This window comes from Protopterus annectens, chromosome 11.part0 (assembly GCF_019279795.1).
Source record: "Protopterus annectens isolate FY-2018-M chromosome 11.part0, PAN1.0, whole genome shotgun sequence".
NCBI lineage: Eukaryota > Metazoa > Chordata > Ceratodontiformes > Protopteridae > Protopterus > Protopterus annectens.
The window spans coordinates 1,510,976,027-1,511,048,115 of NC_056745.1; positions in this window are offsets into that span (position 1 = coordinate 1,510,976,027).

A 72,089-nucleotide genomic window follows, 5' to 3' on the forward strand; every position below is an offset into this window, starting at 1 on the left:
AGCATGTGCTGTTTAGTGAGGTGACAAGGATTAGGGCCCTAGGTCACGTAGCCCGGAGCGATTGTGAGGTTGGCCGACTGCTATGGGTGTGACATACCTCTGTATGTCCGGCAGTGGTAACCTCTGGGTGGGCAGTATGCAACGCACTCTAACTGTGGTTTTGTGAGTCAGTCTGCATAGGGCATGTGTTTGAAGGCAGTATTACTCTTTGTTAGGTATGTCTGTGGCCTTTCCACTTGCTGTAGTTGTCATGTGAGGTACATACCACATGGGGCATTGTGATGAGTAGAGGGGAACACTAACCTATATTTCCCTAGATGACACACCTTTTGTGATGACACGTACCACGTAGACAGATTACATGACCACTGTGGCACTGTGATTATCAAAGGAGAGCCTACTGTCCACCTGTGTCCCTTGTACCCTTCTGACACCTTCAGTGTTAGGCAGGCTACCACCTATGTGGCAGTTACTGTGTAAGGTATGTGGCAGATACTGCGTAAGGTGTTTTGGAATGGGGTATGGCACTGCAGTATCAACACTGGTGTTCTGTCCATGTCTTGGACAACAGGCACCTGTTGCAGTACATATGACCCTGTCTCTCTCTCTCTCTCTATATATATATATATATATATATATATATATATATATATGTATATATATACATATCTATACATGTATATATACCTATATATATATATATATATATATATATATACATACATATATATATATATATATATATATATATATATATATATATATATACATATCCATACATATCCATACATATCTATATATATCTATCTACATATATCCATATATATCCATATATATCTATATATATATCTATATATATATCCATATATCCATATATATCGATATATATCTATATTTATCTATATACCCATATATATCCATATATATATATCTGTATATCTATGCACACAAATATATATATATATATATATATATATATATATATATATATATATATATATATATATACATGTATATATACACATACATGTAAACATCCATTGCTGTACATATAGCTGCACATATAGGCACATATGCTGCCCACCTTTCATGGTGGGGATGTCAATTATGCAACAGTTGTGAGACATACGGTTATGTAATACGATTGCACAATGTTGTGCAGAATGCATTCTGCTGTCCTCAGGCCGTATAGCTGTAGCAGGCCTCACTGCCTGTAGCTCAGTCCCACAGTGTTTAACACCACATGACATATACCGGCACTGCTTGCTTTCATGTAATGCCACACACTACAACCTACATATATATGTGCACATAGCAGCCTTCAACAACATACATATGTCCGGCCTTCACTAACAGTTGCAGTATGTCCCTTGCCCTATGCAAATGTGCATGTACATATAGATACGAACTGCTGCCACATATGGCTGATTCACAGTATGTAGGGTACCCTTCAGACACATCTTTCGGATGTCAGCAAATACATATCTGTGACATACCTTACCATTGTATTCCTCACCTCCATCTGTTGTAGGTGTTGTATTATTTTTATTTATTTATTTATTTATTTTTGGGGTTTTGGTTTCCTCTGGTTGCTGCTGTTTGTTTTCAGTGTCTGTCTCCCACTGCCTGTTTGTATCTGTCTGTCTGTCTGTCTCTGTCTGTCTCTCTCTCTCGCTCGTGCTCTCTCTCTCTCTCTCTCTCTCTCCCAGTTGTTGCAATGATATTATTGCATGTGTGGACAGCAGATACAGGCTGCTTTTCTAGGTATCTGCACATCTGCATGTGATGGCCTCTGCACCAATTGGTGCCCACCATTTAGTAATTGCATGCAGCCTGCTGTGTGGTAATTGCAGTTCTCACTGTGATTTCAGGACACTGCTATAAAATGATAGGTTAGGTAGGCGTAGCCCTTTCAGTTTTGCAAGGTGGGGACTATGCTTGTTTGCTGTGGACACTGTTGTCTCATTCAGAAGGTTGGTATATGTCTCATATCTGAAGCTGGGTTGTAGCCAGTGAAATGCATGTTGTACTGAAACCTGACTGTTGCTTCTTCCAGTACACTCTTCTCAGTGTGTAGGTTTACTCACACCTCCTAATGCTAACACTGGATACATGGGAGTATGTACTTTCTTTTCGAATTATAGAATTAACTGGCATACAACAGTAGTTATTGCAATGTATTCCTATGGCTTTCCTATTTTCCCTTTACATTCACTCATTGTAATACATGTTATATTTCTTTCAGCACCAAGTTATTGTATATCTGCTGTGGCTTAGTGGTACATCATGCAGACTGGTGAGTCCAAGGTGTGGAGTTTGAGACTGACAAGGGTATTTTATTTTGCTGCTGAGCAGTACAAGGGCCTTGTCATACAGAGTGACTAAGGCACTTTTAAGCACTTGGAAGCGGGTTTGCACGATGCTAAGCTAAGCTTAGCTTAGCTTATTTTATTTTAGCAATACTAAGCTAAGCTTGGTTTAGCTTATCATATCTTAGCAATGCTAAGCTAAGCGCACACTGGTGCAAACCCGCTTACTACTGTTTACAAGTGCTCACTCCCGCTAACCCCTGCGCTCATTTCTTTGACAGAAAAGTAAATGGGGAGATAGAATGTGGTGATAAAGGGTGCACAAAGAGGGAACGACAGTAGGGAAACCAGCTCGGGATGTACAGGATGGGTGTGGAGAAGGTCCATAGCTGGCCATTTCTTTACCAGCAACAGCTGTGCATATGCAATACATTAGGAGGGATATTTGAAACCTTCCACCCCGGAGAGAGGGGTGAGGACAATTAAGTATGTTGTACTACCAATTATGAATATCAGGCACATGCAATGTTTGTGAACTGCTACACTGTCATTAGTACGTTACTTCTGAACAGTTTGTGGTTTGTTTGTGTTGACATTAGCACAGCCTGCTCAGGACAACTGGACATATTTCACTACTGTGTATGCCTACCTACACCCTTGGTTGTGCCTGACTACACGGGTATATAGTACCTTTGGGTAGGGGTGCAGAACTGCAGAGTGCATTATTTATTATCGTGTGATGTTTATCTTACTGTACATGCAGAGTTGCTGTGTACCTGTAAGTCTATAAAGGCTAGTAATCTGTCTGAGTAGCTCCCACCCGTGGACATATCCAGATGGTAGACAGAGGTTAGCCTAGTATTAATTGACTGTGCACCACACCAGTCTTTTCAGCACCTGAACAATGGCATTGTCACCACTGGTTGCTAGCAGTACATGACTACATCCTTTGATATTTCTGTGGTGTACTCCTACATAAGGGCATGCTTGTGGAATTCATTCTACAGCTATTCACAGAGTGTGTAACAGCAGACAGGCTGATATGCCTGTGTGTTTCTGACTCTTCCAGGCCTCAGATACTCTCAGGTATATATTTGAACAGCCTCAGGGAAAGGTACATATCAGTGGGATACACCTGTGATATATTTCAGATATTTTGCAGTTGCGACTTTGGGGGATTCTGAGCATGTGTATTACTACACCTTTTCTGACGTGCAAGTAGTGTCTACTCTCACTTATTGACATTTATCGTTAAGTGGCATTCCCCACCTTTCTGCCTATTGTTACTACATTTTACAGGGAGTCTGAGGGGCACAGCTAACATTTGTTTGCAAATCAGGGACATCCCTGTAAACCAGTCACAGTTGGGAGGTCTGGCCTCTGACCTATTCAAATATGTCAGTGTTTATCCTGTTCTGATACCATGTGGGGTTTGTTAGGTGCTACTGTAACATTATTCCCTACTTGCATGGCTGGTTCTCTTTTCACAGTCATGTCATGCAATTCCACAACACTTGCTGGTTAAGGGCCACAGAACATGATTTGTGTTATGCCATTCCTATTCTGCTTACATTCACTCATTGTAATGCATGATATATTTCTTTCAGCACCCGGTTATTGTATATCTGCTGGGGTGTAGAGGTACTTCATGCAGACTGGTGAGCCCAAGGTCTCGGGTTAGAGACTGACAGGTGTATTTTATTTTGCTGCTGAGCAATACAAGGGCCCTGTCATACAGAGTGACTAAGGCACTTTTAAGCAGTTGTAAGCGGGTTTGCATGGGTTTGCACGACGCTCAACGATGCTTAGCTAAGCACACACAAGCTCACACTCGCTAACCCCCTCTAACTACTGCTTAAAAGTGCTTACTCCAACTATCCCCCGCGCTAATTTCTTTGAAAGAAAAGAAAATGGGGAGATAGGAAAGTGGTGAAAAAGGGGGCACAAAGAGGGAAAGACAGTAGGGAAACCAGCTGGGATGTGCAGGAAGGGTGTAGGGAAGGCCCATAGCTGCCCATTTCTTTACCAGCAACAGCTGTGCATATGTTCATAATTTGGTGTGACATTTTCAACCTTCCACCCCTGAGAGAGGGGTGAGGACAACAAAGTCTGTTGTACTGCCAATTATAATTATAAGTTTACATGTCCAGCAGACATGTGTGTGAAATGGGCAGCTATGTATGGGGCATACTTTTTTTGTGGGAACAGATTGCCCTTTTTTTTATTTTTTTTTAGGTGAGAGTGGAATGTGAGGTAGAGGAAGTAGGTATATTTGGGGAGGTAGGGTGGGGAGGTAAACAGACAAGACAAACAAGACGCAGACAGGGGTAGAATTTGACACATGGGGTGGGTGAACACAATTGACGGGGAAGGTTGTTTGGAAATCGCAAGCCCATGAGCCCACAGATGGTAACAGTGGAACTGAGATCCCCACCCGTGGGCAGTCACCACTGCACCTTCACAGCCCCGAGGGTGGCTGTGCTGGGGGCTGAGTAGGATGGTCAGGCTCACCCGAGAGATGCGCCACTCTCGCCTCAAGCTGGCGTAGGGGATCAGCGACTGAACGCTGGATCTCCCTACGCACCACAGCCAGGACCATTCGAAGGGTGACAGGTGACCCTTCTCTGCCCATGCTTGCACGGGGGGGGGGATGAGCCCCATCCCCTGCAGTGCTTCCACCTGATGGTGGCACAGGACCAATGGAGGAGGGGAGCCTGGGCTGGGCACCGGAGCTGCTGGTGCCAGGTACACTCGCCAACTGAGGAGGGACAGTGGGTCCGCTGGGACCGGCCTTCCCATACGTTCTGTGATTAGGTGTGTTTAATTACAACATAAACAACAGCATTCCAGATTAGTTGCAATAGCATGCAGTAATATTCCCATTAACCCAACACACCAAGGTTCCAACAGTTGAACAGCAAGCATAACACATGCATATATTGAATGACAGTGGATATTCCAACAGCATGCAGGGAATGTTTGGTAGCAACAGGCCACCATGAATGTGGCGTTTGAACAGTGCACATGCATCAACATCAATGCAAATATTTATAAAACAATAGGACATATGTCCCAACAAATATTTAAGATTACACATACCCACTGAGGTGTGAAATTGCATGGTTTATGCACATACGGTAGGGTGTAGAAAAAACCTTGGTTAACATCTTATAATAATCTTTTAGTCTACACTACATTCCCAGTGACTGCAAGTGTATATCACCTACCTGTATTATTACACTTGCCACCATACATTAGGTTGTGTCATGGGTTTGGCTAGTTCAATATATGCCTGACCTATATCTGATATACTAACTGTCCAGGATGCAGATGTTACTGCTACATATTTCTTGTTTGCATTTATATTTCTTTATCTACATATCTGGGATGTTTTCACATGACATTTTCACTTCGATTTGTACAGAACCCTGCATTTCTTGACACACACTCACATTTCTGGTGAATAATTACATGCTACACGTGTGCCAGGTTTACTTATTCATGCCAGCCAGTAACTGACTATTGTGGACTGTATATATGTTTCACAGTTACTAGCACTTTCATCACCCACTTTATATGGGACTGCATAACTCTGGGTTGCCAGCACATTTTCAAACAGTACTGTTTGTATAATGCAAGGGTACAACAACATTTCAGACTTTGTGACACAGACACAGTCTGGGTTTTAGACCTTTATTAATGACATTGCACACTTTTCCACAGGCTCACTCCTTTATTTGTTTTAACGGTGTTTATGGCAGACATGTTCAAGACATATTATACCTTTATTAATAGGTTAGAACAATCTTTTGTCAGGCTCACTCACTTATGTTATATGACAGTGCCTGCAGAGATATTATTCCAGACATATGTTACCTTTCTTAATGGGTTACTACACTCTTTTTCTGCCTCTCTGACGTTTTTATCTGACAGTACATGCAGAGGACTTATTCAGGCAATTCTATGGCTGTTTTATTGAACTACAACACTTTCTTTCATGCTCTCTCCCATATTTTATATAACAATACATGCAGAATAATCACTGACCTGCCTGGTGGCTCAGCCTTAGCAGCCTATCAGCATAGGCTTGCTGATTCATAGCACGGTCACCTGCAACTGTAAACTAAATGAAGGGATATTGAGACATACCTATCCGCTATACATACTCCATTATCAATTCTTACATACTGCATTCCATGGCTACATACTCAGTTGTAGGGCATTCTGCATCCCACGGGCCTCCTGTATCCACTGGTTCAGGTGGTCCTGCTTTCATCTCTTCAGGCCTGCATGGTGGTGACGGACCTGCTCACCAGTCCGAGGAATGCCTGTGGCACTGGTGAGGTCATGAGCTAACCGGTTCCAAGCTTCTGCCTTGTACTCCATCCCTTGGAACTGGCCCTGCAGGAGTCTTGACTTGTGACGGTGGACAAGGAGCCAAACCATGTATCTGGACTCCTCAATGCCCCAACGTTGTGCTCGGAAGCGTGAACCCTCTCCTGCACCTGCCATTCTAACTGCAAATGTGAGCTACAATCAGTTATGGCGAGTATTCCCGCCTATGGGGCTTAAATATGCCGCATTTCCCACACTTTTTTGTGATTGGCCATTTTGTAAAATTCTCAGCTGACTGCAGACCTGCTTAGTAATGGTTAAACTACCATTTGTAAGTTTATGAATGTTAATAGTGGCTGCTTCCCCTATGTTGTCATGGCTTAGTGGTTCTGTACTTTGATTATGATGCACAGGGTCCTGGGTTCAAACCTTGTCATTCTTTTATTTTAATACTGTCTAGACAGGCTAGGGGGTGTGGCTGCATTTAAGCAACTTAGCTCTACATTGCTCCCCGGTGCCCTATGGTGCCCTGGTTGGCGTGGCACGCATGTCCGTGCAAACACATTGCTCTGGGTAAAGCGCTTTTAAACTTTGGGCAACTCTATTGTGCTGGGTAAAGTGCTATTAAACTATGGGTAACTCTGTTTAGCTGGGTAAAGCGCTATTAAACTATGGGCACCTCTGTTAAGCTGGGTAAAGCGCTATTAAACTATGGGCACCTGTGTTTAGCTGGGTAAAGCTTTGCTTAACAGCAGGCTATTATATATATGGGTCCTTTAAAAATTTATATTTTGTTCACTGATACATTGGCCATTTCACTGCTTTTAATAAAATTTTAATCATATATGTCTGGTATTATTTCAAATACTGATTTAAAACATAAATATGAAGGGGAGTGGTGGGACTTGAACCGTGAATGCCTCCTCTTTGTGCATACACTCTACCATTACACTATTGCAATTTGGTGCGATTCGCATAAACATTCTTTCTTATGCTCTTCCATGTCGGAATTGCTAACTATGGCTAAGCAATGAGCACACCCATGCACACACACGCAAATACGGGCAGCTATATCGTGGATTTAAAAAAAAAATTAAATATTTTACTTTTTATAACTGTGATGGGGGTTTACAGTGTCAGGGAGTATGGTGTTGGGTGCAAGTACATTTGAGCGAACTCGCTCTTGTGTGTTGACATTTTGCTTTTAGTACACTTGCAGGGGCGTGGACATTTAGACTGCTCGGCAGTCGGACACACCTCCTGCTTTCATACTCGGTCCGTGTAAGAGTTACGGTTGAGTCAGCGTGCCATCATGAATATTCATGGCACGCTGATGTCATACCGTTCAACTGTAGCCTCTGAGTAAGACTTATTAAGTCTTACACGGAGGATTCGTGAATCCGGGGGAGAGTCTTTCCTCATTTTTACCTTCTTCTCCAATATTTGTCTCACTGCAAATATTAAAATGGCTTTTTTGCTGCCTGATCTTAGTCCTAACTGCTCATCTAACATCTTAGTTTATCCTACACTGCATATTCATTTATCAATCACTTCCTCCCCAGCACTGTGACATGAGTTTGATACCTCTATACAGCCTATACTTGTGAATGTTACTTTTCTTTTTGTTCCCTGGTACTATAAAGCTTATTCTCTAGTCATGCGGGATATGTCTTTCTCTCTACACACTGCTATGAGTACCTTCAGGAGCCGTTTCTCCCCCAATTCACCCAACAGTTTGATCATATCAACTGTCCTTATCTGAGCTTGCTGCTTTATACGACTTGTATTTTCCACAGTGCTGTTTTTACTTATAAGGTAGGCCATTCTTCCTCTTCTTTTGTTATCAAAGGCTCCATTTGGACAGTAAGCTTCTGTAGGATATGGATATTCTTAATTCAGAAGCTACTGGAAGTAGTCCTTTCATCTGCCCTAGGTGTCCCATAGTCTGGTGAACAGGTTGTTAGTGGCATTCCTTTTGAATGATATGACAAGACTATCATCTTTATCATTCTGTCTTTGCCTTGCAACCTGACACAGTTTATTTATTTATTTATTTTACATTTGTTGACCGGGATAGTCCGACTGGATACATGTCCATTTTCAGTGGAGGCCAGGGGAGAAAAGCTCCAACAGAGTCTCAATGACAGATAGTTACATAATAGAGTTTAAGATGAACAAGAAAATGAAAAAAAAAGAAAAAAAGCAATTTACATACTATCATAAACTACCATGCTCTAGCAAACACAGAATACTGCAGTTCATTATACAGTACTTTAAAACATGCTAGCAAAGTAATTAGGACAAATTATAGCTTAGAATTTGGCTAAGATACAATGTTCTTTTTGAGGTTAGGTATCCCCTCTCTAGATTGTTCTTTTTGGGATTGGATTATACTAAGAACTAGTATGGGCTTGGTTTAACATCAAGGAGCTAGTCTGGGTTTGTGCAAGGACAAAGCCAATGTGACTTATAATGGAGTTTTAGACTCTTTTTGAATTGAACTAGTGAAGTTATAAGCATGAGGTTGTTGGGGAGGGAGTTCCATATTTTTCCAATGGTATTAGCAAACAGAGTGTCACCACCTAGGTTGTAAGATTTAATTGTTTGGACAAGGAGTCTATTTGCTGAACGAAGGCAACTTAGATTGGTGTAAGGAATTATTATATTTTTCAGAGCAGGGGTGTTCTCAGGTTGTTTAAGGATTTTAAATGCTTCTATGAGTTGGTACAGCTGGAGAAGATTTGGAAGTTCTATCCAGCCCAGTTTTTTCAGGTTAATGCAATGGTGTGTTCTGTAGGGCAAGCCAGTTACAAATCTGGCAATATGATTATAACAAGATGAGAGTTTGTTTAGGTCAGATTTGTTAAGGTTAGTAAGCACAGGAGAGGCATATAGTAGGGTAGAGAGAAGGTGTGAGCTGGCAGTGGCCGCTCTGGCAGTTGGGGTTAGGAAGGTTTTTATGCTGTATAAGGACCCAAGTTTCTTGTTTACTGATTTAGTGGTTTGGTTGATATGCATATCAAATCTAAGTTTATTGTCAATGTTTACTCCTAGTAGCTTTGTGTAGGAGTCTGGGGAGATGATGGTCCCATTGTTGGATTGTATAGTGAAATGTGTGGTAGGTGGTTTATTCATTGGGTAGAAGAGAAGTAGTTTGGTTTTATTTGGGTTTAAGATCAGGTGATGGTCAGCGAGCCAGTTTTCGACTGTAGTAAAACTGTGCTGGGTTGTAGATAGTGGGTTTTCTAGAGAGGCATTGGAACATATTAGAGTTGAGTCATCTACATACTGAATACAGGTGGCTTCAGGGATAACTGTATGGAGGTCATTTATAAAGACTGAAAAGAGAAGAGGTCCTAATATGGAGCCTTGAGAAACTCCTATGGTATTTGGTAACAGGCAAGAGAGCTTGCTCTGCCACAGTACTGATTGTTGTCTGCCAGTGAGGTAGGCTTGAAACCAGTCAAGAGCTGCATTTTCTAGATGCAGGGTTTTCAGAGTTTGGAGAAGTAGCTGGTGGTTTACCATGTCAAAGGCTTTCGACAGGTCCAGAAAGAGAGCTGAGGATATTTTTTGTTATTCCGGTTATGGTTAATTTTTTCGGTAAAAGAGAGGAGGGCAGTGGTCGTACTGTGATGTGGTCTAAATCCATGTTGAGGATCGGTTAGTAGTTTGTTCTGGGTGAGATAGGACATTAGTTGGTTGTGCACACACTTTTCCATAATTTTGGCAAGTGGTGATAGTATGGCTGTTGGTCTGTAGTTTGATAGTTCTGTGGAAGAGCCACCTATATGGAGTGGTATAACGTAGAATATTTTCCATATTGAGGGGATTGTGGCCCCGGTTATGGTTCTGTTAATTAGGATCGAGATAGGATAGGCTATGACATCTGCAGCTATTTGCAGATATTCGGCTGGGAGAAGATCAGCAGAAAGGGTGGTTGGCTTTAGCTTTTTCAATAGGGATCTGATAAAGGATGTGGACACAGGTTGGAGGTTAAAAGAGAGTAGCGAGTTGGGTGTAGCATTTTTTGATGTGGAGGAGGGAGGAGATAGTTGGTTAGCTAAGGACTGAATGGTCTCGGTGAAGAAAGTATTAAAGGTATTTGTTACTTCTTCTTGGCCCTTATCGCATAATGTTCCTGGGGTAGGAGTGGAGGATTTGCCTGGTTGGAGAAGTTTATTTAAGCCTGCCCAGAACTTTTGAGGGTTATTTTGGTGTTTATGTTGCAGGTGGTAAAAGTAGTTTTTCTTGTCAAGTGTGATGGCTTTTTTAGTCTCGTTTCTTAGTTGCTGGAATTTAATGCGATCTAGGGGTAACTTTGTAGTACGCCATTTGTTCCATGCTTTATCTCTAATTGTTATTTTAGATTTGAACTCTGTTGTTAGCCAGGGTGCTAGTTGTGTTTTAATTCTGAGTGATCATTTTGGAGCATGAGAGTAGAGTATGGTAAGGAATGTGTTATTAAAGAATGACACTGCCTCATCTAGGGGAAGGTATTTTAGCTTTGACCAGTTAAAGGATTTGAGTTCCATGTGAAATTTTGTTGGCTCAAAGTTTTTCTTGGTTCTGACGGACCTATAGATAGGCAAACTAGCGCTGATGGTTTTGTCTTTCATAATGTATGTGATCAGGTGATCACTAAGATCATTGGGGAGAGTCCCAGACATATACTTATGGGGGTGGCTGTTGGTGAGTATCCAATCAAGAATACTCTCTTTTTGGTTAGAATTTCCTAGTCTGGTGGTGGAGGATATGATCTGTGAGAATCCATTGAGGTTTATAAAGATGGGGTTGGATTGTGCAGAACATTGGTTCCAGTCAATATTAACATCGCCCAGCACAATAGTTTCTTGAGGGTAGTTGTTAGCTATCCAATTTAGAATGATCTCCATTGTTTCCGAATTATTCCCAGGGGGGATATAGATCACAATTAGATTTATGCTTTTTTGATTGTTTAGTTGTAGTTTTAGAGCTAGTATTTCAGCATTGGAGATCTGGGGTGGTTGCTTGGGATTAAATATGATGTTAAGTGTGCTTTTGTATAAGACAGCTATCCCACCTCCCCTTTTCTTTATGCGTTCACCCATGAGTATGTTGTACCCGGGTGGCAGGATCTCATTATCTTTGGTTGATGGCTTAAGCCAGGTTTCTGATAGACACATTATGTCAGGGAGGTAGGTTGCTAACACAGCATGCAGGTTATGTACCTTGTTGCTTAGGCTTCTTATGTTTAAATGGCAAATTAGAAGGGTGTTAGCTGATCTGTGGGAGAGTGGAGGGCTGGTAGAGTCTGGAGTTGAGGATGGGCCTGGATTAGGATGGATGTCTCCACCTTTGGTTATGTTTTTTCTTAGGTAAGCTAGTAGTCTCAGGACTTTAATTAGTAGTTTTAGACCATATTTGGATTTTGGGGTTGTTTGGTACAATTTATTAAGATACAGGTTGTTGGAATTTGTAGTTTTTGGGGTTGTATATTAGGGGGAGAGTTCAGCAATAAGCGGTGAATACTCCTATGCAATTTTAACTGTGTCACATCTAGTCAAGAAAACTGCTATGCAATTTTAAGCAAGTCGGCAGAAAAGTTTGTCATTCACATTAAACCTAAGGTCAACAACATCTAACACAGACATCTAGCCAAGTAATCTTAACCCGCAGATAGGGATAATCTCAGTAACTTAATTACACAAACAATGACAACTGAGCGTTCTTAAATTTAGCGTTTTAGCTATATTTGACTGTTCAAACATGCCTTTATAACAGTTAAGCCAGTTTTAAGACATACAGACTCTAGCGACTAGTCAATAAGATATTCACAGGAAAATTTGCTCAGTTGCTATTGAGATTCTAAGCTAAAGTAAACAAGTGAGTTTTCTTTTCCCAGGGACCTTTACACTTTACATGGGTATCAGCATTAGCGTTCTTATAACACGCTGCCGCCCGGAGAAAACCACATACAGTAGACAAGTTTACTGCTTTTCCAATGAATGAAATCAAATGCTCTAGCAAATAACCACTAATATAATCTCCTCTAGCAGTCGCTAAGAGATATTTACAGAAATAGGCATGTAAACCAAAAACAATTGCATACCCTGTTTTTCAGCGGCCGACTAGGTTCAGGAACACAGCAGCATTTGAAAAAATGGTGTAATCTACAGGGGGATAAGTAAGCTCGCTTATGTCAGAGGAAACCTGCCTCGGACTTTCAAGGGCCAGTGAATAGAGTGAGTTAATTGAATGAAGTGTGTGCGTAGAGGAACCTGTTTTCATCAGTTTGGTTCATTAAGCACCAGACTATACCCTGTCTCTATTGTCCGTGCAGGCTACAATTTCTGCTGGTATTATCCAGGGGAGTAGATTTATTTGGCTATGACTATGGGGTTTACTGCTGTGTTAGTGAACCCAGTATTTTGGCTTTAGCTGAGATAAATATTATTTATGCTCAGTTACAGGAATTATTAACCTTGTTTTCTTTTTCTTTTTCAGTTTCTTTGTGCCATCTGCTGAGACATTTTCCAGAACCTGGTAGAGTGCCTCTGATGCATTGTTCTTTACTATTTCAGATTCTGTTTTGACCTTGCTGGTGGCCAACCAGTTTTCCTACTTAACCTGGTCTATCTTTTCTATCTCCCACTTTTTCCTGCACTTCTTCTTTTTTTGAAAACTTTCCGCACTTCTAAATTCCACCACCACTTTTCTTTATGAACATTATTCCCTTACCTGGCTCAGAAATATCGTCTCTATTGTCTTCATACATGTTGTTTTAAGAGTTCACCATTTTTCTTCAACTCCATCTATCCATATAGGTATTGTGCAACTGTAAACCCTCATTATTTAAAACTTGCTACACAGTGGTTTTGCTGTTTAGCAAGTGTAAAATGAAAAAAAAAAATAAAAGTGTGTGTCTGTGTGTGTGTGTGTGTATGTGTGTATGTGTGTGTGTGTGTGTGTGTGTGTGTGTGTGTGTGTGTGTGTGTGTGTGTGTGTATGTGTTTGGGTATGTGTGTGCGTGTGTGTGTGTGTGCATGTATGCGTGTGCGCATGTGTGTGTGTGTGTGTGTGTGTGTGTGTGTGTGTGTGTGTGTGTGTGTGTGTGTGTGTGTGTGTGTGTGTGTGTGTGTGTGTGTGTGTGTGTCTGTGTGTATGCATACATCAGAGTGAGAGTGGGATCGATTGAGCCATTATTTATACTTGCTAAGCAGCATGTTTGCTGTTACTAGGTGTGAAAGAAAAATAAATATAAAAAAGTGTGTGCATGTGTTTGTCTGCATGCATGCTTATGTTTCTGTCTGCATGTATGTGCATGTGTGCTTTCATGCATTACAGCAGAAATGTGTATGTATTTGTGTGTGTGTGTGTGTGTGTGTGTGTGTGTGTGTGTGTGTGTGTGTGTGTGTGTGTGTGTGAGTGAGTGGGTGTGGGGGGGGGAGAGAGAGAGAGCGAGAGGCAGAAAGTGACATTGATTGACCACTGGCAACAGTGGTTAAAAGAGGTTAGCATACCTCTGGACCTTTTAGCTTAAAAGCAAAAAATAAAGGGGGCAGAAAGACTGAAAAATAAGAACAGATTTTAAATATTGCTTTTGCAAAATTACAAAGTTGCTTGAATAACAAAATTTGATTAGCATGCATTTTCTTAAAAAATAAACTCTGAAACTCAAAAGTATGCCATTATTTAATTACTTCAATCTCCAATATCTGGCAACAAGCCACATATTTTAGAAGTTAAGGACAAAAAAAAAGTAAATATATATATATATTTTTTTTGAAAATGTTATATTTTGCATGTAAAATACTTCCTGCAACACCACTTACAAATAATGCAGGAAGTTTGAAATATTAGGCGGAATAATTATTTTACATCAAAACTATATGAAAAATAGAAATAAGAAAAAAATAAATAAAACACATGAATTCTACCCATATCACATTCTCTAAGCACAGTAACACCCCTAGGTGTGTGTTATTTACACAGTAACACAATAAAACACACTATGCTTGTATAGCAGCGTATGAAAATATAAACCTGTAAAATAACAGCTGACTAAGCATGCTATTCAGGCATTATCTGCAGTTTATGTGTTTATGTTTTTACAAACTAAATTGTCTTGAGTTACTAACTAATCAAAACTGAAGTCATCAGTAGGTTTCTGCATGTTATGTTTTCTCATTACTTTTGCAAATATAAATGATATACATATTGCTCTGTTAAGTAGGACACTTTTTATGTAGTCCACAAAATTCATTGGTGATTAAAGTATCCATTTCTGTGTAAGGCAGATCACTACCACAATTTTATCTTATATGAAAGAGAAACCATCTGTCATCCAGTTATCCTTCCAGAAGCTCTTTTTTCCTTTATGGGGTCAGGGTGTCAATAGTGACAATCATCTAGAACCAATGTTCATACCACTGGGTAGTGTGAATAACATTATGAAATCGATAATGTTATATCCTGCTTGTTCATATTTTGCAAACAGTACTGCTTACATCACACCCTTAAGCAAAGAGAAAAGTTGCATTTACTGACAATTGACAACACTGTGTTTCAATTATAATGCAAAGTAAACAGAAGTCTTCACACCTGTATCCCATATGGATACTAGTCCTCCAGATATGACTTAACAATCACATTGAAATGTAAACAGATGGATACTTTATTAGAGAAGCAGTCACTGGAACATTAAAATTTATAACTTAAATGTGCGAGTGCAGATGCAGTAGCCATAGGGTACATAGATTAAGTAAAACCGCGTGTGAGATGTTTGACAGTATGTGATGTGGTTAACAACAGTACTTAATAGGTGATGCAGACAAATGAGCAGCATTTAAGTCGTACACACTCTCTGCTAAGTAAAACTTTTACGGATTGCTGGTCTTGCGATTAAGACGAAGAATGGCAATAACGGTTCTATTAATTAAGCTCACATCGATGCAGCTTTACAGAGTAAGCAATAAACAATACATAGTCACAAAAACATTAGTCTTTTAAGATATTTTAGTATTGGTATTTACAAAACAAGAAATATGATTACAGAACATATAATTATCACTGGAAGCCTTTCAAGAAACTTTATGTATCTGAGAAATCTGACATAAAATTACGATGCTGCATAATGTTTAATTTGGTCTACATAAGGTTTATGATTTTTGCCTAATGGTGAAAAATGAAATGCCCTATGAATATACTTCTTCCAGTGCTAATTACACAATATGGATTGGTAAGTTAGCATCATGGAAGGAAGTTCCAGAGACACAGTAAAGCCACACTGCTGAAAACCTCACAAGTAGTTCATTATCATGTTTCTAAAGTGAACACTGCGCTTTCAGATCTGATAATGCTCATGTTCTCCATAATGGGCCATACATCACATTACCAGTGCCCCCCCCCCACAAACTAGCTCCCCCCACAGACAGACACTTAGTCATACTCATTGAAACACTTAAAGATATGTCTGCATGCATGCTGCAATACACACACACACACACACACACACACACACACACACACACACACACACACACACACACACACACACACATATGATTTCAGCTACATTCATGTCCCAACAAACATGTACACACACATGCATGCATATACACACATTCTGACAAAATGCAACCTTCACAGCTTCACTTTGTTTACCTGAACACTTTGTACTACAAAAAGAATAAATACCTAGATGCCATCTTTTGTTGGAGTTAACCTTTTCATCATAGAATAACATTTTGAGAGTTGGGGACATTTCTAGTGGACAGCACATGGGTAATTTGCATTAGCCACTCCCCTAGAATACAGCATTAGTAGGCACCTTCACCATTAAGACCACACGGTGTGCTATGGTCCCTGTGAAGAGAAAACCTCAGCAGTAATTTTTTGAAACAGAAAAGTTTAGTATGATACAGAAACTTTAGGAAATCCAAGAAAGTCCCCCTGTGCTGAAATGTATATATTATTTGTGTCTTTAAAAAGGAATAAGTAACCCGAAAATTCAGAGAAGCATAAAATATATAATATTGCAAAAAGGTTTAGAACATTAATGTATATACAATGCATTTTAAACTGTTATGGCAGTATAGGGTACAATCAAGGAGATTTGCTCAATCATAGGACAGTGAAACTGCTTATAAAATACTTCAGTCAGCTGTGCTTGAACAAAACTGGGGTGGTTTGCAAAAACATCAAGGTAAGATGACAGAGAGTCTCTGCCATTTTACAAATCTACCTTGAATCTAAATTCCATCTGTACCCCCTAGTATGACATCCTTAAGGATAGTGTCCCTATCTGTTTTCATATGAATACAATTTGTTGCATCAAAGCTTCCCTTGGCAACACTTGGGAAATGTAAGTTATTTATGAATGAGTTTGATTTTACTATTAGGTTAAAATGGTGATAACAGGATCTGTGCTAGTTATACAGGATATAACCTTAGCTGGGGAGCCAAAAGATTATAGGGTTATCCATATGACGTTAATGATATTCATCCCTCATGCCCGATTTTTTGCAAATCCATTTCAAAACATTTTGATTAATATTAAATTAAATGTTCAGAGCTTTGTAACTTTTGAACTGGTACATATTTTACAATGTTATGCTACAAATGTTTGCCATTCAGTGCTAATGTAAGACTTAATTCCATATGCTATTTTAAAAATGTGTATTATGCATATTACAACAATTAAAACAATGGTTGATCTGGTATCTGCTCTTATATCTATGAATGCTTATATGTTTGGTAAATGTTTAGCTTTTGATCCCTGATTTCAATGAGAGCTGCTTGGAGCAAGAGACAAAACATTGACAAAATATCAACAATGCTGGCTACAGTTCTGGGGTGAGTAATTTAAGTAAAATTATTTGAAATAATAGGATCATAGGATCACAGGAAGTTGCTAGGCTAATGGCCCGAGGGCCCTTACAAGCCTTGCCAAATTTACCCTTGTTACTATGATCAGCAACTATTGCCCCTGTCCAAGAGGGATACAGGTAGAACCCCTGGGGTGAATTTATGGTTGCCCATCCAATCATCCATATTGCATTTGAAGAGTGCCAATTAGGTGCTCTGTTTGACATGAAGTGGGAGTCTATTCCAAAGGTGTGGTGATCTCAGAGAGACAAATCTGTCCCTCCAGCAGGTTCTATTGATATCACTTGCCAAGTTTAGGTTCTTAGATCGAATGAACTGCGTGCCATTTGACTTGTGGATGTACAGCATTTCCAATAAAGCCTTATACGCAAAGCAGAGATTGCCTCTGAGTAGTCTGTATGAAACAGAATAAAGTGACAGCAGTTTCAGATGATCCAGATAGGACAGCTCCTGAAGACCTTCAATTTTCCTTGTGAGGAACCTTTGTGGTCTCTCCAATTGCTGCATGTGCCTTGAAAGATATATACCAAAAGGGGGCACTGTACTCAATTATTGGCCTAATGAGTGAAGAATACAGGGAGGTGATAACTTCTCCTTTTCTTGAGGCAATGCCCTTATGAGGTGAGACATATAGAATGGGTGCAACCTGAAATACTAACAGTGCACTTTTTACAATTATTTTGCCTGTGTAATGTCATTTTAAGAAAAACAGACCAAAAATTAAAGGCAAAAATCTGGACATTCTGTGAAAATCTGGACAGTTGAGAGGTCTGCTAGTGGGACTAATGGGTCTGTAGTTGCCAGGGCCTGTGGTTGGAACCTCAATGTAAAATGGCATTGCAATGACTGTTGTTCAGCTTGTTAGGAATGTAACCAATAGGTAAGCATAGATTAAAGAGGTGAAGTAGGGGTTCAGATAGGCTATATTTTGCACTAATATTTAGGCAACTTGGAATATCATCAGGGGGCATGGCTAAAATGTTATTAGCTTTTGGGATGGATGAGAGAACTTGTTCCATAATAATTAAGGAGGGGTGGCTGAGATTGTTGAATCTGTGTAATAGCTGTAACTGTGGGCAGAGTAAAATTTGCAGTAAACTTGTCAGCTAGGATAATTCCTTTGGTTCACAGAGGGATGTATTGCTGTGGACTAGCTGCAAACATTGTCAAGTTTTAGTTCTTAATTTCTTGACATAGTTAAATAATGATTTGTAGTTATTTTTAGTTTTAGTGGCTATTTTAAGTCCATACCCAGCTTTGAGCTTCCCTACAGCTCCCTTAAGCTTGTTGCTAGTTTGCCTAAGTGTGCTCTTAAGGTAGGTAGAATGAATCCTCTTTATAAGCATCATGCAATGTCTTTCTCTTTTTATATCAGTTATTTATACGGGTAGTCCACTACAGAGATTTACTTTTAAATTTCACATTATATTTGGAATAGATATGGACTGCCTTATCAATACAAATATTTAAGTGGGAGTAGAAGTCTGATCTGCAGGTAACAACTACAACAATAGAGTCCATCGGAGAAGGAGAACAGGGGAGCTTATTATGCTCATCAAGTAAGTGAAGAAGGTTTGCGTTTGAGAAGTCCCTAAACAAAGAGATATTTACAGTGGAAGAACCACTAGTTTTACTAGTAAAGGTCATTAATTTATTATCTGATTTAGCAAGGCATGATGTTACATATGGAGACATGCAAGAAGTTGCCACATTTTTGAGGACTAGATCAAGGACATTGAGACCCCTAGTAGGATGGCCAACTATTTGTAAAAGAGAGTTAACATTTAAAAATTCAGGGAAATGTCCTGCATGCTGGCCATTGGCAGTATAAGTCAGACAGTCTGTTGATGAATACTTGATGTCCTCCGGTAGAAATGTGTTAAGTTTAATTGGAACTTCATCTAATGTGGTAAGATAGTTATTATACTCAGGAGGGGACATAGAGGGTTTTATATAGCTAGATATAAAATGTTGATTAGTCTTTTTATGGTGAGTTGGTCAACTAAGAGTTCAGTTGTGGAGTCCCACAGAATCTGTCATGAGGTGAAGACAACTTTGAGACATACTGTTAGTCACACAATTGCCAGAAGGTCTGATGACATTATTGGCACACAACTCAGTAAAAGTGACAGTGCTTTATTTGCTCTGAAACCATAGCTCTGTAACTCCACATTTATGAATATGTTCAAGCTGCAGGAGAGCCTCAAGTCTGGAGATTTTTTTTTTTTAAGACTCCTGGCATTGAATAAAGGCACATTAATGTGTCCCAAATTAGAATGGAGTTGGTTGGAATGTCCATCAGATGAGCTCTGCCAAAACAAGGCAGTATGGAGGTAGTAAAGGATTTAGCTATGATGTGAGAGACTTAATAAGGGACACACAGACCATCCCTGGCAAAGCAGGAAGGCTTGTCAGCAATCTTATCTAAAGCTGACACATACTAGATCCCCTAAAAAGATACCAGCTGCATGACCTATGAATAAAGCTGGTTATCTTATCTTTGAATCTCTGCATTATTCTGTATGATGGCAAAATACCACAGTAAAGCAGTGTCTTCCCTACCTAAACTTGAATAAAAATACTGTTGTTGTCAAAAAGTACTTAGATTTAAATAATCAGTAATATTTCTTAACGGTAATATTTTGAAAAATGTTAGCAAATACTATTTAAATGAAATACAATTATTATACATACTGGTAAAGGAATGGTAATTTTTAAATACAAAGTCGTAAGTAACTGGATCTCAGTAGATTTATTAAGTTTATCTGCATTTCTTTTCCAGTGTGAACACCAGTCTTCATGGATCTTTTTCAGTCAACACAAGAGCAGTGACTGGTTAAGTGACATGCTCAGAGTCACAGGGTTAGGTAATGTAAGAATGTAACAGCTCCAAGCCCAGGAGCACTGTCTGGTTAAGTGACTTGCTCAGAGTCACTCAGTTAGGTAATCTAACAATGTAACAGCCCAGGAGCACTTTCTGGTTAATTGACATGCTCAGAGTCACAAAGTTAGGTAATGTAACAATGTAACAGCTCCCAGCCCAAGAGCAGTGACTGGTTAAGTGACATGCTCAGAGTCACACAGTTAGATAATGTAACAACGTAACCGCTCCCAGCCCAGGAACACTGTCTGGGTAAGTGACTTACACAGAGTTACACAATTAGGTAATGCAACAATGTAACAGCTCCCAGCACAGGAGCACTGTCTGGTTAAGTGACATGCTTAGAGTTACACAGTTAGATAATGTAACAATATAACAGCTCCCAGCCCAAGAGCAGTGACTAGTTAAGTGACTCGCTCAGAGTTACACAGTTAGGTAATGTAACAATGTAACAGCTCCCAGCCCAGGAGCACTGTCTAGTTAAGTGACATGCTCAGAGTTACACAGTTAGGTAATGTACCAATGTGACAGCTCCCAGCCCAGGAGCACTGTCTGGTTAAGTGACATGCTAAAAGAGTCACTCATTTAGGTAATGTAACAACGTAACAGCTCCCAGCCCAGAAGTGCTGTCTGTTTAAGAGATATGTTAGGGTCACACAGTTAGGTAATGTAACAATGTAACAGCTCCCAGCCCAAGAGCAGTGACTGGTTAAGTGACATGCTCAGAGTCACATAGTTAGATAATGTAACAATGTAACAGCTCCCAGCTCAGGAGCACTGTCTGGGTAAGTGACTTACACAGATTTACACAGTTAGGTAATGCAACAATGTAACAGCGCCCAGCCCAGGAGCACTGTCTGGTTAAGTGACACGCTCAGAGTTACACAGTTAGATAATGTAACAATATAACAGCTCCCAGCTTAGGAGCACTGTCTGGTTAAGTGACATGTTCAGAGTTACACAGTTAGGTAATGTAACAATGTAACAGCTCCCAGCCCAGGAGCACTGTCTGGTTAAGTGACATGCTAAGAGTCACACAGTTAGGTAATGTAACGATGCAAAAGCTCCCAGCACAAGAGCAGTGATGGTTAAGTGATATGCTCCGAGTCACACAGTTAGGTAATGTAACAATGTAACAGCTCCTAGCCCAAGAGCACTGTCTGGTTAAGTGACATGCTCAGAGTTACACAGTTAGGTAATGTAACAATGTGACAGCTCCCAGCCCAGGAGCACTGTCTGGTTAAGTGACATGCTAAGAGTCACTCAGTTAGGTAATGTAACTATGTAACAGCTCCCAGCCCAGGTGCACTATCTGGTTAAGTGACATGCTCAGAGTCACACAGTTATGTAATGTAACAATGTAACAGCTCCCAGCCCAGGGCAGTGTCTGGTAAAGTGACATGCTCAGTGTCACTCAGTTAGGTAATGTAACAACATAACAGCTCCCAGCCCAGGAGCACTGTCTGGTTAAGTGACTTGCTCAGAGTCACACAGTTAGGTAATGTAACAATGTAACAGCTCCCAGCCCAGTAGCACTGTCTGGTTAAGTGACATGCTCAGAATCACACAGTTACATAATGTAACAATGTAACAGCTCCCAGCCCAGTAGCACTGTCTGGTTAAGTGACATACTCAAAGTCACACAGTTAGGTAATGTAACAATGTAACAGCTCCCAACCCAGGAGCACTGTCTGGTTAAATGACATGCTCAGAGTCAAACAGTTAGGTAATGTATCAGCTCCCAGCCCAGGAGCACTGTCTGGTTAAGTGACAAGCTCAGAGTCACACAGTTAGGAAATGTAACAATGTAACAGCTCCAAGCCCAGGAGCAATGTCTGGTTAAGTGACATGCTGAGAGTCAAACAGTTAGGCAATGTAACACTGTAACAGCTCCCAGCCCAGGGGTGCTGTCTGGTTAAGTGACATGCTCAGAGTCACAAAATTATGTAATGTAACAATATAACAGCTCCCAGCCCAGGAGCACTGTCTTCTTAAGTGACATGCTCAGTGTCACACAGTTAGGTAATGTAACAATGTAACAGCTCCCAGCCCAGGAGCACTGTCTGGTTAAGTGACTTACTCAGAGTCACACAGTTAGGTAATGTAACAATGTAACAGCTCCCAGCCCAGGAGCACTGTCTGGTTAAGTGACATGCTGAGAGTCAAACATTTAGGTAATGTAACAATGTAACAGCTCCCAGCCCAGGAGTGCTGTCTGGTTAAGTGACATGCTCAGGGTCACACAGTTAGGTAATGCAACAATGTAACAGCGCCCAACCCAGGAGCACTGTCTGGTTAAGTGACATGCTCCGAGTTACACAGTTAGATAATGTAACAATATAACAGCTCCAAGCCTAGGAGCACTGTCTGGTTAAGTGACATGCTCAGAGTTACACAGTTAGGTAAGGTAACAATGTAACAGCTCCTAGCCCAAGAGCAGTGACTGGTTAAGTGACTCGCTCAGAGTTACACAGTTAGGTAATGTAACAATGTAACAGCTCCCAGCCCAGGAGCACTGTCTACTTAAGTGGCATGCTAAGAGTCACACAGTTAGTTAATGTAACGATGCAACAGCTCCCTTCCCAAGAGTAGTGATGGTTAAGTGATATGCTCAGAGTCACACAGTTAGGTAATGTAACAATGTAACAGCTCCTAGCCCAAGAGCACTGTCTGGTTAAGTTACATGCTCAGAGTTACACAGTTAGGAAATGTAACAATGTGACAGCTCCCAGCCCAAGAGCACTGTCTGGTTAAGTGACATGCTAAGAGTCACTCAGTTAGGTAATGTAACTATGTAACAGCTCCCAGCCCAGGAGCACTATCTGGTTAAGTGACATGCTCAGAGTCACACAGTTAGGTAATGTAACAATGTAACAGCTCCCAGCCCAGGGCAGTGTCTGGTAAAGTGACATGCTCAATGTCACTCAGTTAGGTAATGTAACAACATAACAGCTCCCAGCCCTGGAGCACTGTCTGGTTAAGTGACTTGTTCAGAGTCACACAGTTAGGTAATGTAACAATGTAACAGCTCCCAGCCCAGTAGCACTGTCTGGTTAAGTGACATGCTCAGAATCACACAGTTACATAATGTAACAATGTAACAGCTCCCAACCCAGGAGCATTGTCTGGATAAGTGACATGCTCAAAGTCACACAGTTAGGTAATGTAACAATGTAACAGCTCCCAGCCCAGGAGCACTGTCTGGTTAAGTGACATGCTCAGAGTCAAACCATTAGGTAATGTAACAGCTCCCAGCCCAGGAGCACTGTCTGGTTAAGTGACATGCTCAGAGTCACATAGTTAGGAAATGTAACAATGTAACAGCTCCAAGCCCAGGAGCAATGTCTGGTTAAGTGACATGCTAAGAGTCAAACAGTTAGGCAATGTAACACTGTAACAGCTCCCAGCCCAGGGGTGCTGTCTGGTTAAGTGGCATGCTCAGAGTCACAAAATTATGTAATGTAACCATGTAACTGCTCCCTGCCCAGGAGCACTGTCTGGTTAAGTGACATGCTCAGAGTCAAACACTTAGGTAATGTAACAATGTAACAGCTCCCAGCCCAGGAGCACTGTCTGGTTAAGTGACTTACTCAGAGTCACACAGTTAGGTAATCTAACAATGTAACAGCTCCCAGCCCAGGAGCACTGTCTGGTTAATTGACATGCTGAGAGATAAACATTTAGGTAATGTAACAATGTAACAGCTTGCAGCCCAGGAGCACTGTCTATTTAAGTGACATGTCAAGAGTCACACAGTTAGGTAATGTAACAATGTAACAGCTCCCAGCCCAGGAGTGCTGTCTGGTTAAGTGACATGCTCAGAGTCGCACAGTTAGGTAATGTAAGAATGTAACAGCTCCCAGTGCAGGAGTGCTGTCGGGTTAAGTGACATGCTCAGAGTCACACAGTTAGGTAATGTAACAATGTAACAGCTCCCAGCCCAGGAGCACTGTCTGGATAAGTGACTTAGTCAGGGTCACACAGTTAGATAATTTAACAATGTAACAACTCCCAGCCCAGGAGCACTGTCTGTTTAAGTGACATGCTGAGAGTCAAACATTTAGGTAATGTAACAATGTAACAGCTCCCAGCCCAGGAGTGCTGTCTGGTTAAGTGACATGCTCAGAGTCACACAGTTAGGTAATATAACAATATAATAGCTCCCAACCCAGGAGCACTGTCTGGTTAAGTGACATGCTCAGGTACACACAGTTAGGTAATGTAACAATGTAACAGATCCCAGCCCCGAAGTGCTGTCTGGTTAAGTGACATGCTGAGAGTCACACAGTTAGGTAATGTAACAATGTAACAACTCTCAGCCCAGGAGTGCTGTCGGGTTAAGTGACATACTGAAAGTCATCCAGTTAGGTAATGGAGGCTGAGGGAATCAAACCTTGTACCACTAGAGCACAGAAAACATCTCTTTAACATTAACAAGATTCATTAGTAGATAGTGAAGTGAAAATTCCCAATGCTGTTTTGGTGTCAACAGTTCAATGCATTATCTTCATTCACTAAGCACACTAGGGCAAAGGTCTTGACTGCTGTGATCTGTTTACTCCATTTGGTAGTTAACAAGCTCTTACTACATAACTGTGTGTGCTTTATGTCTCAACTGAGACAGAAAAACGTACTAGACAGCACAGGAAGGGGGGACATTTTTTTACTGAATAATTTCAAGGTAATTTCTTGGTTGGCTTTTCGTCATGAAGTTCATAGTTAACTTCCCTTGGCAAGTCCAACAAAAATAATGACTGAGTGTGAGAAGTACAGACTACCCTGTTTTTATCTTCGTACAGACACACTTGTTTCAAGTTTTTTTTAAATTATGATATCAATTCTACCAGCTTATTTCTAACTACTCTTTACTTGCTAAAATATCATATAGGGTTTAAACCTCATATGCACTAGTGGTGGATACATCATCGAACAATGCTGAATGCTACAGGAGAGACTTTTTTTTTACAATTGCGCTGCTAATGAGAACACAGTGACTCTGATGTTCTTTTCATTCTCAAATCTCATCGTATCATTTTCTATCCTCTGGTCGAGGCACATCAACTTGCATTTCTTTTTACCACCTGTTTTCTTTGCCAGCTTGTAAGTTACAGGATGACTAGCTTTTCATTTATAATAATATGTGGATTGCAGTATTTTACTGGTAGCTGTAGTGACTGTGTTTGCATACAGTAACCAGCTGGTTGTTTTACTGCCAACACTCACATTTTGTTGTAATGTCATAATTTGCAATCAGTATGTATTTTATTCATATGCAGTGTGTTAAATAACCTTTTTCTAGGTTAATGATGTAGACTGCTGTTCTTAAACACTGCCTGCCATTGAGTAAGGCTTATATGAAGACAAACCTGTATGTGATTCATAGAAACTGGTATACTTTGATTTAAGACAGGCTTTCTATTCAAAGACATATTGTGCTGATGCAGAGAAGCATTATTGGAAGTAGTTGTGGGGTGATACTGGGAGAAACCACAGTTCAGAGTCATGAATTGATGATATCGGATATCCACAGATGTGTAAAATACACATCCCTCTTCCTCTCTGAGCTCAGCATGTGCGAAGAGTTGTGTAAAGCAGAAATGATAGGCAGGTAAGCTAGATATACCACATCTGCTATAGGTATCTTTCATTGTCATACTGGGAGTGATTCACAAAAAAGTTTCACCCCTTACATTTGGCAGTGGACTAGGGTCAATGTCACAGTATAATAATGAAGGGATCTGGTTAATATTTGTTTCAATTAGCAGGAACTCACCAAGATTGCTGTTTGGGATAAGCCATGTCCTTGATGTTGCAGCTCATACCTAAAGGCAGTCTGATGCCAATAGGAACATTTCTTTTTTGCAAAAGAGGTGTTAGTTTGTGTTATTGAGGTGTGTTGGTTAATCCTGCCCTAATTAATCTATCCAACAACTCCCTAAAATGTTGGTCTGCAAATGCCAGTAGCATATTCTTCAATGTAGAGTTTAACCTCTCCACAAGACCATTAGTCTGGGGATTGTAAGGGGTGGTCTTTAAATGTTTCACCCCACAAAGCTTCCACAGACAAGTCAGAAGGTCTGACATGAACCTGGTGCCTCTGTCAGTCAGTATTTCCTGTGCAAAACCTACCCTGCTGAAGATTTCTAGCAAAGCATTTGCCACCTTTTCTGCCTCAATAGATGACAGAGCCACTGCCGTGGAATATCTGGTAGCATAGTCTACTACCACCAATATGTATTTCTTTCCTGCAGAACTTGGAGTACTTAGGGACTCCACAATATCCAGGGCCACTCTCTGAAATAACTCTTCGATAACAGGCAAAGGCATTAACAGAGCTTTAGCCTTGTGCCCTGCTTTACCAACTTTTTGGCACTCTTCACAAGTCCTACAATATTCTTCCACATCCCTTGCAATACTTGGCCAATAGAAATTTTTCATAATATGTCTCTTAGTATGTCTTATGCCCATATGACCTGAGAAAGGAATGTCATGAACTATGGCCAAGAGTGGCAGACGGTAAGCTCTAGGCACTACCAACTGCCATATCACTTCACCTTCTAGCCCACCTCCAGGAGTCCATTCTCTATATAGCGTGTTCCAGTATACAGACTCCCCTCATCCTTGAGCCTCAGGTGCCTCCTTAGCCATCTCCCTCAAGCTTTGTAACATAGGATCCATAAGTTGAGCCTATCTCAACTCTACCTTTCCCGTTCCCCTTTCACAGAAAGCTTAGTCAACTTCTGACAGCTGCTCTTTGCTGTCACGCTGGGTACCACCAAACTCACCTCCATCCTCACATTTCGCAGTGTCCAAGGGAACATCAGTACCTACCAGCAGCTGTAGCTCACATTCAGACTTGCTGCTACCAAATAGCATTCTCTGAAAAAGCCACCACCCCAGCCCTAGCTTCAGATATGGGATCTGTCTGGGTCTCCCCCAGGCTACTGTACATACATGCCTGTCTGTCTCCCAGCCTGACTAGGTGTCACTGCATGCACGCAAGACACTGCATCATTACAGTCATTCCCTATCAGGACATCTACAGGAATATTCTCAAACACATGCTTGTCTTCCACAGAAAGCCTAGTAGCTTCTGACAGCTGCACCTTGCTGCCACTCTGGGTGCCACCACTCACCTCTGTCTTTGCAGTCACCATGTCCAAGGGAGCATCAGTACCCACCAGCAGCTGTGGCTGACATTCAGACTTGCTACAACCAGATAGCACCTTCTCTGAAACAGCCACCATACCAGCCCCAGCTTCAGGTATGAGATATTTCTGGGTCTCTCCCAGACTACTGGACCTACATGCCTTTCTCCAAGCCTGATTGTGTGTCACTGCATGTATACAAGATACTGCATCATCAGAGTCATTCCCAATCATGATATCTGCAGGAATATCCTCAAACACACCTACTTGCTTGCTTCCTCTTCCACCCTCCTAGTCAAGATGAACCCTATCCAAAGGTAGTTGGAACGGGGTCCCTCTCAATGCTCTGACTGGAGTGGACTGCCCAAGCGAGTACTGCTCTTCTTTAACCACTGCAGGCCTCACAATCGTTACATGCATCCCTCTTAGCAGTTACCTGTTTACCATCTGCTAAGACTGGATGTAGATTTTGGTGGTAATTTGGCACGCCAGTTGTTTTTAAACAGCTTATCACTGGTAGTTTGTCATCCACACTTACTGTCTCCCTCACCTTATGTTTCTCACCTTGCCTCAATGAACATTTGGCTGCTATGTATACCCTCTGGTTACACTTGAAATATTGAATCCCTAACTGTGCACATGGATTAGTATTTTCCCTGTTACTGGTGTACTCTGTTCGAGTGGTTTGGACTGCCCCCATGGGTTCCCTTATGTCCATGTACAGCACTGGGTATCTGTTTCTTATGCAGTGGTGCTCTGTTGCCAAGTAGAGATCCTCTTTTCTCTCCAACTCTTCTGCAGAGTACACTCTCAGTCCGCTAACTAGACTGCCATGTCATCAGGCAAAGTGCTGATGGCTTGTTCCCTCACCAAAAGGTCTGCTAGTCTCTCAAAAGTGGTGACCTGACAACCACTCACCCATCTGTGAAGTAAGTACTTAAGTCAGCAATATAATCACATACACGTTCATCTGCCTTGTGACTATGTTCAAGAAACTTTTTTATATGCCTCATGTATAAGTTTGAAACAGTCAAGCAAGCAACATTTCGTTTTGTCATAATGCAAACAATCTACATCATTTAACTTTGCTACAGCCTGAACAGCTTTACCATGGAGTAAGGTAGTCAGCAGCCAAACCCAGAGGTCATGGTCAACACCATATTGTCTACATATCTTCTCATAAATATGAATAAAACTATTAAAGTCATCCCCATCCCCATATTAAGGAAAAAGTTTACTGACCTTTACAGCTTCTGTGGTCCAGTTATTCCCTTCCACAATACCTCCATGACCCTCTTGAAGGGTTTGAGACTCCACTTCATAGTGGCACTATTGTTGTTCTCAACCTGTAAATGTCTCATTCTCTCTGCTGATTCCAGTTCAAGACATTTGGTTTCCAGGTGCAGTTTCTCCTCAGTCTCTAGACATTGCATTTGCTCCTCTGCCTCCACTTCCAATCCCCTTAACGGATTCTTAAGTCTTCTGAAGAAAATGTGGACTGTCCTGTCTCAGCAGACTACACATCACCAACAACAAACTGGGTATCCTCCAAATGGCTGGTCTGAGCTGTTGGTCAGGTTGGCAGGCACCAATCCTCTGAATTCACACTCCTTAGCCACCTGGATTTTTGTCAGCTTGCTAAAACCTTCTGCTGACATCCTTGCCTGATATTCATGACTATCTAGCTAAAAAAATAAATATAACTGTGGTGTATTGAAATTCTGATTGTTTACCTTGAGGCTGTCAAGAGTGCATACCTTAATGACAACTACCCACAAGCTACTGAAATCCAATTAAAAATCCCACTAAGCTTCCAACAATTAAATGTGATGATCGGTTAATATCCCACTGGTCTGCCACTAATAATGTGACATCTGGTTAATATCCCACTAGACTGCCACCAATAATGTGACGTCTGGTTAAAATCCCACTGGAATGCCACCAATAATGTGACATCCTCCACTTAAAAACAGGGTCAGTAACTAAAACCGTGCTGACTGATAGGTTCAGTGAAAACTTCACTCCTCTTTCCCCACCACATATACCCCAAAGCATCCCTAACACCTGTCCTCCACCTAGTATCTTGGAGAAGCAGGTCTTAAATGCCATCTCCAAGGACAAAAACACAGCCTCAATGGGACCAGACAACATCCCAGGCTGTGTTCTATATGGGTTAAAATGGGAATTAGCATTACCATTGAGCAGGCTTTTGAATCACAGCCAAGCACTGGCTTTGTCTCAGGGGAATGGAAAACAGCTGCCATCATCCCTTTGCACAAAGGCGGTGAATCCACAGATTCTGGATACTATAGACCCATTAGCCTGACCAGCCTTATCTGCAAGGCCATGGAATGACTCATTATGGACCTTATGAACAAAGATATAGGGAATCCCCAAACGCTCAACCCCACCCAGTTTCACTTTGTCAAGGGGCGATCATGCATGTTAAACTTGGTGGACTTCTTCAAGACAGTCACCAAAGCCCTAGACAAGGGCAAATCTGTGCATACAGCCTACTTAGATTTAGGCATGGCCTTTGACACAATCCTCAACTCAGGCATCACTGATAAAGTCACCTAGCTGGGTATCAACCCATATATTGTCAGGTGGGTTGCAAAGTAGCTCACTGATAGAACTCATACAGTCAAAATAGGCGACTCTACCTCTTCCAGCAGACCCATAACCAGTGGGGACCCCTACTGTTTGGAATCTACTTCTTTGAAGTACAAGCGAAAACTAAAGGACTGTTTCTGACAAAGTTTGCTGATGACTCAAACTGGGAGTGATCACTGAAACCCCTAGCAATGTCAACAGCCTGCAAGAATGTCTTACTCAGACTAATGACTTGTGCCAAATTCATGGTCTTAAACTGAATGTAAAAAAATGCATTATCATCTCCTTTAGCAAAGGTGATGTTCCTGCAAACTAGCACAATCAATAGCAACACCCTTAGCACACAGTCAATGGTGAGAGATCTGGGCACACAGGTTGACACCAACCTTAGCTTTGATCAATATGTCTCTATAGTGGTAAGAAGGGCATTTTATATTGCTTATCTCATAAGGCAGGGCATTGCCTCCAGAAAAAAGATGTTATAACCCCATGTACTCTGGATTCCATCATCAGGCCAGTAATAAAATACAACAATCCCTTTGGTATATTCCTTTTCAAACACTTGCAGCAATTGAAGAGACCACAAAGGTTCCTTACAAAGAAAATTCAGGGTCTTCATGATCTGTTTTATGTGGACAGACTGAAATCATTATCACTTTACTCTGTGTTGTACAGACTGCTCAGAGGCAACCTGTGCCTTGCATATAGAGCAATCTCTGACATCTCTCATCTTTAATGGAAATGCTGCACATTCACAAGTCAAATGGCACACGGGTCACTCACTGAAAAGACCTTAACCTGGTATGTGACATCAACAGAACGTTCTGGAGAGACAGATTTGTCTCACAGAGGTTGCCTCACCTTTGGAACAAGCTTCCTATTCATGTTACACAAAGCCCCTTGCTGGTCATATTTAAGCATAATGTGGACGATTGGATCAGTAACCAGAAATTCATCCCGGGGGTTCCATCTGTGTTATTCTTAGACAGGGTGCTGATTTAAGTGTCTACTTGAACCAGACACCCTTGAGAACATGGGTTGAACTTGGCTAGGCTTATAAGGGCCCTGGGGCTGTTAGCCTAGTAACCTCCTATAATCCTATGGCAAAAAAAACATTCCATAAGTTCATGGTTATATACTAGGTTTATGAACTCCAGGGCCTTTATAAGCATAGTCACCCAACCCAACCCAATTATGTCTTCATGCAACATGGCCATCTATTTGGAGGGGTATGTGAGTTAGGAGTTTACTAAAGGTTTATTGGGGTGGTATGTTATTTAGAGAATATTTACTGTCAGCCTCTACAGAGACATGTGGGCTAGACTAGAGGTGAATTTTTGATTTCCAATCAAGTGGTCAAGATTACATTTGAATAGGGATAGGGATGGACTCTACTTCAAATGGATGGGCAACCTATTAGAGCATGGGAGTCGTTTGAGACTGGTCTATACAAATTTGTCGAAGGTTCATTTCTGCAAATCTTTCGGCATCGAACCAAAACCACTGAACTTTCAGTTCTGCGAATGTTCACATCAAAAAAATATTTTACCAGGGAAAGGAAGCACTTGGAGATCACTATACCATAACACACACTGCAGTATGTCAAATTCACCCAAGTGGGGGGACTGCACCCCCACCCCCTTCTTATATATACCAACTCCAAGATCACACTACAGTGAAGAACGGGCAAATTTGTGCTGTTAACCAACTGCTTGCTTTCCCCTACTTAAATCTTTCATGGATGTGAGCATTCACAGAACTGAAGTTTTGTGGTTTTAGGCTGATGAAGAAAGGTTTAGCTTATAGACTCATTTGAGACAAATACCTATCTCACCATCATGTACTATTTATGTCACAAGGAAAGTTTAAACCCTTGGATCCAGTGTTTCTGGTGCTGTTCATTTTGCATGTGTGCAAAAGTTCTATCAGCTAAATCTGAGGATGCCTTATGTGCCAGGCATGGATCGCCTTTTAATAATCTGTAGAAGACTGAGTATAGAAACAGGACTTTAAGATGATATACATAGGACAATGTAACAACAAAAAGGGAGTACGGCTGGTATAAAGGCAACAAAAAAACAACACAAACCAGTCACCAAGTGCAGCAAACCACAGCTGAGTTCCAAACACAAACCAAGAAACTGCCACGACATGTTTCCTGTGAATAATAAACTGGGAATGAAGCTTCCAGTTAAAACCAAGTTTTAATGTAGAAAACTGCCACAACACGTTTTCACTGTTAATACATTAACGTTGCTAAATATCATCACACGTTTCCGTAAGAGTAGCACTCAAACTTCATCAGATGAAAAAATCTTCTGAGCATACGCCTCCCTTTTTGTAACCTTTCAATTAATCAATTGAATCAACAAATCAATTAATATTTAAAGAAACATGCTATCATACAGTTAAATACAATGTTAAAATCATCCCTTTCATAGTAAAAGAATTTAAAACCAAATAGAAAATATATTACTAATAAATACCAATTCATTTCATGTTTAAATATAAACTGAACAGGTAAATAAAACTGTATTATCATATAAACTGCCATTAGAATACTGTACTGAAAATTATACAAAATATATATAAAGTGTATATTTTGCTTGATGCCTATTTCACAATTTCGCTGTTCTAAGCTTAAGCAAGGGAACAACAGAAATATATTCATTCATACCCGGGTATTTGTTAGCTTCAAATACCACTTACCAGTATGTCTCTCTAAATTCCAACCTAGCTTCCCAAGGGCCTACCCTCGATTCCCTAGACACCATTTCTATCACAAAGAAATGGTATTTTGCTTGGGGGCATGAAAGAGTGTGTTTGAATAGGGCATTTCTAGGATTGCCCTTCTGGATATCATTCATATGTTCATACATCCTACGTTTGAGGGTTCCCTCAATCTTGCCTATATAAAATCCTTCACACTCTTTACATAGAGCTACATAAACTAGCCCCTGAGAATTGCAGTTGGAATAATTATAAGCCTCTATCCATTTCTTCCTAGCTGTTATAAATACTTTCTGTTGTTGAATCATATATTTACATTGTGGGCATGCCCCACATTTATATGTTCCCTTAGATTTATTAGAAAATATGGAAGGGGAGTTGTTACCTTCTAATAAGTTCTTTATATTGAACCCCTTTCAAAAAATTGTTTTAATGGTCTTCCCTTTTAAATTTGGTAAATCCGTATATTCATTAAATTTAGCCCATTCACTTTCAACTATATTTCTTATAGTGTAGGCATTGGCACTAAAATTGGTAATGAACATACTATTATATGTAAAACCTGCTTCACCTTGCTCTGGACCTGTTGGTACTGTAGTTTGTATTAGTCTAGTCCCTAAAACAGGTTTAAATTTCCCTTGGGGACCTACAGACACTAGATCCTACCCAATTTGGCTTCGTCAAGGGCAGAGCCTGACTTTTGAACCTGGTCGACTTCTTCGAAACAGTCACCAAGGCCATAGATGAAGGGAAGGTAGTCCACACAGCCTATCTGAACCTCGCAAAGGCATTTGACACAATACCCCACTCGGGCATCATAGATAAGCTATCCAGCCTAAATATAAACCTCTATGTCACAAGATGGGTCGCAAACTGGCTCAAAGACAGAACCCACAGAGTCAGAGTTGCTGGAGCCATGTCAGACTTGAAACCGGTCACAAGTGGCGTCCCACAAGGTTCTGTCCTGGGACCTCTCTTGTTCAGTATTTACTTTTCTGAGGTACAGGCCAACGTGGGAGGACTATGGCTCACCAAGTTCGCAGATGACTGCAAACTGGGCGCCATAATCGACTCTCCAGCTGACACAAACATCCTTCAAAAAGGTCTCGCAGAGATGGATAACTAGTGCCAGAGCCATGGTCTAAAGCTAAATGCCAAAAAGTGTATAGTCATACCCTTTGGCAAAAACAATGTGCCCACAAATTACCACATAGGTGGTAACCCATTAAGTACAGAGAAAGTAATTAGGGATCTGGGGACCAAAAGTTGATAGCAATCTCTCCTTTGACAACCACATTGCCAAAGTGGTTAGAAAGACCTTCTACACAGCCCACCTCATCATGAAAGGATTCACATCTAGATCAAGAGAGGTAATCGTGCCCCTTTATTCATCCCTCATCAGACCCATCATAGAATACAATGCCCCCTTTGGGATGTACCTTACCCAACACCTGCAGCAATTAGAAAGACCCCAAAAGTACCTCACCAGGAGGATCAAGGGACTCAAACAGATGCCATATGCTGCTCGGTTAAAAAAACTCCAGCTCTAGTCAGTTGCATACTGCCTACTTTGAGGTGATCTATGCCTGACATATACAGCTATGTCCAACCCAGAATTAATGGACATGCTCCACCTCAGTAAATCTAAATCCCTTAGAGCCACGCGCTCGAGGGACTTGAACCTCAGCACAGAAATAAATAGAACATGCTGGAGGGACAGATTCATAACCCAGAGGCTCCCTTAGCTCTGGAATAGAATTCCAATTCATGTTAGGCAGAGCACCTCACTGACTCTCTTCAAGAAGAATCTTGATGAGTGGATGGGGGATCATAGGTTTGTCCCGGGGATTACTTCTGTGTCACTATTAGACAGAGGCACAGTAAACTAAACTTTAAAAAGGGCACAGTATACTCAAATCAAGGGGTGGCGTAAGCCAAGCACAATTGGGCTAGGCTTATAAATGCCCCAGGGCAGATAGCCTAGTATGAACCTATGAACCTATGAACCTATTGTCTATTGTCGCATACCTCACTTTGTATATCCATTATTAATTCCAGAGGGTATTCTCTCTGCAGGAACATTTCCCTGAGTTTGTCACACTCTTCCAAAAAATCTACTTCCCAAGAAGTCATGCGACAAGCTCGAACATATTGTCCCTTGACTATGCTCCTTTTTTGATATAATGGATGTGAACTACTAAATCTAATGTAAGCATTTGAGAATGTGGATTTCCTGTATATACTGGATTTAAACCCATTCTCTGTCACATGTAGAGAAACATCTAAATAATTAACGGAATCCATCGTCACTTGATAGGTAAACCTTAAAAAAGTAGTACTCTGATTAATATAATTAATAAATTCCTGGAGGATTTCATCTGTACCAGTCCAGAAAATACATATGTCATCTAGGAATCGGGTGTAAAAATTCCACAACTCAACATACTTACTATTATGGATAAATTTCTTTTCCCATACAGACAGAAACATGTCAGCATAAGTGGGAGCACAATGGGCTCCCATAGCCACCCCAGATTCCTGTTTGTAAAATTCCCCTTGAAAATACAAAAAATTATTTTTCAATACCAATTCAGCTAATTCTAAAATAATAAAAATATCATTTTCACTTGCCTTAGAAGTACTGCTCAGGGCCTCCTCTATCCAAGCCAACCCTACCTCATGGGGTATGACAGAAAATAGGTCAACAACATCAATTGTAACAAATTTGAAATTAGCTACCTTCAAGTCAGGTGTAATATGTCTCAAAAACTCCCATGAGTCTTTTAATAAATGGGTGTCTTTGCCCCAAAGGTTTTTCATTTTCCAGTCTAAAAACTTGGATAAAGGGGAAATCTTGGATCCTTGAGATGCCACTATTGGTCTAAGGGGGGATTGGATACATCTTTATGAACCTTAGGGACCCCGAATATCGAGGGCACCCTAGGTGTTGAAGTTTCCAGATATGAATATGTGTCATGATCTATAACTCCCTGGTCAAACAAATCTTTAAGAGCCAGGACAATTTATTTATACGAAATGTTAATTTCATTGATTGACACCTGACTATATCTGGAACTATCTTGCAAAATGGAATGCATTTTACAATCATAAATGATTTTATCCATCAATATAATACCCCCTCCTTTATCTGGCTCCATAACCCGGATGTTAGGATTTTTTCTCAGAGTTTGGAGAAGTATCCATTCATTCTCTTCCAAATTCGACCCCCGCATATGAACCTTGAGTTTATTTCTAATTATTTTCTCAATGGTGCTTTCTAAGATTTTCAGTTGAGAGTGTATAAGGGGATTGAAAGTAAGTCCATTGTTGGATATTACCATCGAATTATGTCCAAACATATTTTCCAAATTTAATTTTCTAATGAACATTTTAACATCCAAAATAGTCCGAGCTAAATTACTACTCTGACTAGGTACAAATTTGAAGCCTTTAGTAAAAAGGCTAAAATATTCTTGTGTCACCTCCAAGTGGCTATAATTATAAATATGAAATCCAGCTTGGGTAGCCCAAGTGGCTATAATTATAAATCCAGTATATACAGGAAATCCACCTTCTCAAATACTTACATTAGATTTAGTAGTTCAATCCATTATATCAAAAAAAGAGCATAGTCAAGGGACAATATGTTCGAGCTTGTCGCATGACTTCTTGGGAAGTAGATTTTTTGGAAGAGTGTGACAAACTCAGGGAAATGTTCCTACAGAGGGAATACCCTCTGGAATTAATAATGGATATACAAAGGGAGGTATGTGACAATAGACAAGGGAAATTTAAACCTGTTTTAGGGACTGGACTAATACAAACTACAGTACCAACAGGTCCAGAGCAAGGTGAAGCAGGTTTTACATATAATAATATGTTCATTACCAATTTTAGTGCCAATGCCTACACTATAAGAAATATAGTTGAAAGTGAATGGGCTAAATTTAATGAATATACGGATTTACCAAATTTAAAAGGGAAGACCATTAAAACAGTTTTTCGAAAGGGGTTCAATATAAAGAACTTATTAGAAGGTAACAACTTCCCTTCCATATCTTTCAATAAATCTAAGGGAACATATAAATGTGGGGCATGCCCACAATGTAAATATATTATTCAACAACAGAAAGTATTATAACAGCTAGGAAGAAATGGATAGAGGCTTATAATTATTCCAACTGCAATTCTCAGAGGCTAGTTTATGTAGCTCTATGTAAAGAGTGTGAAGGATTTTATATAGGCAAGACTGAGAGAACCCTCAAACGTAGGATATGTGAACATATGAATGATATCCAGAAGGGCAATCCTAGAAATGCCCTATTCAAACACACTCTTTCATGCCCCCAAGCAAAATACCATTTCTTTGTGATAGAAATGGTGTCTAGGGAATCGAGGGGAGGTCCTTGGAAAACTAGGATGGAATTTAGAGACATACTGGTAAGTGGTATTTGAAGCTAACAAATACCCGGGTATGAATGAATATATTTCTGTTGTTCCCTTGCTTAAGCTTAGAACAGCGAAATTGCGAAATAGGCATCAAGCAAAATATATGCATTATATATATTTTGTACAATTTTCAGTACTGTATTCTAATGGCAGTTTATATGATAATACAGTTTTATTTACCTGGTCAGTTTATATTTAAACATGAAATGAATTGGTATTTATTAGTAATATATTTTCTATTTGGTTTTACATTCTTTTACTATGAAAGGGATGATTTTAACATTGTATTTAACTATATGATAGCATGTTTCTTTAAATATTAATTGATTTGTTGATTCAATTGATTAATTGAAAGGTTACAAAAATGGAGGTGTATGCTCAGAAGATTTTTTCATCTGATGAAGTTTGAGTGCTACTCTTACGAAAACATGTGGTGATATTTAGCAACATTAATGTATTAACAGTGAAAACGTGTTGTAGCAGTTTTCTACATTAAAACTTTGTTTTAACTGGACGCTTCATTCCCAGTTTATTATTCACAGGAAACGTGTTGTGGCAGTTTCTTGGTTTGTGTTTGGAACTTAGCTGTGGTTTGCTGCACTTGGTGATTGGTTTGTGTTTTTTTTTTTATATAGGACAATGTGTTAATACTCTGGATTCTATTAGTGAGGAACCACTGTGGACATTCCAAGTGTTGCATATGTCTAGTCAGGTACATGCCAAAGGGGCTTTGTACTCAATGATATGGTTGATAAGGGCCGAGTAAAGTAGTAGCATGTATAACTTTCTTGGACTTGGATGTCATACCCTTACTTATAACTTAGATGCGATAGACTGATTTTCTTACTACTTTGGCTACATGTTGGTCAGAGGCCTGATTACTGTCTCCCAGGTCAATACTTATGGGTGTCTTATCGATGGAGTAAGTAACCTGGAGGACATTTTCCCAAAGAGCATTATAAAGTACTTTTTGGCATTGAGTTTTAAACTGTGGCTTTGGCACAAGTCATTTTTCTGTGTCAGACAAACTTGCAGGATGTTAGTGTCATGGGGCGAATCTCTGATATTTACCAATTTACAGTCATTTGTGAACTTGAGCCACAGGCTTGAACATTAGCCTTGATCTCTGAGAAGTAGGTGCCAAACAGGAGTGGGGCCAGCAGTGGACGCTGAGGTACTCAACTGGCGACCTGTCTCTTGATGGAGGTTGTCTCACCAGTCCTGTCTTCTTGGGTGCTATGTGTGAGCCAGCTGTCAATCCAGTAAGTTATATACAGATTTATGACCAGTTTGAAGAGTTTATCAAAAATACCTGAATATGGTATTGTATAGAACACCTTAGCCAGATCAAGATGGGTGGTATGTGGTATGCACCGGTTTCCCTCATCCATTGCCTTGTTGACCCTCTCAAAGAAGTTTACCAGGTTAAGTAGGCATGACCAGACTTTGACAAAACCAAACTGGGTTGGGTCTAGTGTCTGTAGGTTGCCAATGTCTTTGTTAATCATTTAGTTGATTATTCATTCCATGGGTTTGCATATTGGACTACTCAGACTAATGGGTCTGTAGTTTCCAGAGTCAATTGATGGTCCATGCTTATCAAGAGGAAGCTGTTGCAGTCCTCCATTCATGTTTATGTGCCTGTTGAGGCTGGTTGACTCAAGTGGTCCTGATAGGTCATGTTTCAGGCTATTTAGGAGGCAACCCATGGCATTGTCTTAGCTCAATGAGGCTGTGTTTTTGGTCTTAATGAGTGCTGTTATGACCTACTATGTGCTAACATTTGTGAAGGTTATGCTAGTAGAGATTTAATAGGAGTGGTGGAGGGGATTGGGAGTGAAGTTACAGCTGAATTTGTCAACAAGCATATGTCACTCTACTAACTGAAGGTACTACCATTTACCACTATTTTAGCACACCACTGTGTGATGCATTTAAGGTTTTGGATATAGCTGTAGAAGGTCTTGAGGTTGTCTGTAGCCTGAGAGGCTATCTTGATCTTGTAAGTGGTTTTGTTAGATTTAATTAGTCCTCTTAGTTTCTTGTTTAGTTCAATTAGTGAGCTTTTGTCATTGTGAGAATTGCACTTTCTGATTTTGCCCATTACATTTTTCCTTTTGTTATATAGGTTCACAGGTTCATAGCTGTGTACTAGGCGAATGACAACCAGGGCCTTTATAAGCATGCAGTCCAACCCATACATGTCATTATGTATCATGGGCATTTATTAGGAAGGTGATTATTAGTTAGGAAGTTTCTAGAGGGTATGTGGTGAGGGCATGTTAGTTTGGGCATTATTGTCTGCCTCTTGGGGGCCAGACATGGGGTGAGTTTCTGATTTCCCATGCATTGGTCAAGGTTATTCTTAAATAGGGTTAGGGAGAGACTCTGCTTCAAATGGATGGGGCACCTGTTCCAGAGCATAGAATCTTCTGAGACACATATCTGTCTACCAGCATGTCTTATTTATATCACAAACTGTTTAATCAGGTATCATTTAAATGTACAAAAATACAGTATTCTCTTTGCATAGGTCTAGAAATGCAGCTATATAAAGCAGGCCTTCACAGTGTTCATAGTTTCAGTGAATGCAGTTGCAATCAGTGAAAATAACCTTCAGTTAAGAATACTGATAAGAACAAAATGTGCTGTACATTCGAGAACAAACACATTTTGTTTGTATGTTACAAGGCTTGGGAACCAGGGTTATAGAGGCATATAGAAACTTAACAGGGTTTTGATATTATTAGGAAGTACTTCAGAACCAGTTAGTTAAGTTAGTTTGTTTGGACTGATATGCAGAAAGTCTTTGCTGTACAGACACTCGAGTATGAATGCAGAAGTCAGGTCACATATCCACCTTTCCAGAATATTAATTGTACTATTCAGGAGGAAAGGAATTTAAAAAATATGTGTGTAGAAACTACAGGCTATTTGAGTTTATCAAAACTGTTATTGGAGACAGTATGCAGATATTGTTGTCATCTACCCCCACTGTACATAATAAAGCATTCTTAACAGAACTACATAGGTTCATAGGCGTGTACTAGGCTAATGGCCTTGGAGCATTTACAAGCCTAGCTCATAGAACTGCCCTGGCATCATGCCGCCCGACATTAGTTCCCAGTGCCTCTATCAAGTAGAGCCACTGGAGTGGTCCCCAGGGTGAACTTTCTATTACCATCCACTCATCAAGATTTCTCTTGAAGAGGGTCAATGAGGTGCTCTGCTTGATGTGTATGGGTAGTCTATTCCAGAGCATGGACAGTCTCTGGGTTATGAACTTGTCCCTCCAGCATGTTCTGTTGATTGTGGTAATGAGGTTGAGGTTTCTGGAGCGTGTGGTGTGGAGGGATTGGGATTTCTTTAGATGTAGCATTTCTAACAGAGCTGGGTCAGACATGACTTTGTAAGTCAAGCAGAAATCACCTCTAAGTAGGTGATATGAGACAGAGAATAGCTGGAGTCTTTTGAGTCTGTCCATGTAGGACATGTGTTTAATGCCTATGATCCTCTTCGTGAGGTACTTCTGTGGCCTCTCCAGCTGTTGTGGGTGTCTAGTGAGGTATATGCCAAATGGGGCATTATACTTGATGACTGGTCTAATGAGGGAAGAGTAGAGAGAGATGATGACCTCTTTCTTCCTGGATGCAAAACCCTTGGTAATGAGATGTTCCACATAGAAGGACTTTCTGATCACAGTGGCAATGTGGTGGTTGAACAAGCAGTTGCTGTCAACCTGCGTCCCTAGATCTCTTATAACACCTTCAGTATTCAGTGGGCTTCCACTGATGTGGTAATTAGTGGGAACTGAGTTTTTACCAAAGAGGATGATGATGCATTTTTTGGCATTAAGCTTAATGCCAAGGTTTCGACACCAGTCATTGGTCTCACTGAGGCCTTTCTGTAGGATGTCTGCATCACTTGGGGAGTTAATAATGGTTCTCAGTTTGCAGTCACCTGCGAACTTGGTCAGCTAGAGTCCCTTTGTGTTGGCCTGGACTTCTGAGAAGTAGATGCCAAACAATGTTTGCAGACTTTATTGAAAGGTACCAGGTGACTCGGCTCATAAAGGAGAGAGTGGCACCTGTTCAGCACAGTTCTGGGTAATTACCAGATAAAGACATTCATTCCAGTCTCATTCTAGTTTCTTCCATTCATTCCAGCTCATTTCAGTATTCTACAGTCATATCAATTCTTTCACAAACAAAATTTAAATCCTTGGATCTAGTGGTTCTGTTGTTCCTTTTGTGGATGTGCAAAAGATCCACCACAGCTGGATTTGATGGACCATTTTAGATTAGGATTCCACCAGTTTGTTTTGTTTTGTGGGGGTTGTTGTGGGCTTACTTCTGGTAGGTAGAGCAGCCTCTATGCAGACATTCACATTGTTGCACAGGGTTTTTGTGAACATTTCTTCATAGGTGAATTTGGGGTTTGGAGGGGCACAGAATTTTGACAAACTGTCTTTTAATAGGATGCAGTTTGCATTACAATAGTTTCTGTTACAGGTTTTGCTGAGTTTTCCAAGTTGATTTTTATTTTGAAGGAGAGAGCTTTGTGATCCTACTTCACCATGATGAAGTGACATGGGGGGGGGTGCAGCCCTCTACCATATGACTGAGTACTTGGCCTAGTCTGTTTGAATCTCTGTTTGGAGTGTGCATTACCTGGTCAAGGGCATTTGTGTTAATGAAGCCCAGGAAATGCTATGCCTGCGCATTGAAGGCAGTGTATTTTTCCCAGGCTATAGAGGGGTAGTTGAAATATCCCATGAATAGGGTATGTGGTTGAATAGTAAGTGCCTCTGGTAGGTCCAAGTACAAGTTATGAGATTCTTGAAGCACAGATGGTGACTTATAGCTTGTTAGGATAGGGTAAGAGATTTTATATGCGGTGATTTGACTGTGGATGAGTTGCAGGGTATCATCCTGTTTTACCAACCTAGAGCTATACTTGCTGCTAATGTAACTCGAGACATCACCACCATTCGTCCCTGTCTGTGCAGCTGATGGTCTAAATGCATTGAAGCCTTGCACTGCCAGAGTACTTTCTGAGCTTTAAACCACATCTTGGTAATGGCACAGATGTTCTCCACAGAGAGGAGAGCTTATAGGTACTGGGGTTTCTTGTTAAGGCTCCTAGCATTGAGCAAGAACAGCTTTAGGTTCCTTTGGGTTTTATTTGATAAGTTGGTAGTTTTGTCAGTTTGTCCTTGCCTAAAATAGTCTCTAAGAGAGGAGGATAAAGTTTTAGCCATTATCTCTAACCCCAGGAGGGACAGATGCAGATCATCCTTGGCAAAACAACATTGTCTGCTAGCCATGTCCTCCCACGCTGACCAATATTGAGCCCCTCTGGAATGACACTAGAAATTAAGCCAATTGTTAAAGTCAATCATTTTTTGTTCATACTGTGACATCATCCTTGGTAAAGGTGAAATGTTGCCAAAAGCAAGGCACATACCTGTATGAAATACATATTTAGAGAGATTCATATTGTCTCTCTTCATATAGTCCAGTGAGGCACATCTGAGGTCATTTACACCCACATGGACTATGACACAATCATGCTGCTACCTGTGGTGCCTTGACTTGAGTGTGTGCTTAACCTGGCAGATCCAGGTAACTGTTATCTTCTCCTTGTCCAGTTTGGAGAGTGGGGGATTTATGTCTTATATAATGGAATCCCCTATGACACGAGTGGTGCAGTTTTTCCTTGCCTTATGGGCTTCATTGTTTGGGGTCCATTGGGTGTATGTGTACATGTGGTGTTTGGTGTTGCTTTTGGTACGTTTTACAGATTGCTGAGGATAGGAGTTTCCATTTGTAGACATTAGGAGGTCTTTGAGGTTTGGGGAGATGGCTTTTTAGTACCTCAGCATAACATGGTTTATGTGCATGGCAGACACTATGTGGTGAATGTTGTTTGCGTATTCTTGAGAACCTTGTTTGTAAGAAAGATTTTTGACTTTAAGGAAATTGTGCATATAAATCTCTCGCATAGTTTCTTAGTTTTTTTAAGGATTAATAGGTTGTCTGTAAACACGAGGCAATTCCTACATTATCTCAGGATGCACATATCTACCAAAATGACTACAGAGATATTTGGAAATTGTATATTTACGTTGTCCAGACTTGTATTAGGATAGTTTAGTATGGTTTGTGGACTGGGTTATACAGAGGTATTCTAGAGTGGTCTCTAGGGTTAGGGACTACAGTTAGATAGTGCTAAGATATGGTATTAGTGCTGTTAGATGTGCAAGCTAACTGACCTAGGATTCATTTTGTGCAATGCTTTGCTAAGTTGCAGGTTCATAGGTTCATAGGTTCATACTAGGCTATCTGCCCAAGGGCATTTATAAGCCTAGCCCATAGTTATGTGGCTTTCGCCACCCCTTTAGTTTGAATAACAACTATGCCTATCATTTTGCTGTGCCTCTGTCAAGCAGTGACACTGAAATAATCCCTGGGGTATATCTGCAATCTCCCATCCATTGGTCAAGATTCCTCAGGTTACTTAGGTTACAGTCCTAATACTAGTTATATAATCCATGACAGACTGACGCTCATGTGTTGTTGATGAGATGTAGAGTTCATCTGCCTCACTGCATATGACTGTCAGGAACTGTCCCTTTATGTGGCTATAGCAGCTGTCTGAGACACTCCTATGGTATCAACCATGTTCTTCTTGAATGTCCCAGAGGACAGTATACCAAAGCTCAGACACATCTTTCTTTCTACTGGGACAGAGTTATCCCACAGTCTGAGTGAGGACAAGTGGAATGCCTGCATCCTACACACAGTCAGCACAGATCTCTATCTAATCAGTATCTGTCTGCTGATTCTTGATTAGAAATCTGACTTAACTGTAGCCTGGTTCATTGCTGTAATGGTTGTCTGTGGATATTAAGACACATTTTCAGACCATCCCCCAACATCACCTGTTGAAACCTGGTCTGCTATAGCATATTTTCAGGAATAATTCATTTTTATAGCTTTTTGCTGTGAAATCTGCAGTTAAATAATGTAAAATCTTAAGAGACTTCTCTTTTTTGCTGAACAAAATATGATCTCTGCCAAATGTTTGCTGAAATATATTAGTGTATTTCCCAATACAATTTTTTTTTACTTTTTATTGTCATCGGAGGCACATATAGTATTTTGCAATCAGGTGCACTGGGACAGAATCTCAGATTAGCCGAAACCTACCTCATTAGCATATGCACCTGACATTCTGCTGCTTACGCAGTCATGTTCGCCTTTACTTCACCAAATGTCCTACTTCTGCACACTGCACTGATGCAACTTTCTTTTGGAATTTGGAGATAGGACAGCATGTCTTCTTGAGTGAATGGGCTATGGACTATAGCTCCTATTCTATTAACATTAAGACAATGTTTTTTATAGGATTAATGAAGTCCTGGTCTCATGTGGGCCATTTTGCAGTTTTCAGATTTGTTTTATAAGTTTTTCCTTAAAGTTTGAAGTCATTTTTAAGGTATTGTTTCATATCTAGTGACATTTATATTCCACTGCAAGTTTTATAGTCAGGTTATATGCCATAGTTTAATTTTATTTGGTTTAGATATTTATAATCCAGTCCATCTTGTCAGTCTACTAACATATAGATTTAATGCATCTAATGATGTCAGTTACACTTAGCACCTGAGAGATACCATTCATTCTAATTCACATATTTTCTTTGGCTTTTGGCCATTTTCTTCCAGAGGTAACTGAATGCCATGGGATCATATTATCTACTCCTGTCTCAATGGATGCCATTATGCTATCTATAGATATATATATATGTATCTATATAAATAAACATATCTGTCTCTCTCTCTCTCTCTCTCTGTCTCTCTCTCTATTTATATGTATATATATATATATATATATATATATATATATATATATATATATATATATATATATATACACACACACACACACACACACACACACACACACACACACACACACACACGTATATGTGTGCATGTGTGTGTGTGTGTGCATCTATATTCTTATATATATATATATATATATATATATATATATATATATATATATATATATATATATATATATAAAATACTGTATGTATCTATATGATAAATATATTAATACAATAGATATATAAATACACCCTGTCACCCCTGGGATTCCGGATACTGGCTAAGGTTCTTGCTGCCCCTATAGTGCCTTTTTTAGGCAAGGTTCAAATGACAAATTCACCACCGTAACAGGAACAGGCAAGCAAAAACTGAGGGTGATGCTACTCAATGCTAGTAGTCTAAATCTCAAAATGCACTCATTCAAGGCACTCCTTAAAATGGAGAACATCGATATCTGTGCAGTGACTGAGACCTGGTTCAAGGCTCCAGAGACCACCCCTGTACTACCAGGCTATAACTCATACCATACTTTTCGGCCATGTAACCTGGACCGGAACACCAAAGGTGGAGGTGTGTCCATATTCATTAAGGATATCCACACCTCCAGGCTAGTTGCTCAGCATAATGCAGCCAAGGTTATCCAAGTGCAACTAACTCTGGGCAAAACTGCAATCCAAATTGTAGCTTGCTACAGATCACCCACCATACCCCAGGATTCCTACTCCTCTTTTCTTGATGTACTGGAAAATATTAGGGTTCAACCAAACACCCTAATAATGGGCGATTTCAACTACCCCACCACTTTTTCACTCAACGCTTTCTGGAATTCATAAACTCCAATGCCCTGGATCAACTTATCCACACCCCCCACCAGAGGCAACAATATCCTACATCTAGTCATTACCAACATGAGTGACCGGTGTTCCACACCTGAAGTCAACGCCTCATTGGTCCAATCCGACCATAAGCTAATTACCCTAGATATCCACATCCTGTCCCCACCCCCCATTAAGGAAACCATGGTAAAAAAATTCTCTGAAGCCAACTTCATGCTTCTTAAGACAGAAGTGGTGAACTTCATGACACCCATGCAGATGGATAATACAGTTACGACTACTGAATCTTACACAATTACACTTCATAAGCACTAACATGAATGCATGGATCGTGCTATCCCAAACAGAACCAAAACTCTATCCTCCAAAAAAAGGAAGCCAATCTGGTAGACCCCCTGCCATAAACAAACTGTACAACAGAAGGAAGAAACTGTTACAAAAGAGAGTAAAATCTCACGAGTGGAGGAGCTCCCTGGTCAGCCTCAGTAAGAAGCTGCAATCCCTGGTAAAATCCTCCAAAGCTAGTTACGAAAACAAAATCACCACTGATTCTAAAGACAACCACAAAGCATTCTATAGCTATGTCAAGAATCTCAATGGCAATACTCAGATGTGCTCTAAGTTACAACATAATGAATGGCACTAAATATACAGAACCCAACTGATATTGCCAACATCCTGGCAGATAGGTTCAGTGCTAACTTTACCCCCATCTAACCTCCTAAAGATCCTATCTCTATACCGGAAGAATGCAAAGTTCCTGTAATCACGGCTGCACAGGTAAAAAACACACTCTCCAAAGCCAAGAACACAACATCCATGGGACCAGACAACATTCCAGGCTGCGTTTTACACGAACTACAGAACGAACTGGCACCCCACCTAAGTACCATGTTCAATCATAGCCTCACCTCAGGCTTTGTGCCTGCTGAATTCCGCACAGCAACAGTTATCCCATTCCACAAGGGGAGGAGCCACCACGGACCCCAGAAACTACCGCCCCATTAGCCTGATGAGCCTGGTCTGCAGGGCCATGGAACGTATATCATCATGGAACTTATAAACTAAGACATTGGTAATCTACAAACTCTGGACCCCACCCGGTTCGGGTTTGTAAACGGCAGATCATGTCTCCTAAACCTGATAGACTTCTTTGAAGCAGTCACCAAAGCCGTAGACAAGGGTAAGGTGGTTCACACAGCCTATCTAGATCTTGCCAAGGCTTTTGACACCATCCCCCACTCTGGAATTATAGATAAATTCACTAAACTAGCTATAAATCCCTATGTCACAAGATGGGTTGCCAACTGGCTCACTGACAGAACCCACACTGTGAAAGTGGCAGACTCCAAATCTGACTTCAGACCAGTGACAAGTGGAGCACCACAGGGTTCAGTCCTAGGTCCTCTCCTGTTTGGTATCTACTTCTCTGAAGTACAGGCTAACACAGAAGGTCTTTGGCTAATGAAGTTCGCAGATGACTACAAACAAGGAGCCATAATCAAAACTCCTAACGATGTAGACATCCTACAAAAGGGCCTCACTGAGACAGATGCCTGATGTAAAAGCTATGGCCTCAAGCTCAATGCCAAAAAGTGCATTGTCATCCCCTTTGGTAAAACCTCTGTACCCATGAACTACAACATAGGTGGTAGTATACTTAACACCGAAAGTATGATAAGAGACCTTGGGACACAGGTGGACAGTAGTCTTACCTTTGATAATCACATCGCCACAGTAGTCAGAAAATCCTTCTATGTGGCACACCTCATCACAAAAGGTTTCTCATCCAGAAAAAAAGAGAACATTGTTCCCCTCTATTCACCACTCATTATACCCATTACAGAATAAAACGCCTCTTTTGGTATGTACCTCACAAGACATCTACAACAACTGGAAAGGCCACAGAAATACCACACAAAGAGGATTACCGGCCTCAAACAAATGCCCTATGCAGACCGTCTCATAAAACTCCAGCTTTACTCCGTTGCATATCGCCTACTCAGAGGTGGTCTCTGCCTAACATACAAAGCTATGTCAATCCCAGAGCTGTTGGACATGCTCCACTTAAAGAAATCCCAGTCCCTCCGAGCTACATGCTCTAGGGATGTAAACCTTGTCACCACAATAAATAGAACATGCCGGAGGGATAGATTCCTGTCCCAAAGACCTCCCATACTCTGGAATAAACTACCTATCTATATCAAACAAAGCTCCTCACTAGCACTCTTCAAGAAAAATCTTGATGACTGGATGGGAAATAGGAAATTCACCCCGGGGATCACCTCTGTGGCTCTGCTCGACAGTGGCACAGGAAAATAATTATCTTGGGTGGCAAAAGCCAGGGTACCTTTTTGGTTGGGCTTGTATAGGCCCCAGGGCCAATAGCCTAGTACCTACCTATGAACATATGAATCTATACATATATATATGGGTCTACTTTCATAGACCGAATGTACGAATCGCCGACACACAAGTTACCGACCCCAAACAACCGAAAACACACCACACCAACAACTCATGATACCGAACACCACAACACCGACACAAAAAACGTCAACTACACATTACACACAACAACATATCCACTAACCTTAACCTAAACCCTAACCCTAACGTCCGACACTACCGCACACTTACCCAACCCGCACCCTAACCCTAACTCACTTAACACACCCCTAAACCTCAACACCGTCACTATCGCACACTTACCCTACCTGCACCCTAACCCTAACTCACTTAACCCACCCTAAAACATTCAGCCCGTCACTATCGCACACTCACTCCACCCGCATTCTAACCCTGACACACTTAACACTTCCCTACACTGCTCTACGTCACTTCCACACACTTACCTCACCGGAACCCTTAGTCCAACACCACCGCACACTCACCTTTTCCACACCCTAACCTAAAATCCCTCACTATCGTACACTTACCTGTCTGCTCCCCAATCCTAAATCTTTCATTTTCGCACACTTACCGTATCGCGCTCACACGCTGCCGTTGTCGGTCTCTCAGCTGTCGGGATATCGCATTTTCGGTAACCTACCTGATCGGTCATTCCGTCTCGGTCTTCTGGGTGTCGGTGACGTGGCGCTTCGGTCTATGAAAGTAGACCCATATATATATATATATATATATATATATATATATATAATATATATATATATATATATATATATATATATATATATATATATATATATATATATATATATATATATATATATATATATAAATAAATAAATATATATATATATATATATATCTGTAAATAGATATAGATATACATGTGTGTGTGTGTGTGTGTGTGTGTGTGTGTGTTTTTTGCTTGTTTGTTATTTATGTAAGATTTATCAAAGTAGTATGACTGAGCAAAATTAATACTTTTCAGCTGATTCTTGAAGGGGAGGTTCAAATAAAGACAAATGAATGAATAAATAAGTATTTGAAACCTGAACCATATACTTACAGATTCATTAAGATCTCTAGCACAGGATGTAAGGCCTGCAACAGAAAGGCCCTGCTACCATGCTGGGATATTATGATTCAGGGATAAATTAGCACCAGTCAGGAAAGACCTCATTATGGGTTAATTTGCATGTAACTGGATTGGGTTCCCAACCAAAACGTGCAGATCAACACTTCCCATGGTAGGTCAGTGTGTTGCCAAACACATCTTGGAACCAGAGGCAACCCCCCTGTCAGTCTTGCACACAAACACACAGTAAAAAGGACACACTCACATGACCTCATATGCTTATCTGTTGTCAGATCATCCACAATGTCTTTTTTACCCTGCCCCTGTAATTCAAAGACAATTACAGTTCAATCATTCATGCCAGACATTAGACTTTTAAATTTTATAACCTTATGAGTTTTGGAGGTATCCACAAAAAAATTGTCTGCAACAACCAAAAACTAAAGAAAAAAACAATTGTGCAGACACCAAGAAAGTTTCAAATCATTTTAATTAACACTTTTGTTCACTCCATACACTGTGAATTTCTTCAGGTAAAACCTCCCACATGCTGAAATGCTTAAATATCTAATCCAACACTTTCATCCTTGTCTCAACAAACATTACAGTTGTCTGTACCCTTGCAACAATGTTACAGTGCAAATTGTTCAAAAAACTGACTAACATCATCTCATTAACGTTAAAAAAAACTTAAAAATTACATCCCATAAAAAATCCAACAATAAAAATGTAAATAGATAAAGACTAAGCCCATCCTTAAACACTCTATAAAACCTTATAAACTCTACATGCATTCCCTGTTAATTATAGTGCTGAATACAAAAATCTGCACTAAATGTGCATCCTTTTAATTAACAATAATATATTAATAGAAACCCTGTGATTGATGCCTGGGGATTTGTAGCATCTAACAACACCTGACAGTGAAGTTCCTATTTCTCAACATATACAAGCCTATTACTTCCTCTGCTTATACTTCTGACACTTCAGAGAATCTTTATATGACACATTATTATGGTTTCTTTTTCTGATTGCATATGCATGTTGATATATTCTTGTTTTAAATGCCTTCTCCATTTTATCAGCATAAAAAGCTGGACAGGGACTGCACTATGCCAAATAAACCACATCATTGGTATTACAGTTAACAGGCTTAAAAAAATTGCCTATAGTAAAGTTCATCCCTTCAAAGATATACCTACATTAAGTGCATGTCCTATACTTGGATACCCTTTCAATGCTAAATTGGCCTTCAGCTTGCTATTACTCCCTCTCTCAAATATTTTCTTCAAATTAGTCCCTGTTCTAAATACCATGGTGGGACAATTGTCCAAAATAGCATCAAAGCCCTGTGATACTATAAAGCTGCACCAATTCATTTATTATTTTTTTACTGGGAAAGTCCAACTTGGAACAAAGCCAATTTTCAGCAGAGGCCCAGGGAGAAACATTCCAAACATATGTTTTTGTAACATGGGATGAAACCAGAGTAAACCCACACAAACGCAGGGAGGACATGCAAACTCCGCAAAGAAGGCATTCCAGCCACGAATCAAATCAGAGAACCTTTGGCTGTCAAGCAACAATGCTACCGCTGCACCACTGCACCACCCACACTTTTCCTTTGTAAAATGGCTTTAACCTCTTTTCTGGCACAACTAAAAACATAAACAAGTGCTCTAGGGGATAATTTTTCAACATCAGAATTCACCATCACATCAAAAATGGTGGCCCCACCCCTCTTTGCAACTGAAACATCAAGACCATATCTGAAAACAGGTCTATAATGGTGAGGTCTGTCTCCGATTGCCTCATTCATTAAACCATTAATAAAGTCAGTAGGGTGATGTCTGTCCTGGAACATTCTATATAACAATAAACTGCTTTTCCTATAGCACAAGCCATCTCAGTCATTATGGCTATAGCTTATTTATAAAGCTCTGTTAAGCAAAATGACACTTTTCCTCCCATGTTTCACAAGCTAAACTTTTTCTTAAACTACATGTTGTAGCATATTCTTGCATCTGAAAATATGTATGTGTATATATATATATATATATATATATATATATATATATATATATATATATATATATATATATATATATATAGGTCTACTTGAGAACACCGACAGATCGAAATGCCGACGACGGGAACACCAACACTGGAAGACCAACAACGGAAATAGCCAACAGTTAGAAATCCCGACGCTGAAAACACAGACATAAGAAACAAGCGTGACGTGTGTAAGTATGCGATAGTGACGGACATTAGGGTGCCGGTAAGGTAAGTGTGTGTTAGTGACAGACTGTAGGGTTAGGGTGCGGGTAAGGTAAGTGTGCGATAGTGACAGACTTTAGGGTTAGGGTGCGGGTAAGGTAAGTGTGCGATAGTGATGGACCTTAGGCTTACGGTTTGGGTTAAGGTTAGTGCATAGGTAGTTGTGTATGTTAGGTTTAGTGTAGGTTTGTAAGGTTTTTGGTGTGCTTGTGTTGTGTGTGTGTGTTGTCAGTCAGTGTTATGGTGTTTGGTAATGTGGACTGTCGGTATTGTGTGGTTTCGGTGTTTTGGTGTCGGCGTTTTGGCTGTCGGGTTTGTGGTGTGTCAGTGAAGTGTAGGGTATCCACACACACACACACACAGACACACACACATATAGATATATATTTATATATATATATATATATATATATATATATATATAATATATATATTGGTCCCCTATGAAATCCCGAACGCACAGAATCCCGATGCCCAAAATACTGAGATGAAAAGCCCGAAACCCCACATTACCAAAACATTGAAAGCACGAAATTCAAAATTGTGAAACTAACACATACATACAACACACACACAAGCATACACACACCCTCCCCCCATAACCAAACAAACCACCCTAGACTAAAGATAAGTAGGGGGGCTTTGCCCCCCTGCACCCCCCATGTGGGGGGGCTGTCCCCTACACACACCCCTACTTAATTATTCTAACTCCGAGATCGCACAAACATATACACAAGGCAAACTCACACCCGCACATTGCAGTCCCTCACACACACACACACACACACACACACACACACACACACACACACACACACACACACACACACACACACACACCACAGTCACAACACACACTTACACACACTAAAGCCCCTCACAAACACACTTACACACACATACTTACCTGAACCGCAACACCAGAAGTGCTACCTCAAAATCCCTTAACATCAGGATTTTGAAATTCGTGCTTCCGGTCTTTTGGTAATGTGGGGTTTTGGGATTTTCATCTCAGATTATCTGCGTTCGGGATTTCGTAGGGGACCCATAGATATATATATATATATATATATATATATATATATATATATATATATATATATATATATATATATTCAGAATATCTGAGTATTTAACAGTCTGGGTAGCTGTTCTTAATTGTCTTTTCTTCTGATGAAGCTGAGGCAGGAGCCTCGGCGAAAACGCTTTTTTTGAAGAATAATAAAAATCTGTGCGTTAAAGAAGTCTCTTTGAATTCCAATATTTTGGGTTAGAGTTGGCTTTCCGGCTACAAGGTTACTTTTTCCAGTGTTTTACTAAGTTTGTTTGCCTTTTTTACTACCGTTTGTTTGCTGCTATGGATACAAGTACTCCTGTTTGTCCGGTGAGCCCTAACCTCTTCGGAACAGCTACTAATCAAAAAAACTCTAATGAAGTGGACATTTACTCTTTACTGGCTTCTATTTCTTAAAAAATAGAGGCTTTACACATCCGTTTGGATGCTATCGAGCGGATTCCTGCTACTTCCGGAGGTGTGGAACAGGATGTTGTTTCGGTTCCTGCTCCGGTTTCGTTTTCGGATGCATCAGAAACTTCAATTCTGGCAGCCCAGCCGCTAAGAGGTTTACCTCCACGGAGCAATCAACAACCTAGCGGGTCCCTGAACCACCGTAAAGCCGGTTTGGTTACTATGAATGAAACGGAGTTGGTTCCTTCAACATCGCAAGTATCGAACGAACTCGCACATAGTTACGCTGCAGTTGCTAATTCAAACATCCGCACACCAACTGCTCCTGTTTTGAATGAAGTGCAGGATGGCGAGTTTGAGCGTGGACAGATCCCTTTGACTGCTTGGATTAATAAAGAAAATCCGTTCTCGTTTCTTCCAGTGGACTTTACTGGGGCAGATTGTTCCAATGCTTCCAGTTCGGTGAGCGAAGTAAATAAAATCAATGACTGCCTTAAGGTATTTGATTCAAAATTGCTAAAACTGAAAAAATTGCAGCTTGAGGCTGCTTATTTTAGACAATGTTTAAAAGAAAAATTAATACCTAAAGGCCTAAGGAACAACTTCACTCCCTCGGGGTTGTTGTTAGACCAAGTCTACTTTGCAGAATTGGAATGTTTATTTCAGGAACAAGGGTTCCAATTACTTAATGTTATTGTTAAGCACTATGATGTTCACATTCTGTCGCTTATATCTGAAGTTAACTGTTTAGATGAGGAAATTAAAACTAACATGTCCTTTTTGCAGTTTAAATACGATTATGAACGTATTTTTTCGAGCATAGATGCTTTGTTAAATAAATTAAAAACAAATAAAAATAAAAAATTAGTAAGGGATAGGACAGTTTATTCATCTAAACAGGCTTACCCTAACTTAATTACTGGTGTTTTGGTTTCTAAAGTTATAGGATCAAATGGGTCCACTACCATTTTAGATACGGAGCAAACACAAAATATAGTAGAAGAGGGCGAACAGTTTACCGCTCCTCTTTCACAAGGTGTGAGAAGAAGCAATAGATTAAAGGGTTCTTCAACTGGTAATAATAATAACAGGTACCAGAAAACAATAGGTAGAACTGGCCAACAGAATCAAGGTACAGTTACAGCCCCTAATGAAAATGCTTTTTTAGGGAACAACCAGAGGAAGCAAGGGGCCACTACGAACCGGAAGAGGTAATAATGGAGAATAGTTCAGTTTTAGAGTCTCAAATTCCTTTACAAATACCTACTATATATACCAATCTTAAAAAAGATTTTACGATTTACAACTTTTCCACTTTAAAATTAGATTCTGATTTAGTGGAATTACTAGCATTGGGAAACACTTTCATTCCTAGTACCTACGGGAGTTTAGCTAAAACTCTTATCGACTTGAAATGTTATACACGCAAGTTGAATTTAAGAATGTTATTTAATAATGAGACCACAACTGACAATAATAAGCTAAGACTACCTAGTGTGTATAACCCCCCTACTCAATCTAATTTATTACTGTTTGAGCAGATGTGTGAAATAGATATAAGACATCTTTTCACTTCTTACAAGTCAAACACTACTTTCAAAAATATGAACATCTCTGATGAACAACGTCAATGGTTAATTAAACTGCGTTCTTTACCAGTTAGGTTCTTAAAGCCAGATAAAGGGGGTGGGTTGGTGGTCTTTGACGACTTTCATTATAAGGAGAAAATACTTGAGATTCTAACATCTGAGGCTTATGAAGAATCCTCTATAAATGAGATTAATGTAACTCAGGGTCGTATTCGGGGGTATTTCCGTGATCTTTTTCTTGCAGGCAAAATTGATTTGGAGACATACAATTACATTGATATTATTACACCAAAGTTGCCTGTAATGTTCGGAATACCGAAAATACACAAAGACCAACAAAACCCACCCATGAGGGCATTGATAGATGGTAGGTCTTCTATGACCTACCCTAGTTCAAAATTGATAGATAACATTTTATCAAAATATGTGAAAAAAATTTCCACAATTTGTAAGGACTCTTGGTCCTTCCTTCGAGACGTCAACAGTATTAAGTTCAATCCTGAGTTGAACTTCTTAACTGTTGATGTCATAGATTTATATACATCTATTCCACACAATGAGGCAGTGGAATGGATTCAACTCTTGATGGAGAGTTTGAACGCACCACAAGGGGAGATTGACGTAGTCTCAGAGCTTTTGGGAATAGTGTTGTCGTCTAATTTTTTTGTGTTCGACCAGAAGTTTTATTTGCAAAAACGTGGAATAGCCATGGGCTCGCCCTGTGGGGCGAGCGTTGCTAATTTATTTGTAGCCTTTTGGGAAAAGCGTTTTATCCTATCCAATGAATCTATAATGCAAAACATCAAATATTACACTAGATTCTTGGATGATATATTTATTCTTTTCAAAGGGACTGAATATGATGCAAGGCTTTTTGTTGATTATATAAACAATACTACGGACTGTTTAAAATTTACCTTTAACTTCTCGACTAATGAAACAGAATATTTAGATGTGAGATTAGCCAAGGACTTTACAGAAAGTGTTTACTTTTCAAAGATCTTCAGAAAGCCCACTTACTGCAATTCCTTCCTGCACTACACTAGCCTACACCCACCTAAACAGAAAAAATCTATAGTTAAAGGACAGCTTGTACGTGCAGGAAGGATGTGCAGTTTATTAAGTGATTTTAGAACTGAATGTCAGTTCTTGAAGGATTTGTTCTTGAACCGCGGTTACCCTATTTCACTTCTAAATGATGTCATTGTGGAAGTTGATTCTAAACGGGTAAAGGGCATTTATAAACCCTTGCTGGATCAAGGTACTGACATGCAATTGTCTACTTATAATGAAATAATAAATCAAAATGCTTCCAAGACCTGTGTAGAACACAGTAGGAATTTTTCTTTGAGTTTTATAACTCAATACAACTTAAATTCTACTGATATATGGGCTATAATTTTAAAAAATTGGCCGTTAGTAATAAATTCTGCTAACCTTATTGATAAGTTAGGTGAACGTCCTTTTGTTATATACAGAAGAAGTAATAATTTAAAAGAAATTCTACAACGCATGTCAAATTCCCATAGTCCTATTAAAGTAAATGGCTCATTTAAATGTGGCCATTGTAATATGTGTAAAGCTATGTTGGTAGGTAACTCTTTCTTTGTTAGAAATAAAAGGTATCAGATTAATCAGAAGTTATCTTGCGATTCTAAGTCAGTGGTATACATTGCCTTGTGCAATTGTTGCCCAAGCTTCTATATAGGAAAAACAAATCGCAAATTAAAGGAAAGAGTATACCAGCATCTTTACGCTATAAGGAAGCCATTATTAGAAAATGCTTTAGCAAAACATGTAAAAAACAATCCAGGGCATTCATTTGGCTTCATGGGGATTGACCAGGTCCCTCCGAATATTAGGGGTGGCCCTTTTGAAATTATGCTTGAATGTATTGAATTAACTTGGCAATTGAACTTAGATGCATTTAGACCTGTTGGTCTAAATGAGAATTGCAATATTTCTTGTATACTGAAGTTAAAAAGTTATTTTAGGTAAATGTGTGGAAACTACTGTAATAATATAAAAGTTTTTTAAGTATATATTTTCATTAATAGAATTATGTTATATATATATTGTGAATATACATATTATCTAGGAATAAGTGTTTTGTGCTACATACTATTGGATCTGATTTTAATTAGAATTTTATATATTTTTAATTAAGATGACAGGATATTCACTTTTTTGTCATTTCCTGTATCTGAGTATTTAACAGTCTGGGTAGCTGTTCTTAATTGTCTTTTCTTCTGATGAAGCTGAGGCAGGAGCCTCGGCGAAAACGCTTTTTTTGAAGAATAATAAAAATCTGTGCGTTAAAGAAGTCTCTTTGAATTCCAATATTTTGGGTTAGAGTTGGCTTTCCGGCTACAAGGTTACTTTTTCCAGTGTTTTACTATATTCAGAATATCCTTATATCTGTAAATATGTTTTTTCCATTTCTTACGTGATGCTATTCACCCAGGCTGTGCCTGCAACTGGTCCTTTGAGATCATTGCATTACCTCAGTAAACAAATATAAATAAATTAAATAAAAGGAAAAAATAAAAATTAGGGACCTCTGAGGAGTATGCACTGAGCTTCACTACAAGCTAGAATGCTATCTTGGCATTTATTCATTCATGAAGCCCTGATACCCTTTGAACTTCAGAAATTAATACTGGTATTGTAGTACTTATCCCATGGCCCTTGCCAATCATGCACCATAACATCTTGCACCCAGTTTAGCAGCCCCATTCACCTCACAGGAGTTATGGCTCTTAAGGTTTATAACATTTCTAAAACACCTAGTCAAGATAATAAATCGTGTTTGTTAGGCTTCCCCCCTGTACTCCACACACCCTGCAAATTTTATATATATATATATATATATATATATATATATATATATATATATATATATATATATATATACTAACTACGAGATTGCACCACAGTGGGGAAAAGGGTAAATCTCCTGATCCTCACAGTAATGCAATCTCCATTCAAAAGCATTGAAAAAGCTACATTTTTGTTTCACATTCTGTATGACTGTAATGCGATCTCTATTCTAAAGAGTGCTGTCTGACATGCACAATAGCTTCCTTGATGTTACAAGTTTTGGCATTTTAAACATTCACTGATGTAGGCTTCCGATCTTCTCATCTTGATTATTTCAATTTCACTGTTGTGGTATTTTGATCTTGTGAAGGTAATCCATATATGTGTGTGTGTGTGTGTGTGTGTGTGTGTGTGTGTGTGTGTGTGTATATATACACACACACACACACACACATATATATATATATATATATATATATACATAAGAGACAGACATACACACACACATGCACACACACACACACACACACACACACACACACACACACACACACACACACACACACACACACACATACACACACACTTGCACATACACACACACACACACACACACACACACACACACACACACACACACACACACACACACACACACAGACACACACAAATACACACACACACACACACACACACACACACACACACACACACACACACACACACACACACGCACACACACACACACACATATATATATATATATATATATATATATATATATATATATATATATATATATATATATATATATATATATATATATATATAGGTCCATAGTTGTGCACTAGGCTAAGGCCCTGGATCCTTTACAAAACTCGCCCATAGGATTACCCTGGCATCATGCCACCCAACCTTAGTTCCCAGTGCCTCTGTCAAGTAGAGCCACTGGTGTGATCCCTGGGATGAATTTTCTATTTCGCATCCACTCATCAAGATTTCTCTTGAAGAGGGCCAGTGAGGTGCTCTGCTTGACATGTATGGGAAGTCTATTCCATGGCATGGGCAGTCTCTGGGTTATGAACCTGTCCCTCCAGCATGTTCTGTTGGTTGTGGTAATGAGGTTGAGGTCTCTGTAGCGTGTGGTACGGAGAGATTGGGATTTGTTTAGATCTAGCATTTCTAACAGAGCTGGGCCAGACATGGCTTTGTAAGTGAAGCAGAGATCGCCTCTAAGTAGGCAATATGAAACAGAGAATAGTTAAATTTTTTTGAGTCTGTCCATATAGGACAAGTGTTTAAGGCCTAGGATCCTCTTTGTGAGGTACTTTTGTGGCCTCTCCATTTGTTGCAGGTGTCTAGTGAGGTACATGCCAAACAGGGCATAGTATTTGATGATTGGCCTAATGAGGGAAGAGTAGAGGGAGACAATGACCTCTTTCTTCCTGGATGCATAACCTTTAGTAATAAGATGTGCCACATAGATGGACTTTCTGACCACAGTGGCAATGTGGTGATCAAAAGAGAAGTTGCTATCAGCCTGTGTTCCCATATCTCTTATAACGCCTTCTCTATTCAGTGGACTACCATCGATGTGATAATTCATGGGAACTGAATTATTCCCAAGGGGGATGACAACACATTTGTTGGTATATATATATACATATTGTTGTGTCTTTCAGCTTTTTCTGGTTAGGGGTCACCACAGCGGAACTCCAGTCCACTAATGATTGGCAGTAGATTTTTATGTGCCGAGTTGCGGCCCTGACGCACAACCTTCAACGAAGGTACGCCCATTCACACATGTCTTCACACAGAAGACGCTCTAGCAGAGAATCAAGCAGGACAACATCTTATTGTGAGTATGTATATATATATATATATATATATATATATATATATATATATATATATATATATATATATATATGGCCTTTTGATGAATGGACAAACCACCTCAATATCTGCTTAATAAAGCTGATGACAAGCCAGTAAAAAAAAAAAAAAAAAAAAAAACATTTTTGCAGGAGGGCAAGTTCTCACATATGCACCCACCACACTCTGCATTTTATATATATCAATTCTGAGATTGCATAATACTAGAGAATAGGGGAAAAAAATCCCCTATCTCTGGCATTCTATGATCTCGCAAAAATATCGGTGTCTTGCTTATTCAGTTCATAGTGCATTCCATTCCATGACTTTACTTATCTTAGAATGCATTGAAACAAAATGACATTCAGCCATGTAGAGTGTGCCCATAGATAGATAGAGTGAGTGAGGGAGAGGTGTGTGTGCATGTGTGTATGTGCGTGTGTGATCCCAGGAGTTCAGACATCTCGAAATGTAAGAAAGTATGGCAATAAGACTCTATTGCCAGGTGGTGTATTTGTTGTTGTATTCTTCAGTATGATAAGCTTTTTCTGTTTTTCACTATCTAATTCCCATGGTGGGGAGTCTTTATAGCATGTGATTACATTATTTATTCTAAGTGACCTCATGTAGTATAATAGTAACGTGATTGCATCATCTATCCTAAGTGACCTCATGTGATATACTAGTGATTACATCATGTATCCTAAGTGACCTCATGTAGTATGCTAGTAATGTGATTACATCTGTTTCCTTAGTGACCTCATGTAGTATTGTACTGCGGAATGCTGCATCTGTTTCAGGATGGCCACTGTGTCTTCATTTGCAGCCAAGCATGAATCTATTTTCTTTCCGATTCAGTGCTTTTGATTGATTGATTGATTGATTGATTGATTGATTGATTGATTGATTGCATTTCTTGACCAGGAAAGTCCAACTGGGCACAGAGTTCCTTTTCAGATGAGGTCTGGGGAAAAAAGCTCTAAATGGCATGTATTAGATAAAAGATTTATATATAGTGTAAAGAAACAGCATTTCACAAGTTTATACAAAGTCTGTTGAATAAAGATATTTCATAAAGTTTATAGTTGGTATAGAAAAGTCATTTGAAATCATAAAAAGTCTGCATGATAATGGCATAATTGCAGCTAGTGCAATAAGTCCAATAAGTCACAGATATAGATTATTGTTATTGCTGAGCGAAGGAAGATGATGAGTATAATAGTGGTACTGTATATATACAGACATACATTTCAGTGGACCAGTGGTACTGTATATATACAGACATACATTTCAGTGGACCAGTGGTACTGTATATATACAGACATACATTTCAGTGGACTATTGGGACTGTATATATACAGACATACATTTCAGTGGACTAGTGGCATTGTAACTTCCAAAAACTGTTTTGTAATGAAGACATAAAATAGCATAATGTTGCTGAAAAACAGCATCCCTTTCTGCTTTATTTTATTATTATTATTATTATTATTATTATTATTTGCTAATCAGCAGCTGGTGTTTTAGACTAAAGACTGATCTAAGAAAGAGAAAGACTTAAAATGTGAAGAAGAAGCAGATGGAGCTGAGAAGATTCTGTAGGTGAATGCTAGAAGGATGAAGTAAGAAGGGAAGTGGGTGGCAGTAGTTAGTTACACTGAGTGGGTGAAAGCATAGAGAACAAGGTTTTGAGAGATAAGAGGGAATTAGTTGAAAGGTATGAAGAGGTGTGGAATTATATTACAGTCTAGGAGTACTTATCCAGGGTTAGTGCAGGAGCAGAGATTCTAACCTTGGATAAGTACCTGTATTCCACACTTCTTATGAAGCCAAAGCAATTTGTAAGATTGCCTTGATAGAGAGGAGTTATCGGTGTTCCATGTCCCCCTTTTTAATTCTTTTAGCTCTCAGCAATGCAGTATTCTGCTGAATTCCTGGTCTTTGCCATCATGCACAGACCACTGCTTTAGTTGGCTGATAATTACAAACAATTCATGTCTACATTAACTTTCTGTTATATAAAAGTTATTGTTATTAAACTAGAATTTGCAGAAAGTTTACCTAAGATACATTCCCTATCATTGTTTTACTTATTGGCTGCCTAAGAAACAAAACCTGCATTTATTGAACCATGTATCTTAACTAAATTAAATCCAACAGCAACATGACATTATCTGTTTAATTCCTGACGCTCTATAATGCCTGAAATAACATAAAAATTAGTTTTCATTATTTTCTTCAGAAAAGTAAAAGCCTCACAGAATCCAGTGTGATGCATTTTGAAAGTACTAGAAGCTGATTATTTATCTATATCCAGCAAAAGACAGCTTTGCATAAAAATGTATCCTTTTACTGCAAGTAGCAGAATCTTAGGATATGGCAAGGCATGGCAAAATGTTACATAGTTATTCATTTATTTCACGACAAAATGTTACATAGTTATTCATTTATTTCACATGACAAAATGTTACATAGTTATTAATTTATTTCACATGTGGTTCACTGCTTCATCAACATACGGAAGTGTGACTTGTTTATGAACACAGTGCATATTGCATGAGGCTCAATGCTTTCAACAATGAAATAAGTCACAACTATTTTTTATAGTAAATAGTCAAAGTTACTTTTTCTAATAACAGATTTCCACAAAAAACATATATTTTCAAAAACTTTAATATTATGCCTTTTTTGTGTCAATGCAGCTTTATCATGTTTAAGTTAGTATTACTATTTATTGTGTTTTATTAAGACGCTGTCAGCTCTTACCCATCTGATGGTTCTACTATGTTATTACATCACTTCATTTTTCTCTCCGTGACCAAGGTGTATGGTCGACATGGTCCGTGTAGCAGGGGTGTAGTCAGCAAATTCCATTTTATACTCACAGTTACTTATTGCTGCCCCCAATCCAGCAAGCATGTAAAAAAATGGTCACATAATGCAAACTGTCTCCCACACATGCTCACACACACATGCACGCACGCACGCACACACACACACACACACACACACACACACACACACACACACACACACACACACACACACACAGCAGTTTTGCAATCTGTTCTAAATATGAAAATCAGATTTATTAATTTAGCTGAAGTCCGTATTCTAGGCATTTGGTGAGAAGATGGATTGTGTCCTAGACCAAAGCATATCAGTTGATAATGCCATTGCTTATATCTAAGAGTTGTACTTGATGTTTCAGCAGCTTCAAGAAATGACTGCTAATTTACGTGCAATGTTAATTCAAGAAAATCTTCCTTAAAAAAGTGACATAATTTCTTAGAATCCCTAATGCTTCAACAGGATGTAGAATACAGAAAATTTACAGCAATGATGTTTTCTAATAACCATGTTAGCAGCATGCTGTATTCTATTTTATCCAGTTTCTTATATGACACATTATCATGATATGGTTGATTGAGTGCTGATTCTGATGGGTAACACTGACTGCAAAATGGTCAGCATCAATAACTGGGGAAGGGGGCAGTTTATATGTCCACAGGTGACATGACACAGAATAGGTAGAACTTCTGAAATGTGTGCAAGCAGCCTGTTTCTGCATCCAGAATGTTGACCTGAGACAGTGTTTTTACCTATTAATTACACAATGACTATGATGAGAGGTATCAGGCTTTATGCCTATAACCAACATCAATACTGTTTCACTAGTGTGATGCACATTCCAAATTAGAGTGATGTGTGGATGACCACCTCATATGCAGACTCTCCTACAGCCAAAGAAGCAGAGACATAGCTGGATGGTCTAGGACCCAGCTTGCTACAGCAGTTAAATCCATGCCTGCTGAGCTCTTCAACTTCTTTTAGTACCAAATTATTAAAGACTGAAGTTAGAAAATAATGAGACATTTGAGTTTCAGACTTCATACTCTTCAGAAAATTCATGCTAATGCGAAACCTGTTATTCTCTCAAGTTTCTATGTTTGTAAGAACAATATTTAAAATGTGTCCATATTTTTTGGCCTTTGTCCCACTTTTATATATGGCTTTGTCCAGATTTCTTGTTCTAAGAAGTTGAGAGTTATGACTGGTTCATCTAAGAGGGTTAAAGTAATTTATTTTATCTGTCTCAACATAATCCAATATCTTTTAAGAAAGTTCAGGGGGTTTATCAACTCATTAATTGAAAGGTTTTTGAATTATAAATGTCTAATATAATCTTTTCTTTAATTAAAGGGTAGTTATTTAAATTAAGCACTGAGTTATTTAGTTTAAAATTTGGATTAAGGTGAATTGGTTATAAGATTTTAAATTGACTTTTTAGGTTTACTGAGTCATTTTTTTTTTGTAAAATACTTATCTTATTCTTTAAATATTTATTTACTTTGCTTTTTCCAATATTCTTGTTGAGAAAAGGTAAAGATTTAACATTGAATTTACAATTAATTATTTGATTATGCCAAAATTTGACCTAAGTATCAGAAATTGCTATAATTCTGCTAGTGTTTATTATATCATAATAGAGCTTAAAGTCTGGGGAGGCCCAAACCACCATTCTTTTTAGGATACATCAGTTTTTGATAACTAATATGAACTGATTTGGGCTCCCATAAAAATTTAGATACACTTTTAATTATAGTTTTGAAAATGTATTTGTTTTTATTATATTGGATGGATTGACTTGAAATAATAGTCTTGGTAATATATTTATCTTTATAATAGTCACTTTCAACAGCAAAATAAATTTTTATTTATTCCATCTAAGAATATCTTGTTCAATTGTTGTCCAAAGTTTCATTAAATTGGTTTCATCAAACTTACTTGAATCATGATAGAAAGATATACCCAGATATTTCAATGAATCATTTAGTTTTATCTCAGTCTCTGGAAGGTAGCTAATTAAATTATAATTTGGATTTAAAGAGAAAATAGAACATCTATTCAGGCTGAATTTATAATTAGAAAATTGTGAGAATATTTCAATGGACTGCAGAATTTTTGGTATATCAGTATTGAGTAGGGTGAAATAGAGTTTTAAGAAATCTGCAAAGGTCATTAATACAAGCCTTGTATTGCTTATTACAGGAATATAGTGAAACGTTTCTTGCATTATCAGAAGGGAGTCTCTCTCTCTCTCTCTCTCTCTCTCTGTGTGTGTATATATATATATATATATATATATATATATATATATATATATATATATATATATATATAAAATAAATGTAGGGATATTGGACACCCTTGTCTTGTTCCATTAATATTTTTTGTTGGAGAGAAGTTGATCTTATTTATATGTAATGTTGTGTAGGCACTTGCATAGAGAATTTTTATTAAATTAATAAAGGCTTGTGGTAAGCCAAAATACAGCATAATTGAAAACAGAAAGTCTAAACTGAATCTATCAAAGGCCTTGAAAGCATCAATATCAAGTGTAAAAACTGAGCTGTTATATTGTTTAGAAAGTAAAATCTGTGTATCCAAGGTTATTGTGTGGTCACAGGTTTATCTGCCCTAAAGAAAGCCAGATTGGTTAGGTGGGATTATATTTGGTAGTAAAAGTTTCAATTTGTTAGCCAATATTGAGGCAAATATTTGAATATATTAATACAGAGAAACTGGTCTGTATTGTAGTGGGTTTTTGGTGTCAGAATTCATTTTGGGAATAAGGATTGCTTTAGAATCATTAAGATAAAAGTCTACAATACCATTTTCTTTTGTATAATTGAACAGATGCAACAACATTTTTTAATTTTTTTTACCTAAAGTTTTATAGATGTTTGCTATGTAACCATTGGGTGCAGGGAATTTACCTATTTTGGGATTATTTTTGTACGTATAAGATTTCTTGTTGGGTAAATGGAGCTATAAGGAGATCCTGCTCACTTTGGCTAAGTTTTAGAAAATCTAAATGATTTAAAAACTGGTCATTTTCTTTTAATGTAAACAGCAATTTCTGCTTACTATATGTTTGAGAATATATTTGTTCAAAGATTTCAATAATTCTGCCATTTAAATTGCAAGTTTTGTCTTGGAATATTATTTTGGTTATTAAAGGAGACATTTTATTCATAATTATTATTCTTGCTAGGAACTTTGATGGAATCTGTGTTCATTCAGAAAATCTAGCTAATATTTACATCACATTAAATGATACTTTCTTAATATATAGAAAATAAAGCTCTTTTTGGAGGTCATTTATTTTTGTGCTGTGTTTGGGTTGTAATTTAGGTAGAGATCCTCGTCAAGTTTACAGAGATTCTCTTTTAATGTCCTTTGTTTTTTAGGTCTGAGATTGCCATTGAGCAAAAACATTATATGTTTTATTCCTACTTGTCCTGTCAGTCATAGTGTCATTAACTGCATTCTAATCTCCCCCTATAATATAATAACAATTAGGAAAGAGGCTTAATATTTCATAAATGCACATTATGAACTCATGTTGTTTGGTACAAGGTGCATATAAGATCAGTAGCGGTATAGGTTTATCAAAAAGTGCATTCTTAATAACTACATAACACCATCTCTCCTACTTATCTGAGTTATGTTGTAACATTTTATCTTTCAAAGATTTTTTTGATAATTAATTTCTACTCATGTACTATTTGACTAGCTGATTCAATTGTTGTTTTTATCCATCTTTTCCCCATTTCTTGAGTTCACTGACCCAACAACATATGAGTCGCTTAGACAAATATTATTTCAGCCTTAGATTTGAATGCTAGATGAAAAAAATGTATTTGCTTTTTTTTATTTTTGTACCTCTAACATTCCATGAATCTATTATCCACAATGACACTCCTCACAAAAATATATAATGAAATAGTAAATCAGTGTTTCATCACACCACATGCTGCAATTTTTATTGCACAAACTTAAACAGAGTGACACATAACACAATTCTTTCTGATAAAATCCTTTGCCTAACCACACCCCAATAATGCCAGGTAGAGCGTAAACTTGTATTGCATAGAGAACCATACAAGTAAACAGCATAAAAACGTTAATGCAATCATGTTGTCTATGTCTTAACATTTAAAAATATTATTTAATATAAAAAGCATTTATAACAGATTAACATGAGCCGAACTTCTCTATAATTCCATGCAACTTGTCACATAGCACCACTGTATAGTGTAAACTTATAGTATATAAGAACACTGTAAGAACATATTTAATAACGATATTTAGTCAAACTAATTAACTGCAAATAAATTGAGATCATTTTTAGCAAAGCAATTCACATCTAATACAGTGAGCTCATTTTTTATATTATAAAAATCAGAGAATGCATGATTTAAATAATAGAACCACTTAGGATATGAGAAAAAAAATCAGCTTGAATGTTTTCTTTCACACAGAAGATAGTTACAGTACATGTGAGCATTTTTACAGAAACGTCCTTTTAAAAAAGACCAGAAGTGCACTGAATAATCTTTGTCAAATATAAATAGGGCCCAAGCAGACTCTCAGCTGGGAGGAATGTAAAATCAGAAGACCTAACATTTCAGGGGGTCTATATCATAACATCGAAGTTCTCTAACATCAAATGTTATTATATCGAACCCTAAACACCAAAGTGTGAAAACATCGAACAGTCAGAATAGAGAATTTTTTCCCAGGGAAAAAATTTGCTATTCTGAGAAACATACACACAGCGCAAAAACACACAAAAACCAGCCATCCTCACACATACACTTAAAATCCTACACCTAAACTAAACTTTACATACAGTACTAGCTATCCACTTACCTTAACACAACCCTAACCCTATGGTCCGTTACTATCACACACTCACCTCACCCACGCCCTAACCCTAACTCACCTAACCCACCCCCAACCCTAAACTACACACAATCGCACAGTTACCTGAACCTGACCCATAACGCTCCAACATATTGAACTCTGAAAACAGTGAAGCCACAGCAATGGCCCACCAAATTATTTCCCTGGGAAAGAATTTGATGTCCTGCACCTTCGCTGTTTTCAGCATTCGACATTACGGTTCAATATTATAACATTCGATGTTAGAGAACTTCGATGTTATAATATAGATCGCATTTCGGGTACAAGAAAAGTTTTATTTATACCCTGGAATTACCTTGTATTTACAGTTATTTATCTACAAAATAATGGCTTTCACCTTTTCCAGTATGTCCATTGGAACACAGTGTAAAATCTTTGCATTTTACTTTAGTGATCAATCTTGACTTGCGTGCCTTATTGAAAGTGTTGATGAAAGCTTGTTTTGTTACTTTAGGTGACCAACTAAATATTTAACTCCTTTCTCTTGGAATACTAAGGTAGAGGGATATCTCACTTGAAATGTAATCCTGAGCAAGAATGCACAAAATGGTGACAGTTTCTGTTGATCCTGTTTAATTTGGTATGGTAGGTCTTGAGCGAAAGTAATTTTATTTCCGTTCCATATTACTGCTCTTTTCTTGTTTACAGCTGCCAGAATTTTAAAAGCATCTTGATACTTTAAGAGCCTGATGTAAATTTGCCTTGGCTTAGCTTGAGTTTGTGCTTCTCTGAGTGCTCAATGTGCTTTCTCAATGATGATCTGGTTAGATTCTACCTGTTTTTCTAAAAGGCCATCAATGATTTGGTTTACAACTTCTATTAGTTTTAATTGTTCAAACTTTTCAGGTACCCCCATATCAGAATGTTATTTCTTATATTTCTTGCTTCCAGGTCTAGGATTTTTTGTTGTATTTCCTTAATGGATTTATCATTGGATTGGGAAGCTTCTTGTAGATGATTAATTTTAATTAAGTTTTTATTTTTTTCTCAAAATTTGTTTTTACTTTTCAAATACATTTGAATGAATTCCATAGTATTTATACATGACATCTTAAATGACTATGTACACTATTTACATTAGCCAGACACTAGAACAGATTTTAATATATACAATTACTTTATAGGTATGTCCAATCCATTATCAGAGTGTCTGATCAATGATTGTATAGTGTCAATCAACGATAAGACTTTCCCCCAAGGGTTGTTGATAAATGGCTTTGGATAAATTATTTGTTATTTAATTTTAATTTCCAATAATGCTGGGGCCTTCTGTAGGCTATAGAAGTCTTCCGAAGTTGGTATTGTGGTTGTGTTCCTTCTACTTGTTATACATCTCCTTGAAATTGCAAGTATAATCCATACTTGATACATATTTGACCTATCCAAATGAGGACCTTTGTTCACATTTAATAATACAAGAGCTTTAGTTTAATAAAATGATTCATTAAATAAAGCTTGTAGAAAGTTATTAATACCATTCCAAAATGGCTTAATTTTAACACAATCATAGAAAATATGGTTCCAATCTGCATTGTGTACTTGCTCCCAACTCCAACATATTCCTTTTATGGAAGAACTAATTTTATTGATTCTGTCTGAGGTTAAGAATGCTCTGTGAAAGTTTTTCCAATTAAAAACTTTCCAGTATTGTGTAAAGGATGTATATTTTGTCGATAATAAGTTATTTGTTTTAATATCTTCAGTTAACTGTATTGAGTGTCCTTTTGTTATATATTTCCCAATATGAGATTTTGGGTGTTGTTTTGTAGTTTATCAATATTTTGTAAAACGTTGAAATACTGTTTCCCATGTCAACATCATTATATATGATTTCATATATGTATTTTGTAAATTTAGGTATTTTTTAAATGAAGAATTGTTAATTATTCTACTTAAATCTTGTGACTATGACAGAATACTCTGTAAAGTTAGCTAGTCCTTTTGTGGAATTTTGTATGTTGTTTTTATTACTTGCATATCTAAAACTTTTTTCTTTGATACAGTGGAGCCAGCAAACAAATCCTTTCTGTCCCATGAATTAATCATTTCTCTATATATTTTATGTGGAAACTTATTTGTGACCATAAATGGTGTTAAAAGATCAAACCAGATTTTTAAATCTATATTTGCATTAATAATTTTCTTAAATGAGTCAATGTAATAATTAATCATACAAGTTTTATTGGGATTAGTTATGTTCTATTGCATACTAATACATAATATGTGCTATGGCAAATTGTTTTTATCTGTTATTTGAATTTTTTTTGTAAATCAAATTAATTTATTGATATTACAGTTAGTAATTCTTTCCAATTTTCAGAGTAATTTGAAGTTATCCAGTCTAAGATTGTTTTAGATATTGATGCTTTTACATATGTTTCTATATCAGGAAAGTTTAATCCTCCTGATTACATGCTCTGATATGATGTATTAAAGCTATTATGCTTCTTTTGGGAAACTATAAAAATTTTATTAGGCATGAATTTATTTCTTTAATTCTATTCCTTTCTGGTAACAGTTGTATTGCCAATGCCAGATATAGGATCTTGGGCAGTAAAACCATTTTATTAACTGTAGTCTATCTTCAAGTGTTAATATTATTTTGTTCCATTTTTCCACAGAGATTTTAATTGCATTGATGATATTATTGTAGATTTTTTAGACTAATTCATTATTATCCTTGCATAACTCAATTCCTAGATATTTTAAGGTAGATTCTTGTTTCCCTATGGTGTGATTCCCCCTTAGTCTGAAGTTCCTTTTTTTATTTAAAAATAAAAAAATTGATTTTGATTTATTGAAATGGAATTCTGAAGTCATGTGAAATTTGTCAATTAATATATCGAATTATTCTAATGTCTCTTTTGTATTAGATAATCTTAGTAATATGTCATCAGCAAATATCATTACTTTAGAATTGTATTGTTCATAAACATCTATTCCTTTGATTTTTATATTGTTACAAATTGAACCTGCCAATATTTCAGTAGCCAGACAAAATATAATCGGTGACATGGGACATCCTTGTTTAGTACCTTTTCTTATATGTATAGATTCAGAGGTAAAACGACCTAACTTTACATATGCTAAATTATTTGTATATATATTTTTTTAGTAGATGAACAAAGGATGCAGGGAATTTAAACAGCATTAGGATTTTGAATAAATAGTCCCAATTTAGGGAATCAAAGAATTTCTCTATATCTAAGCCAAATATGAGTGTTTCTTTTTTTTCTTTATTAATATAATCTATAAGAAAAAATATCATTTTAATATTGTCATATGTGTGTCTATGATATCTAAATCCAGGTTGATCATTATTTATTGTTTTGGATAGTGGTATTTTCATTCTTTTAGTTAATATTGTCATAAATATCTTATAGTCATTATTAAATAATGATATAGGTCTATATGAAGTACAGATGTTTGGGGATTTGTTTTCCTTTAGAATTGGTGTGATTAAGGAATACCTCCAAGAGGGTGGTATTAAAGCCTGTGACTGAATTTCTAATAGAGTTTTATAGAAGAGGGGTAGTATCTGTGAAGGAAAAAGTTTATATATTTCCATAATTATGCCATCTATACTTGGAGATTTATTAGTTTTACCCTCTTTTATTGTATCTACAACTTCTTTGTAGGATATGAGTGCTAGCAGATCTAGTTTTAATTTTTCTGTTTTTTTTTTTATATTAGAACATTTTTCATCTAGATTTAATTGATCAATATGTATATTTTCTTTTTGGAAATCTTCCATATAGTGATTTCTACAGGCATCAAGAATGTCACCTATATCTGAGACAGTTTTCCCTTTCTTTTCATGGAAGACACTTTTAATGTTATTAGCTTTTGATTGTATTTTGATTCTTGTGGATAAATTATGTAGATATTTGAGAGAAGTGGTCAAGGTATAAATTTTTAGTTTTTTCTAAAGCTAAGCTAGTTTATGTGTTATAATTTCATTGTTTTTATGGTTTAATACTTCTACTTTCTTTTTCATATCCAAATGATTTTGATTTTTTTCAGCTTTTACTGACAAAAGTTTGGATTGTAGATCTAATAAATCAGAACCCCATTATCTGATTTTTTTTAATACCAAGTTAGGGTTTTACCATATATGTAAGCTTTTAATGAGTCCCATATCATTATTTTATTTATCTCTGTGGTGTAATTGATATCTAAGAACTGTAATTCAGATAATAACCAGGGTTTGAAGTCTTTAATTTTAGTTATATATGCTGGAATTCTGGAATTAAAGATTAATGGTTTTACCCATTTTGAAGTTGTAGTATCAATGAATTGTGGTCTGAAAAGGGCAGGGAGTGATTGAGAAATGAATGATTTTAGAGTGTAAGTCATTGGCAGTAAATATTTTCTCTGTTCTAGTTTGGGTACCAAATATGTGATCTTAATGGGAAAACAACAAAGATTTATCTTCTTTAAATTTGAAAGTATCTACAAGATGAAATGATTCTATCAACTTATTTAAAGTTTTTGATACAGCAGATGTCCGCAGTGGACCTTTATTTGTAGTTTCAGAAATATCAAATATACAGTTAAAATCTCCTCCTAGTATTAAATTGCCTTTATAATTATTGGAAATGAAATCCAAGTGTTTTTTAACAGTTCCTGTTTCAATCCTGGGAACCAGTATATATTGGCTAGGGTCCATATTATGTTATTATATTTAACTATTACTAATGCCATAAGGCCTTCTTTATCTTCATACTTATAAA